Raw genomic sequence first — 72,089 nt, 5'->3', positions numbered from 1 at the left:
CATCTTAACCACTATGTTTGTGACTTCGAGGTGAGGCCTTCCCATAGATTCCCAACAGTTTTTAGTCACAATGCTCACTCCAGCACCACCATCAAGGATTCCCTTTAGAGTTAATCCCTTGGTAGTAATGGGGAGGGTGGCATTAGATTCGTCACCTTCAAAGTACTGTCCCAACTTGTTCACAGGTATTTCCACGACCGAATCTTCATCAAAGTTGGGTTGTAGACCCCAATGTTCTCCTTCATCTTGAAGCGTGTTGGGTCTATCCATATTTGCAAATTGTGGTAGTCCCGCCTTTAGTTCTCCATTGAGAAATGCCCGAAGAGCTAAGAATAGCTCAGGATCTCTGTATAATTTGGATATGATCGTGGTTCTGATCTCAGAGGACATAAAATCCATTAGCTTGGACACATTCAACGGTACTTTTCGAGACATCGCCCCTTGACTAGGGACTGGTGAAGATGGAATCACTTCCTCTTCGATGGGGTCAGGCATTCCCTCACTAAACATTCTTTCCAGCAAGAAGGGTGTTTGCCCACTTCCGGATGTCCTATCCTCACTTTCTTCCCGAATGATACTCGGTATAGCTAACGGTTTATGGTTCCGGTGAGGCTGAACTTGCGTAGGAAACACTGTGTCTGAAATTTTGACTTTTCTCGGGTTTGGCTCTAGTTCTCTTTGTGTTTCTTCCACCAAACCCCTTAAGTGTTGTACTTGTTCAATCTCCTCAACTGGGTTTGGGTAAGTTCCAATCTTTTTCTTGAGGGTTTTTGGCCCACGTGGCTTGTCTTGGGGAGTCTCAGTCAGTTTGGGTGGTCGAGAGGGCATTAACTGACTTGGTTGTGGGGCCGAGGAAGTTTCCTTCTGTTTTCCCTTATTTATGTACTCGCTTGATTCCCCTTCATTGAGCTCCCGTGTGGGTTCCTCCCTTAAGGTAGTGGCTTTGGTCCCCATGGTTTCTATTGAATCAGAATCGTCTTCAGGATCATTCATATACACGGGGTCGTCTCCTGTCCCTATGTTAGTCTTTGAACTGGGCTTGGAGCTTGTGGCATTAAGCGATCTCTTTCGCCGTGTTTTCTTTTTCTTTGCCTGAGCGATTGATGCAGTATCCCTCTCTTCAAGAATGTAGTTTTGATTTTGAAGCATTGACCGTGTAACTACATTCGCGGGTACAACGGGTGTGGTTCTTCGTGCTTGGTTGGTGACCTCAACCAAATTCAATGGCGTAATCTTGGGTGCATTAGGATTATGTGGACATTGTGCGATCAAATGATCTATGCCACAACGATTGCATGTAAGTACCGGCATTCCCGATGTGCTCGCTTGATTTGGTTGCATCTGAGTAGAGATCTTCTGTAGCCTATTAGGGCACTCTGCTACACGATGCGGTCCACCACACTCGTAACATTGAAGAGGTGGTCTCCTTGCCAAGGTATTAAGGTTTTGCCCTCTTGTGGCAAGAGCAGCCGCTTGATATACAGGCTTGACTTGCCCGAAATGATCCTCCATGTAGTACTGGGGAATCATTTCAAACGTATCAATCCCATATGGAGCAGTAGGGTCTATCTCCTCTTCATAATCCCCACATGCACTATGTGACTCACAACCCATCTGGTTAATTGGGGTAATCCTTGGATGTGGAGGTTGTGGTCCTAGCACTGGCGGTGGTAACGGCACAGACTGGACTACATTCGGATTCCTTGGAACTATGTGCTGTGACGGTTGCTCGATAGGTTGTGCAGGCATTAGCGCGGGTACTTGAGGTGTGTTTGACCAAGCTAGTGGTGCCTGGTTTGCCAACATTCGCTTAAGTGTTAGGCAATCTTTAGATTGATGGCCATACTTACCACATGCATTGCAATTTCCATTGAATTTGACTCTAAATGTGGGACATTCACTCGTGCTATGTGGTCCTAAGCACACCGAACACCATTGTTGCTCTCTCCTTGGGTACATATGGCTATTCTGAGGAGCTCGATTACCCCTAAAGTATTCTTGGAGAGCCTTAGTAAGGTCGGTCACAGACATTTCAGATATCTTGGGCTCCTTGGCAATAGGTTTTACCGTCATTGGCTCATGCCCAGATACTTGCGAACTAACGGATTTTGTTTCTGAAGACACCTTTTTACCTGCAATCATCAAGTTGTCTTCTAACTGGATTGCATTGGCAGTGACTGCTTCCCACGTTGTAAGACCTCTAATGACTAAGCCATTGTAAATGTCCTCGTGGCGCAATCCTCGGATGAATCTATCGAGGAGTTGGTTGTTATTGAAGCGTTCATCGGGAGTGCAGCGAGAATTTAGATGCTTCAATCGACTTATAAAGTCTCTCACTGACTCCCCTTCCTCGCGTTCAGCTTTTTGGAGTTGAGATGCTACCCCCCAAAGCACACCCTCACGTATGTATTCTTTCAAGAACAATCTCTTGAGAGTGGGGTAGTGAGTGCGCTCTTCAACCCTTAAGGTTCGATACCAATCTCCGGCCTTCCCACTCAAGGTTAAGCCTAAGGCTTTACACTTATGCAGCTCATTGTGTTCTTCCAAGGAATCACACACGTGCTCAAAGACTTCAATGTGCTTCCTAACATCCTCGTTACCACTGAAGTTTTGAGTGAGCTTAGCCACTTGTACTGCCTTGCTTCTAGGTTCTCTCTCAGGCATGCCCCGCATGTTTTCCGCAATGGATCGTCCGATCGTCTGAGCAAATGCTGCGAGATCACCTAAGTGAGCAGGCATAGTTGGTGGAGGCACTTCTGGGATAGCCTGGCTGATAGGAGTTGGCGTTGGTCTGAGTAGGTTGGCAAATGACGTAGGATATGATATGTGGCTAGGCCTAGCTCCTCTTGGATAAGGGTGGTGATAAGGCGGTCGTGGAGCATACGCCATTGGCATACTAGGAGGCGTAGGAGCTACATGGGCATGAGTAGCAATAGGTACATAAGGCCGATAGGCACTACCATGCACTGTTGTAGGTATTGTTCCACTAGGTAGTGGTGTCGTACTAACTACAGTGGTAACAGGTGCACTTTCTGTCATGCTCATCATTGGGGTAGGCATTGCGGATTCCCTAATGGAAAGTTGAGCCAAGGTTGGAAAGCTAAAGTTACTACTCGTGGGCTCAACCTGCATTGAGACTCCAGGCGAAACAACATATGAAGGGTCTATGGGACTCACGGAGGGAGTCTCCAATTGTGATAGGGTTGGTTGTTTGGCCTTGCCCGTATCCAAAAATCTCATAGGGCCAGTGGAAACTAGGTTCACTCCCCTATTTTTCCTCTCAATTTGGATAATTCTATGAATCACCTCACATATCATGTGTTGTTGCTCCTCTAGATTAGTGGCGCTAGATGTAGATCGTAGGACTTCTAACCAACCTACATGGTATGTGTAACCCGTGTATAGGTCCGTTAGAGTCTCTGTGTGTAGATCATATTCCCAATTTTCATTGAGAAATGTCCCATCTAGACTTGGTGTGCCAAACGGTTCTCTTGAAGTGGACGCAATGTCACTTCTTATGGATTGGCTTCTAGGGACCTCTACTTTAGGAAGAGCATCGGAATGTGGTAGCTCAGTAGGGCCCTCATTAAACGAAGTGGGTAGAATATCCACATGGACACTCTTTGGGAGGGTAGGGTCTACATAAGATGTGAATGGCGAATCTACTACCCCTCCTTCCTCATTTACTTCGCTTGTCGCATATTCAGAGCGTGTAGCTCTACTAAAGGTCTCTATTAGACGACTAAACATGCTAGATCCGGGTTGTGGGGCCCACACTGGCATGTTTTGGCTTGTCTCCTCAGGGTTCTTGGTAGGGTGTCCTTCCATGGCTTCTGAGTCAGAGGACGAGTCACTATCCACTATTCGTGGATCTTGGGTTGCACTCCCTTGGGTTCCAGCCGAAGGCCAAGATGCCAACGTGGAGGGATGGTGTGAGCCTGCGTAGACTGAAACGCTTTCTAGTGGTTCAGGCTCTAGCACCCGACCAGAGCGTAGATGCATGTGACGTGGGTACCCTACGTGCGTTGGTAACTACCCTTGAAACTCACACAAGTGGTTTCTTAGGTGTTTCGCACCCCGTTTTTACTTGTTTTTGTGTTGTTTTTAACCCGTTTTTGACCCCCTTACTTACGGTCGAACTTGGACTAGGGCGTGTGATAGCTCGAAACGAGCGTATCGTTTAAAGGGTACTAGTGTGCTTTACAGCACCGTGTTCGCCTATATAGAGCTCCTGTAGTCCTCAAAATAGTCCGTTTCCTTTGGGGGGAAGGGGCAAAAGCCTATTTGCTTGTGGAGGAAAGGGTGAGGGCTTTATCCCACATGCTCACTTTACTCCTTGGGGAGTGGGCTACATATAGGGCACGACTTCCCATAAGCTCTCACTTGAGAGAAAGCTATGGAGGCTCACTCTCCTATATATATATATCAAAAAACCGAGACCGAGACCGAGGCCGGGGCCGGGGTCGTGGGTCGTGGGTCGTGGGTCAATTGGGGTTCTTTCTTTTCTAAATTTTTTTCTCCAATTAGAAAATCTTTCCTCTCCACATGTTTGGTTCTTTCTTTGAAAATAAAATTTAATTTTTTTCTTTTTTATTTTATATAATTTTTTTGTTTTTTATTTTCTGTTTTTTTTTGTGAGATAAGTTTCCTAGGGTTTCCTTAGGGTTCAGCCTTGGCCGCGGTGCAGTTCGCACACACAGCACAGATCTGGGGATTCAGAAATCCCTCTCACACGCAGAAACCGGATAACAGAACGTACGCCCACACGCGGAGCGAAAATATACCAAAAGAAACAGGAATACAGAAGACAAATTGCAGAAACAGAGATTGAAAACCACAGAAACACCTCAACAGCAACACAGACGCCTTTCCTATAGTGTAGATTAAACTTCACGCAGCAGCCGAGCTGCAAACTGGAGCTTGGTGTAGGGCAATCCCCGGCAGCGGCGCCAAAAATGTGCGCTTTTGCCGCACAGGTCGTAGCTGGGGACTTGCCAGACACCGTATGCGAGCCACGAATGGCTACAAGCATACAACCAGGGAAGGAAGCTCAAACAGAATGCCAAAGGGTGTGTCACTCACCGCTTACTGCTGCCTTGAAGGATTCCCGCGTCGCAGCCGTGAAGAAGGAGCCGCCGTCGCCGCTCTACCGCCTCTCCGCCGTCTCGCCGTGCCGCTACACAGTGCGCTCGATCGCTCTCTCACTCTCTCTCTCTCTCTCTCTCTCACACACACGCAGGAGAAGGAAAACAAGGAGATAAGGCAAGAGCACTCTTCTATTCACAACACATGAGAATGAGGATTTTAGGGTTACATTTGACTCATATAGGTGACTTGGCCGTTCACACTTGGGCGCCCATACATGGCCGGCCGACCCTAACCCTTATCCTACTGATATCCAAGGTGCGCCTCTCATCGGCGATCACCCAATCCCTTCATCCTTAACATATGGTGCCGACAAGCCCGGCCCATGACTCAGAATATTTAAATTAATGACGTAAAATATAGTACGTCGCCATGTCGGCCATGGGTTAACATTAAGGTAGGAGAAAAAGGATGCATTAGCCATCCTCTTAAAAAGCATGTCAAAAGAGTACAATGCATTGGTGTGACAACACTAAAGAATTTGCATGAACTAAACTTTGAAGGATGTCTCCTCTCTTCTTGAAGAAGAAAAGGAGCTAAAGCAAGGGAGAACAATTGTGGAACACGCACTCTTCAATAAACTAACCAAGAAATGCTTCCATTGTGGAAGGATGGGACTAGACAGAATCAATCATAAGAAGACTCAATCATGAGCCAAAGTGTGACCATTGTAAGAAGCTGGGACACAAAGAAGAGGAGGGAAAATTTAAGAACCAAGAAGTTAACTACATGGAGTCTTCATCGAGCAAAGAGGATATTCCCAATGAGAGACTCTTCTAAGACCTACATCAACAAACCTCATTACCTAAGCCTATCTTTCAACCTACATGTAAAAAGGGGTCACCATATGAGTAGACACCCATCGCATTTCACTTATGTTGTTTCTACCACACCTTACCACCTTAAGTAGTCATGTTGGCACTACGGGGAGGTGATAACAAATTACACCCAAACTTTACTTATGTTGTTTCTACCACACCTTAAGTAGTCATGTTGGCACTACGGGGAGGTGATAACAAATTACACCCAAACTTTACTACCTAGGAGTAGCAAATCAAGCACTTAGAGGAGGTATTGGAGTTGTAAACCTCACATCCAACCACCTTATAGTAGATTAAGAATATGGCACCAAGGGGGAGTGTTGAGAAATATGGTGCCATGAAGCACAAGGCAGGCAGGGACTGAGTGTCGATCTAGCAAACAACCACATGAGCAAGTATGAAATATCCCATATGAGCTAACAAAGCCATGTTGTACCCACCTCATATAAAAGGGATCATTTTCAAGTAATAAAATCAAGCAAGCTCTTAAGTCTTTCTATGAGTACAAGTCTCAATCTTCTAATCTAACTAAACTTGAGTCTAAGCTTTAATAGTGTTCTTTCATCATTATGAGTTTACTTAGGCTTCATCTACCTTAGTGTTTTGCATTATCACATTTGTTCACAACTCCATAGCCATCTTGCTTGATAGCTCTAGATCCATGTATTTTAACATGGATCCCCAACTATTTGTACATTGCATGATTCATGCAAGGATGCCACTTTATCACACCTACATGGGGTGCAAAAAGGCTCAAACTTTGAGGCTCACAGTGTATGTCAAGGGAACTTGAAATCCAAGCTTTGAAGGCTCACACTAGGGCAAGATGAAGGCTATGGTGGGTAGAAGGTGATGTGAGCCATGGATTAGGGTGGAGGAATGTTTCTAATGACCAAGACAATGAAGGATTAGTACAAAGTAAGATGACCACGACTTGGATAGGATAGAATTCCCACTCTTCTCATTGCTCGAGGCTCTTAATACAACCAAATGGTTACATATCATGTGGACTCTATTGATGCCACCTCATCCAAGCAATATCTCAACTATCTCCTCTCTACTAGAGGCTGTTCACACACCTTTACACCCCCCCTTGATACATACTCCTTGTGTATCTAGGCACCACATTTTCAACACCCCCCCTTGGTGCCATCTAGGACACATCTAGGTGTGAGGTACACATCATAGGCATCTTGACCTAACATACAACTAGGCATCGTGGCCTTCCACATAACTAGGCATCTTGGCCTTACACAATTTACCATGGCTACATCATCGGTGCCAGTGGTACAAACAATACAAATAGTACAAGGGGTAGGTGGAATTCCATAGCTTCAAAAAAGTCTTTCAGTGTCCTCCCCTGGATAGGAGGCTTCTACCACATTCGCTTGTTGGGGTTGATTCTTTGACTAGCAGTTGCTTTCCGTGTGTCCAAGTTTCCCACACACCGTACATTCAAGCTTTGGTTTGTTTTTGAACTTGCATGTGTTCATGTGTGACCCAACTTGCTACAATGACTGCGCCTAGGCTTAAATTCTCTTTTATCGGCATAGAGTGCTAGGTCCCTTGAAGAGGATGCTCCATTTTCATACTTGCTTTTCATCTTTTGCTCATGTTCAAGCAATGAAGCTTGTACATCATTTAAGGTTAAGTTACAGTTGTTAGACAAGATTTCAACTATGTTGGCATACTCTTCTTTCTTTTCACAACTAGCAAGAAAAATAGCTTTAGCTTCATCATCATCAAGTACTTTACCAATGGTAGCAAGTTGTTGTTTGATAGTTTTATACTTGTTGATGTGGCTTGTTAGATCAAGACTATTACCTAGGTTGAGTTGATACAATTGCATGAGCAAGTAAACTTTGGAGTGCTTTGCTTGTGTACCAAACAATGTGTTTAGCTCTTTCCATGCCTCCTTGGCCTTCTCAATCCCAGTGATATGATGAATTGTCTCATCATCTAATGCAAGTGCTATGAGTCCCAATGCTCTCTCATTCCATGTGCTTCCTATGCTTGCTTGAGTATCCCTCCCTTGAATTATACCCCATAGATTTTTCTTCATGAGTGCATACATAATCTTTGACTCCCATGTGTGAAATCCCACCCCATTAAACTTGATGACTTCATCTTGGGCCATGGTGAATAGGGGGTCTTACTAGTGTCCACATCTATGCGGTGGTACTCTTGGCAGTGCCTACCCTTTACAATGACTGGCTCAAAAGAAACTTATGACCACTTTGTCTTAATGTGGAGGATGCTTACATACATGCCATATTCATTACTGATTTGCAGAATGCCTCAAGTTGGTAGCATACACATCAATGATGGGATGCACAACACACATGACAGGATTCACAAGTGAGAGCTAGGCATTACAAGGCAATTTAAAGATGATTTCTCATGAGTACATGGATACAAAGGGATATTTGAGAAAGCCTTCCACCAAACACTTTAGAATGACTCAAAAAAAGCTTGTACTTATGTCTAGATTAGTCCTTAAGTATTGTGATTAAGATTTTTAATCAAGCTTCTTCACAATACCTCAAGATTTTGGCTATTATAGCTAGGGTATCCTCATCTTTTTGAGTTGGTGTGAGCAGCTCCTCGCGTCATTTGAGAAACCCTCTAGTGAGTCTCTAGAGAACTTCAGGGCGACCCTCTCTGTAGGAGGAATTAGAGCATCTCCCCGTCTACAGCCCGTAGGAGGTGAAAAGGCATAGTATAGTTGGTGACGTCTTATTCGCGAAATGGGGGGCAAGTTTTGTTGCTTTATCCTCAAATTGTGTTAGGGCTTTTGAAGCTTCAGTGGTTGAGAAGCCTTCTTCCAAATTTCATGCAAAATGGTTCACTGCGAGAGCGGCTACACGAACCAAAACTTCAGTCTTAGTGGGGTGGAGCTTCCATGGAAGCTTGAGAGGATAAGCTTGTGGTTAATGAAAGATTAGTGGATGATTAGTACAAAGAACCTCAAAGACTGGTTGGGGGAATGATGAAGGATGTTTCTAGGATCAGAAATGCTCTAATACTAACTTGAAATCCAAGCTTTGGAGGCTCACACTAGGGCAAGATGAAGGCTATGGTGGGTAGAAGGTGATGTGAGCCATGGATGAGGGTGGAGGAATGTTGCTAATGACCAAGACAATGAAGGAAACTAAGATGACCACGACTTGGATAGGATAGAATGCCCACTCTTCTCTTACTTGAGGCTCTTAATATAGCCAAATGGTTACATATCATGTGGACTCCATTTATGCCATCTCATCCAAGCAATATCTCAAATATCTCCTCTCTACTAGAGGCTGTTCACACACCTTCACACACCCCCCCTTGATACATACTCCTTGTGCATCTAGGCACCATATTTTCAACAAAGGGTAGAGTGGCACACATCCTTGGGCATACACATAGTTTTGTTAACATTAAATCCACATCTAAAATTACAGCCCACATCTTTGGGCTCTTTACATATAGTGCAAGTGGCCAATAGGTCCAAGATGCAATGTATAATATCATGTCAAAATGTGAGACTAATGTTTAATAATGATTATGCATACAAAGTTTAATTGTTAGTCATTATATGGGTTTGATTGACATTATTTTGGGTTAAGATTAGCTAGCCACTCTTGGCTCATTCACCATGAATATACAACAAGGGTTTATGTCATATGCATAGCAGAAGATGGTTACCTTAAGAGGTTCGTGTGAATTGAATATGGAATTAATAAAGAGGAAAATTGGAAAGATGGACCAAATATTTGTTTACACCTTTTGTAATGATGAACGTAATGAGGAATTAGCTCAGATGATAAAAAATTACAGCATGGTACATGTGAAGAGTTGCCTCATTTTTGTATGAGCAATGGCCTCATATACTTCAAAGATAAACTTTATCTTATTCCCACCTTGTCATTCAAGAAAAAGGTGATGGTGGATGAAATGCATTCTTCACCCATGGGGGGTCATTTATTAGGGCTCTACAAGACATATGATGCCATGAGAAACTATAGGATGGTGCATGTGAAGAATTGCCTCATTTTTGTATGCGAAATTATCTCATTTACTTTAAAGTTTATCTTGTTCTCACCTCAACATTCAAGCAAATGGTGATGGATAAAATACATTCTTCACCCATGGCGGGTCATTTAGGACTCTACGGGATATATAATGCCGTGAAAAAGAGTTTCCATTACAATAAAGGATGGGATAGTATTGTTAAGATATTGAGCTCATCTAGTACTACAGACATTGATGATCTACCTGGGTGATAGCTTTCGCACTTATGCTAGTAGCTGGGTTGGTGAGATTATAGGAGATATACTACCAATGGTTTACTTGCTATGTGACAACCACTTTGCTGTACTATATTTATAGCATAATTATAGTGCCAACTCATGTAGCCAAGTTCACACTATGGACCGACATTTGTATGCTATATAGTAAAAGAGTACTTTCCCTTATAGTATGTACTCTTATCTATTTATGTTATGGTTGTAGAGAAGAGAAGAGAATAGAAGAAAATTCAACCATCCATCACACTTATGCATGTACTTGCAAGGAGCTCAAGCTCTTTCTCTCCCCTACATTCTTCTCATGGTATCATAGTGTTGGTTCGTGTAAAGAACTCAAGAGACAAGCAAAGGAAACGATATATGGGTAAAGATAATTCCATCTCTTTTCCTCTTTGATTTTGGAGTAACACCTTTGGGTAACTATAAGAGGTATAGATCGACAAGGAAGCCACTATCTCATATTGAGGCATCCTCTTGGGTGAAGGAAGAAGACCTTGTTATATGTAATTAACTATGATTTTACACTTTGCAATACGATTCGAATGTATTTCCAACCCCATTTTTGGCTCTACAAATTTTTCACATACACTTTATAAAAGTGTCAATTTTGACTATATATGCATAATTTCTAGTTCAAAGCAAAGTTGCGTCAAAAATTTAGTTATAGAATAGTCTATGTAAAGAATCTAAGATTAGGTTGTTGGTGGATATATGTTTGTGTGAGTATTCTATATATAGTTGCAATATAACATGTGTACGATACCACTCTATTAGAGATTGCAAGTTTGTTGTAAGTGTAAAAAGTATTTAAAAGCACTATTAGTAAGTCTGCATGTAATCATATATAATAGAGCCTATCCTAGATTGTGAATGAGAAGCTGGACAAGAATAACTTCCAAGCATGGCAATTCAAAATGACTAATCATACTAGAGTACATCACAAGTGATGAAAAGGAGCTTGAGATTGCTTAAGAAAATCCCATCCCACAACAGATGTAGACATATAAAGCATGGCGGTATGAAAGAGCCAGAAAGGTAATATACTGGTTATATGTCATTGTGACAAACTCTATAATTGTGTATATACATGATGCACAAAACACCTAAGGAGGCTTGGGACACCTTGGTGTTAAGATGTACAGTATAAACACCCATGCTCGGAAGATGCAACTAAAGCAACAGCTGGATAAGGTGACCAGAGAGAAGCTAAGTATAAATGATTACTTGGTGGTGAAGGCTAAAGGGCTTGTAGATGCCTTTGCTTTTATTGGATCACCAACAGATGATGATGATATGGTATCGCTGACCTTGAGCGGTCTTGGTAAGAAATATAAGCAGTTTCAAACCTGCATTGGCATTCAAGAGAACTTTCTTGGGTTTCAAGAGAACTCATTGCACGGGAGCTTCGATGAAAGATTAAATCCTAATGAAAGCTCAATTGTAATAAACTATAAGACAGATAACGAGTATAAATAGCTCGTGTGAACCATATTGGGTCCAGGCAATCATCCATAGTTATCATGTGATACGAGCACTTTTGGGTTGATATGACTGTTCTGCAGCCAATATTGCTAGTCACATATCACATGCTATCCCTTGGGTGCCTGTTTTTGCACCATAACCTGAGGCGAGAATGTCCATGAGTAAAACCTATCAACCCATGTGTGGACCACTACGGGGAATACACATATGCATGTAGCCTGTTTGTCGATGTGTCAAATTTATATAAGCTGTCTCTACACTATCTGACACCCTACGCCATCATCATCTCGTGCAGACATGGGAATGTTGGGCATCCAAGATGCTTAACCATGGCTACTATTTCATAATGGGGGTTGTACAACATAGGAACTAGTCCGTGCCTAGACATTATTGTCAATACTGAATTTAAGAGTTGGGATGGGATAGCTGGCCCGATTTTTGCAGAAATATTCGGCTGGAGGCTGAAGAAGACAAGCAACAGAGACGGGAGAGACCGAATGCGTCACTGTGGAAGACAAGAGAATGTCCACGCCATCTTCTCCTGCCCTCATTTGATGTCCGATGTGTCCAGTTTTGGAATAACTTGCCCTTGACCTGGCAGAAGCAATGGGCCCTTCACACAACCGCATCTGACAGTCGTTGTGAAAATAGTCATTAGCGTGGGCAACTCCTTTGCGTCAATTTGAAAGGGCTTGTTCACATGCTTTTCTTGGTTGCCAACCAGTTGAGAGTTGGTTGGTAACCTTTTCTGATTTTAAAGTGGGGCAACCGAAGGACCTGCTGCCCAAAGTCAAGAAATCGCCAACCAATTGCCAACTGGTTAGCAACTGCAGGTAGAGTGTGACCAAGCCCAAAGTTGCCACACAGGCAATTCATCTTGTCCCTTCAAGACGTCTCTGAAGCCAGTCTTAAATAGCTGGCAGCTATGCTTCTTCAGTCTAAAGCTTCATATTTTGTATTATACCTCCAAGATATGCAGTTTGTTGATCCCATGTTTGATCTATCTTGTTCAGTTATCCACCATATTACACATGCCAACATCCGCATACATGTTGGACATCATAACAAATGCTGCCGCATGATTTCCATTCAATCGCACTGCACAATCAAAGGCCTGCCTTCCAAGCTCCACATTGCCCCATTTTTGACAAGCACCCAACACAATACTCCAAGTCACAACATCAGGCTGGAAAGGCATCTTTTCTACCATTGCAATAGCTTCATTCAAATGGCCTGCGCGACCAAGGAGATCGAGCATGCAATTGTAGTGCTCATAAGTGAGACTTATGCCATAAACCTTGCTCATTTCCTTACAATACTTCAGGCCCTTATCCACAAAACCTGCATGACAGCATGCATTAAGAACACTGAGAAAGGTGAGCCCATCCGGATGCAATCCTTCCCTTACTCTTTCGAACAAATGGAAAACGTTTTCACTTTCTCCAATGTGGGCATAACCTGTAAGTAACGCATTCCAAGCCGCAAGGTCCTTGGTGCCCATCTCCTCAAAAACCTTCTGAGCATGAAGACTGCTCCCACATTTACAATACATTTCAATAAGAGATATTGACAAGCCTTTCTCTGTAGCCTCAGGGGCAGATTTGTAGATTAAGGCATGCATTTTCTTCCCAATTACAAGGGCTGATGAGTTTCCGCATGCTTTTAAAATGCTCGCAAAGATCATGCTGACTGGTGCCAAACCTTGTTCTTGCATTTGAGCATACGGTTTCAAAGCCTTTCCAATTTCTCCTTGTTCAGCATACCCCAAGATTACAGCATTCCATGAGACTACATCTGGAGACACACCATTCAGTTGCATCTGTTGGAAAAAATTCCAAGCTTCCTCATGAAACCCCTTTTCAGAAAACCCTGCAATTAGTGCAGTCCACACAACCACATCTCTAACCAGTAGGTTTTCAAAGACTTCCAGTGCTTCTAGAAGGAAGCCACATTTGGCATACATATCCACCAGACTACTGGCGACAAACAGTTCACTTTCAAGCCCCTCTTTTGCTATCTCAGCATGTATTTCTTGACCCTTGTCTACGGTCCCTATGCTGCTACAAGCATTCAAGATAGAAAAGAAAGTTACAGCATCTGGAAACGCCCCCTCCAGTTGCATTTGCTCAAAACAGTTTAGGGATTTTTTACCATGCCCACTTTCAGCATAGCCAGCAATCAGTGTGGTCCATGAAACCACATTTGGTATAGGTATCTTATCAAATACCTCATGTGCTTCAGCAAGTGAGCCACATTTGATATAAAAATCTATCAAAGAGTTGCCTACCAAAAGGTCTCTTTCAAGACCCTTCTTGGCAATCTCTGCATGCATTTCTCTACCCATCTCTATGGCTCCAATGCTCCCACACCCTTTCAAGGTGCACATAAAAGTAATAGCATTCGGTGATATGCCCTCCATTTGCATTTGTTGAAAGCAAATCAAGGCTTCCTCTCCAAACCCATGTTCAGCATATCCTGTTATCAATGCAGTCCACGCAACTACATGTCGAACCGGAAGCATGTCAAATACTTCCTGCGCTTTTGCAAGTGAGCCACATTTGGCATACATGTCCACCAAAGTGCTGCCAACAAAAGGATCTCTCATGTAACCCTCTGCTTCGATCTTGGGATGTATTTCTTGAACCATGTCAATATCTCCTGTGCTGCTGCAAGCTTTTAAGCTGAACGTATATGTAACAGCATCTGGAGGGACACCATCAAGTTGCATTTGCTGAACACAGCTTAATGCTTCCTTACCAAGCCCATGTTCAGCATATCCTGCAATTAAAGCATTCCATGAAATTGTGTTTCGAGCCGGAAGCTCATCAAGCACTTTGTGTGCTTCAGCCAGCCAGCCACACTTTGCATACATATCTACCAAAGCACTGCCCACAAAAAGATCTCTTTCCCATCCCTTCATGCAGATCTCTATATGGATTTCACAGCCATCATTTATGGCTGCCAAACTGCGGCAAGCTTTCAAGATGCAAAGACATGTAGCAGTGTCTGGACAAAAACCCTCTGCTTGCATCTGTTGAAAACAGGCCAATGCTTTTTGACTGAACTGGTGGTCAACATATCCTGTGATCAGTGCATTCCACGAGACTGAAGTCCGAATCAATAGCCTGTTGAAGACCTCCTGTGCTTCTACAAGTGAGCCACATTTTGAGTACATATCCACCAAAGAATTTCCAATGAAAGAATCACCCTCAAATCCCTTCTTAACAATATGAGCATGCATCCCCTGCCCCTTGTGTATCGATGCAATGCAGGCACAAGCTTTCAGGCCACAAACTAAGGTGACAGGATCTGGAGACATATCCTCAAGCTGCATCTCTGCCAAACAACTCAGTACTTTCTCATCATGCCCATGCTCAGCATACCCAGCAATAAGTGCAGTCCATGCAACAACATCTCGAATAGCCAGTTTGTCAAACACTTCAAACGCATTCACTAGTGAGCCACATTTGGCATACATGTTCACCAAAGCACTGCCAACTAGAAGATCTTCTTGATAGCCCAGATCATCAATCTCAATGTGCAAAGTTCTGCCTAATTCCAGACACTTAAGTCGTGCACAAGCGTTTAGTAGGACGATAAGCGAAAGCCTGCTGGGAGATGCACTAAATTCTTGCATTTTATGGTAGAGAATACTCGCATACTGGAACTCCCCAGATTCCATGTACCCTTGTATGAGGGAAGTCCAAGAGTAGTTGTTCCCATAAGCCAGCCTGTTGAAAATCTGCTGAGCGTCAGGTAAGCTTCCACAGTCCACAAACATTGGGACAAGGTAGTTCCCGAGCAATCCATGGGTTTCCATTCCATAAAAACACGCATGCTCATGAGCACGCTTGGCACAAGCTAAGTTCTGCTTTCTCTTGCATTTCTGCAGGACGTTGATGAAGTTATCTAACAAAGGCAGACCGGCAGTCCCATCCAAAGATACCAGTTCTTCCTCTATGCTCAGCATCTCCAAGGCCTTGCTAGTACTAAATTTCAAGGCATCAGCAAGCACTTTACGGTGCCCGTTAAGATGCCACGGCCATAGGTTAGAACCTTGCACATGTTATGCTTCCGATGCATCACCTGTTCTCTGCACCTAAACCTGGCCCTGCTCATGCAGTCATGCAGGAAGGGTTTCCAAAAGCCTGGCCATTCAGTGAACAATCCGTTCCTTTTGCTAAAACAGACCATTACACCCTTACCTCTACAGAGCCACTGCTTTCTACGTCAATGGTTGAAACCATGGGGTTTGTTCTAGACGACAGTATGATCCAAATAACATCAAGTCATTTTGACCAATTAAAAAATACCATTCATAAGGGATCATACCTCATTTGACCAATGCTGCAAATCTAGATGACAATACGAACATCCAGTCAAAACTTCATGCCACATGCCACAAGGTATAATACACAAAAGGACATATTAAGCGTGCCTAATTGTTCATGTCAAGAACCTTCTTGTTCTCTAGTAGTGCTAGTGGTTAGACCACTTGTCTTGGATCATGGAAGTCCCTATTGGAGAGGCTAAAGAGGCCAAGAGGTGTGTCAACCCCTCTTGTTCGATCCTTTCCTCTACTCTCTAATCAACTAAGTAATCCTTTCAAAAGGAATCTCCTCTTGCACTCTTTCTTCCGCCTCAAAGAATAAACTAGTAGGGGAACCTCACCTCTTTCTTGTGGTTTGATGCCCTCTTGCGGCCATGGTGGTTCCTCAAAACCATTGGTGTTGAGGTTTGGGAATTCCATCCCCTGTGGGCTGGTCTTCTCTCTATGTGGCAGTTCCTTAGAAAGCCTTGGTATGTCCTCTCTCTCTGTGTGACAGTTCCTTGGAAAGCTGTGACGTCCATTGGTTGTGTGCCCAGTTGTGCCCGAGGGTTGCTCTTTGTCACCTTCTTTCGGACCCTTGTTGTCATCCTCGACCTCTCTATTAGCTCCTTCACTAGGTCCTCCAGGGATTGACCCTCTTGACTTCTCATGCTTATCAAGATAATCTTGGCCTTCTAGCTTGTTGATAAAGTCAAGTGCCTTGTCACCCTCCATCTTGTGTCGAAGAGGTAGGGTAGGTCACTTGCAGTGTAGTGAGAAAAAAGGAGCGCATTAGCTACCTTTTGCTCTTTAATCTATGCCATAATGTGGCAGTAGAGGACTACCACACCGATTGGGTCATATCTAGGAGCCAATGGGCTAGCTTGCAATGCCTTGTATGTGGCCCTCATGCCGGCCAATCTCTCATGTTGGCCAGTCCCTCTTTATGAATCCAAGTCTCTGCATGGTCCATTATTGCATCCACCATGGCAGCATGCTTTACAAATTGATTTGCATTCAAAACGATTTGGTCTACCTCAATCTCTACACATAGATTCCTTAAGATTGCACACCATGCATGATAATTGGAGATAATGGGATGAATTCTTTTTTATTGTAAATATCTTGTTGGCTGTTCTAGACAGATGTACCCTTTGAAGGTCATCATATTTACTAGGTGTATGTAATCACCTAGCACCTTTCTACAAGGCTTGGTGAACATGAGCAAGTTCAACAGCCGGTCCAAGGCATATCCTTGATATATAAACATATAAGTGATACTTCTTAGAGGAACCAAGTGGAGGTATTGGTAGGGATATGGTGCTTCAACATTAGATTTGGCAAATGGAGTGCCACCTCCAAGATCAACTAATCTTGGAGGTGATCGATCCTGTGGAAAAGGATTAGCTGATTCTTTTCCACATCTGCCTTGGCCGACTCGGCTGAGTCCAAGCTTGTGGTTGCTATAGACTTCAATGATGTCATCTTTTTTGTTCATCTTAGTTACATGCAAGGCATTTGTAGATCTTCTATTAGCCTCGAGGTGGCTCTAACCTTGTCCTGTATCTCTTGGAAAGCTTGCAAGGCACTCTCTTTTTCCTTCTGTAGTGTCCCAATGGCTTTGTCCTTTTTGTTCAAAATTTCTTAGTTTGCCATGAGCAGGGTCATGACCCTATTAAGCTCTAGTGCAAACTTCAATTGTGCCTATGAATGTATTCTCTACATTTTTGTTCAAAATTGCTTAGTTTGCCATGAGCTGGGTCATGACCCTATCAAGCTCTACTGCAAAGTTCAATTGTGCCTTTGAATGTGTTCTCTTCATTTCTCTAATGGTTACAAGCAATGCATCTTTGGATTTAAGGGTTTTGTGAATCTAGGCCTCCCACAATCTTATTTTCTCTTACAATCTATTGTGTAGGTTTTGCAGCCCTTTGTGTCTATACATTGTGAAGCTAGGGTAGCTGAGTTGCAAAATGCTGGATCAACTCTCAATACATCCAACTTGGATGTCCAGTTGTCCAGTTTGTAGTTAGGGCATGGTTCTCAGTTGTTACCCTGTTGGCACTTACATCTTTGGCCATCCATTTATCAAGTAGTTTCGCATTTGGAGGGTTAATTTATGTGGTCCAAGTGTCATCAACATGTGCTCCATACGGTCCATGTGATATGCATATGGTTGGAATGGGCTCTGTGTGATTTCTATATGATTGGTCTTCTTATAGTGTGCTCTTCATGGTTTACGTTGTCTATGTACATAGTCAAAATGGGATGGCCAAGGTCTTTACATTCTTGGTATCATCTTGGTGTTGTTTGTACGATCCATGTGTCCCATACATGGGTGGAGTGGGCTCTATGTGTGATCTCTGTATGCTCTCTTCTCACCTGCATGGTGTGGTCTATACAGGGTTGGAATGGATTGCCCAAGATGTTACATGCTTGATATCATCTCGATGTGGTCTATACAGTGCATGTGATCCACATATATTTGGAACAAGCTTCTCGAGATCTTTACATGCTCATTGTTACCTTGGTGTGGAATGTATGGTGGGTATGGCATGTACATGATGAGAATGAACTGCTTGAGATCTTTGCATGCTTAGTATTGTCCATATGGATATGATGGTCCATATGGTCCATACATGTGTAGAATCAATTGTATCGTCCATAGGTCATGACCTTGGATGTTCCATATGGTCTATGGGGTGTATAGGATCTTTACATACTTGGTCTTCTCTCAGTGTACTTTGTATAGTCCATGTGATCTACATATGGTTGGAACAAGTGTCCATATACTTGGTTTCTCATGTTGTTCTCTATTGCATAGTCCATGTGATCCACATATGGTTGGAACAAGTGTCCATATTCTTGGCTTCTCATGTTATTCTCTCTTGCATAGTCCATGTGGTCTATATGTTCTTATAGTATAGCTTCTGTGTGGTTTGTATGGCCTATATGGTTCAGATAAGGTGGGAACAATTGGATATCATCTTTATGTAGTTGTTATTGTCCCCGCGGTTTGCATAGTGATTCAAATGAAGTGATCTTCATGTGCTTATTGCAGTCATTAATGTTGCTCATTATAACCCATATGGTCTATATGATCCCTATTATGTGGTGATGGGTTGTGTGCATGGCCTATATGGTCAATAAAGCATGTGTATAATTGGGATGGCCTCCTCCAAATGAAATTTATGTTCTTAATATATCCCATGGTTGGTTTTATACGGTTTCTATGTTTCTGGCAATGGGCTACACATGATCTTAATGTGGTTAGAATTGTCCTCGTGTGGTCTATATGATCAATACACCATGAATATAGTCCGATTGTATGTAATCTTGATATGTTTGGCCCCCCTTGAAGTATGCTCTATATATTCCATGTTATAGATCTATATTGGGCAGAATGGGTTCTACGTGATCTCTATGTACTTGGACTTCTCATGGTGTGCTCATCATGGTCCATGTGGCTCGGACATGCTTAGTACGATTAATATGATCCTCACATAGTTAGAACAAGATTCACGATATGTTTATATGGTCGGTGTCATCCTGGTGTAGCATATTGTTTATATGGTTCGTGTGGCATATACAGTCGATATGGTCCGTGTGGGGTGTACATCAAGATGGGCTGCTTGAGATCTTTATATGCTAAGTATCATCCTAGTCTAACCTGTGTGGTTGGAATGGTGTCATCGTCGCGGTCTAGCCTATGTGGTTGGAATGGTATTCATGTGGTCTTAGTATATTCCTTGTGTGATCTATTATGTGGTCTATATAGTCTAACTGGAGATCATGTATATGTGGTGGGCCATTTATTCCGTGTGGTCTATAGTGTAGATGGTCCGTATGTTCCTCCCTGTGGTCTTTATGGACTAGATGGTTCGCTTGTGTGGCCATAAATGTGCCTTGTAATTTGTCAATGTACATGCTATGAATGAGGTTTAAGCATTGTTTGTATGGTCCATATGGTCTGTACATTGTTGGAATAGGTTACATGTGTATAGTTCATATGATCTATGCATTATTGAAATGGGCGGCTCCATGTCTTTATGTTCTTAGTATAGTCTTCGTGTGGTCCATATGGTCTATATGGTTCGTATAAGTTGGGAATTGGTTACATACAATATTTTATGCGGTTGGTATTGTCCCCATGTGGTCTTTAAGGTGTATAGTGTATGTGCATCATCTGAATGGCTACATGTGATCTTGATATGCTTAGTATGTTGCACCTAAGATCTTTATGTGGTGGTATTGTTTTTCTCTAGCATGTACACACCATGTGATATGTGCATTGTCGGTGTAGATATATCCACTAAGGTTTTATCAATAAACCTCGTTGGCATTCAACCGGTTCATTGATGATGTGACCTATGCATGGTCGGTGTATCGGTATATATATCCACCAAGGTTTTGTCAATATACCTCCCCAACATTCAACTTGTTTATTGACGATGCCACCCCACAAAAATTGATTATCACATTTAAGGCCCTTTTGAAAAAACATACATTTAGCACTCAAATACAAGGCACTTTTGGAAAAAAATGCCTTTAGCACTCAAATATATCAAAACAAAGATAGAAATAATGTGTTTGGTGTGCTAAACACCTTACAAAGTCAAATATTTACATCTTTTAGAGTCAAAAAAAGATAGAAAGGTTGTAGTTGGTGCTATTTACATCTTTCACAATCAAACAGAGATAGAAAGGTTGTGTTCAAATTCAAATATTTATATCTTTTAGAGTCAAATATTTACATCTTGGAGAGTCAAGATTATTAGATTAATAATGGAAGGGTTTACAAAACTAGGAGTATCATTTGGCATAACCATAAGAAAACAAGAACTGCACATCAGTCTCGAGGGGAGTAAAAAGGCACGTGGAGATGATTTTGGGATTCACATATATGTTCTCTCCCCGTGTACAGAGAGAAAACATCACGCTGATTTTTTAGGAGGATAGGTTGATGCATGAAAATGTTCTCATTTTGATTCAGTTCCATAACACACAAGTATATGTAGTACATGTGCTTACATGCAAGGAACGGTTAGGGTAATCACAAGATGGCTTCTCTGAAATGCACATTTCAAACGGTTTCTCTCAAGGTTTTGGAAAGTCCTAGTTTCACCATAATTTCCTCCCACTACATGTGCATCAAGAGAGAGAGAGCCTTGTTGATGCGATCTTTAGCCTTACGAGAGATTCTTGGAGAGAGAGAGAGAGAGAGAGAGAGAGAGAGAGAGAGAGAGAGTCCATATGACAAGATTATACACACTGTGGCCATCACATTAGATGGATCAACCTACTGAGCTTGCGATGAGCAACCTTGGCAGAAGCATCACTCAATGCAAGTTGGTAGGTTCAGTAGGCCAACATGTAATGTTGGAGTTCAACTCCAACACACCAGCATGTAACTAGCATTTGTAACTAGTGTGTAATGTTGGAGTTGGTGGGGCCAATATGTAACATTGGAGTTTAGCCTCTACACCAATCATCATTGGTAGGTTGGTAGGTTCAACGCATCCTCAACGATTATTTTTAAGCACCTCTCGCTCCTGTTGGGTTGACAACAAACATGCCCAGCACTAATTATAAGAGTCTGCTTGTTGTTGTTGGCAAATGTTTCCATACCACAGTAGTAGCCATCTAGGTGTACAGGTGGCCTACTTTGATGTGCATGGTTGCAATCATGCTTATTGTACTTAAATGTTTAGAAGTATGATAAGAACAAAAATTTATGATATACCATAGCCTACCAATAAGTATGAAAATGTATGATATACCATAGCCTACCAATCATACTCACGTTATTATCATGTGTCATACATTGTAGTGGTTGTAGACCACCTTTTCCCTATGCTCACGCTACATGTGCCTCCTTGTACTTTCCATGTGCTACCTTTTTGACCTTGACTTCATCTTTTACAAATGATCATACACATCAACCTTTGCCAATGTACCCTTCGTCTATCCTTTTTTAATGCGCATGCTTCTCCTTTTTCTCACGTGACTCACTCCCTACCTTTCTTGTGCTCCATTGGCACCACATTTCTCAACACCCCCCCTTGCTGCCATATTTTTAGGCTACTACAAGGTGGTCGGATGTGAGGTTTAAAACATATCATCACTTTTCTCCCTCATTTCTCAACACTCCCCTTGGTGCCATATTTTTAGGCTACTACAAGGTGGTCGGATGTGAGGTTTAAAACATATCATCACTTTCCCCCCTCATTTCTAACTTGGCTGGGTAATTCACATGTTCTTTTGGCTTCGTTACTCTCTAGCTCAGAGGTTATTTTAGAGATGGTCGGGTTAATTTTCACTCCCCAGGGTGCTACTTTGGCTACTTTCTGGTGGTCGAGTGTTACAACTTTTTGGCTTGGAGGTAATGAGAGATTTTTTGTGTGCTCATTTTAGCCGCAAACATTCCATTTGTTTGACTCATGGTCAATCACATATGCTTGCTCATTTGGCGGACAAAAAATTACAAGGATTATTAAATGAATAATTTGTCGTGGTGGTGTTGTGACCCATGTCAGTGTTCATTTTCCAACAGCTTGTTCTTCCTTCTGCCGCCCTCGCTATCGCTTGCACTATCGTGCAGACTATGCTGCATGCTGCTCTCTCCGGTCACTGCTTCTCAGGTTTTGTTGTTTCCTCCATTATTGAAAGCGTGTTTGGCCTCGACAGAGCAACAAAACCTGCCCTCAACAAATGCAACAACACCATGGAATCTTTTCCAACCATTGAAACTGAAAGCAAGCTCGTTAAACTTGTGGAGAGCAAGGATACACTCTATGATATAGAGAGAGAATGCTTGGATTTGGCATGGACTCTTCTGTCTCCACTCTAAGCGACGACTGCCTTCCATATCTCCATGTGCTCTGGCTCTCTCTAATACCTTACTTTGGCGCCTTCTTATGCCTTGTTTTGCTGGTGCCTCCTTTGCTGCCTAGTGGCCAATGTTGGCTGTAGCACTCAGTCTCTCATGCACCAGCTGTATTGTTGTTTTTTTGGAGACCGCCTCTTCTCATTGAAGAGATGCGCACGTGACAAGACTTGTTTGCTGCAACTTTTGGTGTGTTGCTCTACAAGGTATCCAGGCCCTTGCTTTAGCTCTTTGTGCTAGTTGACGACACTCCTTCTATCTTCTTTATTTGGTGCAGTTAGACCTAATTTTGAGGTGTTCCCATCGGCTCACTATTGCCTTCTCTCTTTCTTTTTTATATGTCCTTGTGTATCGAGTTGAGGTGTGTGGTTGTAATAGCGGCCTTGGTGCTCAACCCTAGCTAAGAAGGAAGTGTAATAGTTGGAAGCCTTTGCTTTCTCTAATCTCAACGGCAATAAGAAGGGAAAGCTATGAGGAATCCTAATGAAAAATAGCTACCTAATCAAACCAACCAAATGAAAATGATAAGTCCTATAAACTGTTATGTTCACTTGCTAATGAGCTAGCCCGGCCAAGCTCTAACACCATGTTAAAAAGCATGGATTTAGGGCGGCTCAAAGCAAGTAATTTAAGACATTATTAAGGACACTAATGAGAGATTAAGAAAGTAAACAAAATGTCAACAACAAAATGGTATGCTCACAAAATGTCACATAATCTCTTGCATTAGAGTTGATCCAAGTACATCCTTTTATAGCTCTCATGGAGCTCCCAACTCACAAGATGTGTGCACCCTAGTGCCAACCATGTGTCCATAAATACTCACACAACATGTGCCTCTCCATGTGCTACCTTTTTTACCTTTGAGTTCACCTTTTACAAATGATCATACAAATCAACCTTTGCCAATATACCCTTAGTCTATCCTTTTCTAACTCACATGCTTCTCCTTTTGCTCGTGTGACTCACTCCCTACTTTTCCCTACTTTTCTTGTGCTCCATGGCAGCACATTTCTCAACATCCTAGGGTCTTGACATTTAACTACTAAGGAGCTTGCCTATCGATTTGGGTAGCCATTGTTGCAGCGCCCACACAAGAAGAAAAACATCTATCGCTGTTTTCATAGATTTCAGAGGCTTCTATTGTCATTTTTTAGCTTGGGGTACTTTTTCCCATCAAAAGCAACACACCCCTTGCAAAAGCCCATCAATAATTGTTTTGGTGACCTCAATTCCATCCTCCAAAATTTTCCTTCATTACTCATTGTTTTTCCTCCTTAATCACTTTGATTAGTAAGTAATTAGCAATAACCAATTTATGTTGATTTCAAAATTAGAAAGAGAGGGTAGCATTTTTCTCTAAGACATATCCATTTTGCAAGCAAAATCTTTCCAAAATCAACTCTCTTAGTATTGCATAATCATCATATCAAACTTGCAAAAAAAGCTTGCATCAAGTCATTGTAAGAAAATCAAAAGTTCTTGATTGCCAATCTTGTACGAGTTTAGACACTGCTAACAAAGTAAAACAAAAGCTTGTTATTAAGACCTTTGCATCATGGAGCATGTAGAAGTCCTTTTAAGATTTAATGGTGATGGGTTTTATACATGGCAAAGCAAGACCATGTACTTGCTTATGTGCAAGGGGCTTTGGCACCTAATTGAGGATAAACATGTGGAGGTTGAGCCACTTTAAAACAACAAAGCATTGGGCCTTATCATTTAAAATCTTGGTGGTAATTAGCAATGTAATTAGTCACATTGCTAGCATCAAGGATGTTGGGGATGGTCACTGAGGGAGCTTTTCTTGGTTGTCTTCTCTCTCTATTTGAACAATCTCTCTCTAACTATTCCCACCACCATCACCGCCCACCACCTCCCAGCCCACAACCCAGCCCTCTCCACCACACCAACCTTGCTTCTTCCTTTCTCTCTCTATCTATTACCATCTTCCCTTCCTCTCTCCAACCATCTCACATAATTTTTGTCCCTCTTCTCTCTCTATATACGTCTCTTTGCTCACTCTCTATGTACCATCCCTCTCTCTATCCTCCCTCCCCCTCTCTCTATATCCTTCTCTTACCTCTTATCCTCATCCTTCTCTCTCTCTCTCTCTCTCTCTCTATATATATATATATATATATATATATTTCCTTCTCTCTCTCTAGCCATCTCTTCTCTCTGTCTCTCTCTCTCTCTCTCTCTTATTCTTTGCTCACTCTCCTTCCCCTCTCTCTCTATCCATCTTTTCGCTCACGCTCTGTAGCCTCCTTTCTCTTTCTGTCCTTCTCTTTGCTCTTTGCTAAGGGGGGGGGGAGTGGCCTTAAGTGAGGGGAGGGTCCCCTCACTAAGGACATCCTCACTAAGGGTGACGTCTGCCTCAAAGGGGCGGGGGGCGCTGGCGGGGAGAGTGGGGGGGCACTGTTGTAGCTGTGAGAATCACTGCAGTACACGTGAAAATGCTGAACTGAGGGATTTAACATCTCTAGAATGGATGAATTTGCGTAGTAGCATGCTAGATTGGTTTGAACTCATGCACTCACATGCTGAAGAAGCGATTTATTTGGCATGCCGGAATGGTTTGGATTGATGAATTTGAGTCTGAAGGATTTGGCTTGCGAGCGTTGGATTGTTAATCTGCAGATTGGCATGCCAGCTGGACGACGTCGCAGGGTAATATTAACCCCTCTAATAAGGGCTATATGTTGGCCTTAGTGAGGGCCTTTCTCGTTGAAGATAAGCGCAGCAGCGGATGGGTTTGGGGTGCCATTGAAGGACGCGCTGGTGGAGTGTATATACAGAGCAAGAGCATAGAAGTGGGAGATCTTGACTTCAGCGTAGGGGAAAACATGGGGAAGAGGGCCGCGTCGTCATCACCCACACAGAAATCCCCCTGCATAGCTACTTCAGCGCAGGGGAAAACGTGGGGAAGAGAGTCTCTTCTACAGCCGCTTCATCATCATCATCATCAAATCCCACACAGAAAACCCTCGGCCTGTGTGTGTGGGTTATCTTTGCCAACAAATTTGTGGGTGTCTACGCCGTAGCTTGTGACTCCATCAATGAAGCCATCCGTTTGGTTTCCCTTTCCCTCTATTTGGTTCAATATGTCTAATGTTCGCTCCATAGTTCACTAGACAGCTTACTCTTTCACTTAGGCTCTCTTGGTGCAAAACTCCAACATGCTCACATGTTTGGTCTTGTGTTCACGCATCAAAGGTGAGCATAGTTGCTTACATTGCAAAACAACAAGTTGAATGACAGCTTATGACCTCTCCTTGCCAACTTTTCAGTACCTTGGTCAGCCCCATGCACTACCTAGGGTGCAGCACTTCAAGAGACTCATCAAAAAGAACACTTGGCATTTCTATGCCTCCTCTCTTGAACGATTTGTAGAGACTAGCTTTTCATTGTAATGGCAAGTTGGTTCATAGCCACCCCATTTCTTTGAAAGAACACTTGGCATATCTATGCCTCCTCTCTTAAACTAGCTTTTGTAGAGACCAGCTTTTCATTGCATTCATCACACGTCCCCCTCTTCCCTAACATCTGGAATGATTTATTTCCGTTCATTCTAAGACAAGTTTTTCTAAATTTTCCAGGATTGTTTTGTAACGATGCCATCCGCTCCCTCCCCCCCCTGCCCCCCCAATCTAGGATCACATTTGCATGATATCTGTTATGTGGTGGATAGGAAGGCTAATATTTGTATCATCATTTTTGTAGTAATGTCCCAACTGATTTTGACTGGAATTTGAATGAATCTAAGATCATTACTATCCTCTCTAAGTGGTTGTGAGACATCAACCTCTAGTTAGATTACCTTATTTCTTGGTTTAGAATGTGATTCTGAAGTTTCTTCCACCCATCCTTTCACATCCCTCCAAAGTGTAGGATTTCTACACTTTGGAGGATTTCACATCCCTCCAAAGTGTAGGATTTCTACAAAGCAACGACCCTATTGTCATTTTCACCTCTGATGATAAAAATGACATTAAGTTGGCTACATCACGTGGTCTGCATGTTATCCCACTTTCGTCCAACCAGGTGTCCTATACAATTTTGCGATCTAAATGTATAAACCTGAACTCCCGTTTCAAAGAGCATAGAAGGCTATCTAGCCACCGTGTAACCCTAAAACGTAGATCATCAAGAAGGCCATTGCTGGGGAAAAAATGCACAGCATGTAGGTGGCCTATAGTAGCAAACATAGCATACAAGCTAACTAGAGAGACGTAGCAACAACAAGGTACATACATAGAGAAAATACAACCCTATAGGTGCCCCAAATCACCCCAAAACAGAGGTTTTATTAAGCTCAAATCAGCCCCCAAAGTTCATCATTTACTGGTCTAGAAGCCAACAAGTCAATCTTGTACTTCATTTACATCTTACAATACATAAGTAAATTTGTTTATAACGTCATTTTTGAATTGTAATACATAAGCAGATCTATTCATAAGGTCTTTTTTTGACTCACAATTGGAACTAAGTTCTTTCTCCTTTTCTTGTTCTCAAATTGGCTCTGGAATATCCAATTTTATATTTTGTATCCCTCCTCATCATGTGGGTACATTGTTTCAATAGCCTTACTGCACTTGAGTCTTTGCTAAAATTTCCCTTGGCCTTCTCTGATTAAGGCCTTTACAGGTTTCCAATTTTTTGATCCCCTTGTCTACGTTGGAACATTCTCCATGATTACTGGCCTTTCTAGGGCCATATGATTAGGGGGTTTCTATATCAAAATGTTATCCTAGGTGGAGCTTCTAACTAGATCTTGTTGACTGTATCTCTATAGTTCCTTCATCCGAACCATCTTGGATAAGGACCAGTGATTCACCCTAACTGACAGGACTAGGCACGGGTTAATACATTTAATGGGGCCACTATTCATCCTGGTTATTCAAGCAAAGACTTGTTCGAGATTTGTAAAAGTTATTGCTTCTCCACTTAGCTTATACAAGCAATTCTTGATGAGGTGATCTAGTACTACAAGTGAATGTTGAAGTCATTATCGCTTATGCGATGGAGCTTTCTCTTAAGTAGGAGCAACCATTTTTGAGTAGTCACTCTACTGCATGATGAGATCCTTGACATTGACAACATTGTAGTAGGGCCCTCTAAGCTATTCTTACATTCATTTCCCACCCCTTCCATGGGATAGAGGGGTCTGAAATATTGGCATTAGCATAGCTCCGTCTTTGAGGTTTTCATCAAACCATTGTTTGTGCCTTAGCTTTTAGATTATCATTTTGTAGATTACGTGAAATATAGCTCCTCCTAAATAGTTAAGCTCAAACAGTCAATCGGTCAAGACATTTCCTATCAACCTTTCCTTAATGTAAAATATTAATCTTGGTAGTAATAATTCCATGGACATGACAGCATTTACTCCGTATGGTCAAGTTGAAAGGTATAGTGTGGATGGCCACTTTGTAGGCTTTTTGTTCTATTACCCCAAAGAGCAGCTAGTAACTTCTGTTCCCAGTCATTGCGTGAGGCTTTGACTATCTCGGCCACGATAGCATAGATAATTTTGTTAGTGCTTTCAGTGCCTAGCCATTGGCTTAGGGGTAGTAGGGTGAGGATTTATGGTGTACTACCATGAATTCACTCACATTAGGAACTTGATAACATCATTGATAAAATTAGTCCCTCTATCACTTACTAGTTTGAATGGTGTACTACCATGAATTCACTCACATTAGGAACTTGATTACATCATTGATAAAATTAGTCCCTCTATCACTTACTAGTTTGAATGGTGTACTACCATGAATTCACTCACATTAGGAACTTGATTACATCATTGATAAAATTAGTCCCTCTATCACTTACTAGTTTGAGTGGACACCCAAATCTAGTAACTATATTATTGTAAAGGAATTTGGCTATTTGCTCTGGCATCAGTCTTTGTGGTAGCCATTTGGTACAATAGTCCATAGATAATAATGATAAATCATGCTTGAGTTCCTCTAGTCATTAGACTAATCGATCCAACAAAGTCTAATGCCCCATTTCTCAAATGGCTATAAAGGCACTACAAGGTATAGGGGCATTTTATCACAATTGTGAACCCCACTAAATCATTGACATTCATCACAACCTTTATAATTCAACTACATCTCTAAACAAAGGAACCCACCACAAGCCTCATAATAGAACTTTCTGTTGAAAATGGTCCACTAGCCACACTAAAGTGGAATTATTCAAGGACATCAACACATTCAAATTCCTAAGGATGGTGCCTCATGATCCCGTCTTGGCCTAACTTGTACAATTGCCCTGCCTTTTTAATAAGATGATGTGCTCTATCTTAAGAAAGACCATTAGCTAAATACTATGGATGATCTCTCCAATCCATTTTGGAACAATGCGGAGTTTGAATAGTGGGGCATCTGGTAATTCATCCTCCACTCTAATCGGCAGTTCTCCATTAGGGATACGTGATGATAAGTGGTTGGCATGGACATACTATGAGCCCTTTTGAACGGTCACCAATATCAAACTCTAGTAAGGTCAACAGCCGTCGGGTTATCCTTCCTGTAGTGCAAGGCTCATTGACTAAGTAAAGAAGTGCCTAATGATCTATGAAAAACATGAATTTTTTCGCCAAGAGATAATAGCGGTATTCCTTTACAGCATAGACCATCGAGAGTTCTTTCCTTTCTATTGTGGTGTAAATCTGTTCGCATCATTCAATTGGCAAGGCTGTCAAAGCTAATAGGGAAATCCATGTTATGCTCTCTTGGTTGTGCCAATACGCAACCAATTACAAAAGCCAAGGCATCAATGTGCACATGGAAGATAATATCCCAATTGGGAGATCTTAAGATTAGTGTACTTGTTGGCGAAGGCTTTCTTGAGAGTGTCATAGGCTTTTTAACACTCATATGTCCAGTCAAAGATGATGAGTAGTCTATACAAGTGTCTAGCTATGTTGGCGTACAATCTTCTATAATATCCAATGTGTCCCGTGAATCATTGAACCCCCTTGAAGTTAGTGGGTGGTGGGAGCTCAAGAAACACGAGATATTCGTACAGTCTACATTTTTAAGTACCTTCCTCATGCACCCAAGATGTTCTTTTCCATTTGGAATTGATGTAAAGGTTATCCATGAAAACCTCAAGGAACTCCTTAAGGTACTCCTTGTATGGTGCACGTAAAGGTTATCCACCATGAAAACCTTAAGGAACTCCCTAAGGTATTCCTTGTATGGTGCACATAAACCTTTGGAAAGTGCTTAGGGCATTGAATAGGCCAAACGGCATATCAAAAGAGGATGAACATACATTAGAAATTGTATCCTCACTTGACCCCTCTTGAACTATCACCCAGTCTTCCCCTTGTCCCATCTTCTTAGACCTTTGTCTTTTGGTCGTAGGGGTGACTCTATCATGTTTTGAAACTTTGTCAACTTGGCAAGACTTGGGCTTGTGCTTGTGCCCTTTGAGTATGGGAAGATGAAGCTTGTTTGGCTTTGTAATGTGCGATGGCTCTCCTATTTTGCATTCTAGTCACCACATTGAGAGGAATCATCTGTAACACCCATCCTTGATGCTTAGCAAGTTAAGGTTTGTACCTAGTTTATGCTCTTGACCTGGAATGGATGCTCTTAATGTGAAATCCTTCTACATGTGTTCAATACCACAACCCATACCGAGTAGTACTAGTGGTTATGGGTTGGTCAGTGTGGCTACTACCACAGCCTTCTTGATGGAACACTCTCTCACCCGATGTGGTCCCTTATAGTTAGTGATGAGCACTATAGTGACATATAGGATCCTAAGGCATTGATGTCCCTCCCCCTATTCGATTTTACTATGGCTATATAAACAAGGTAGAAACTATCGCCATCTTGAACATAGTGACTTAGGAAGGATTGACTTGGGGGACTTTGATCCTCTAGGGGTTCTAGGTATTTAGCATCCCCCTACTCCCTCTTCCTCTCCCTCAGGTATTTCTTTCATGGTCAATTGGTTCATGGGGTCACTCGGGGAATGAGTGATTGTTTCTGGTAACACTAGAGGAAGTAGGGGTAACTCTAGACTCTTATTAGCACTCTTCTTTGACACACGTACTATCTCGAGTGAGGTGCATTTGTAAGCATGGGCCTTGTCAGTGGTGCAGGCAAAGCCAGGTGGTGCGTGGGTAGAGCTAGTACACTGGTGTGGCTATTGTTGCCTCTGAGGTTGACTCTTATAGAAATGGGAAACATCATGGTTCCCTACTCTTACATAGCATACACACTAGATTCTTCCTTATCTTAGTCTTCGGTGTGGGCATTCCATGCTTGTGTGGGTAGCATAGCATATTGAACACCAGACCAACTCATGTCTAGGGTATAGATGTGGTTAACCTATGTTGTCTTTCCTTACCCCAACCTTTCACTTCTCGGTCATTTGTTGCATGAGTGCGGCATGCTAGGTCTTCTCCATAGCCATTGAGGCCTATGAAATTTTCCCTTTATCATAGATATTTGAATGTAGTGTTCCAGAAGATGCTTTAGATGGGGTTTCTTCAATGACATTCCTTGAAGAAGTTCCCATAAAGTTATCGTCAAGGTCTATGGCACTTCTACTGCATGGCTCAAAGTTTTTATGTTTTTCTAAGTCAAGGTGTTATGTAAGGTTAGAATCAAGGATCCCTTCTAGGAATCTCCCAATTAGCTATTCTCGTCAAAGAATTTGTCATTGTTAGAACATCATGAGTGGAGGTATCTCACTCTGTTAATGTAGTCTCTGCTGATGGATTATTTCTCTTGCTACTTGATATGGTAAAGTTGATTGATTAGGTTCCATCGAGTTCCCTAACAGGAGTACCTAATCATGAAAGTAGTCTTTAGGGTGTCAACGTTAGCCTTATCTTCTTATTTCAACAATCGGAACCACCGTCATGCCTTTCCTTCCATGGTGAGGCCGAAGGCACTCACCCTTACCAAGTCATTAGACCGACTACATGTATTACACATTTGATCGAACACTTCCAAGTGTGCAATGGTATCTCTAGTCCCATTGAACTTTTGCATCAATTTTACAATTTGTATAGGTTGATCATATTTTGATATTGTATATGTATGTATGTACACACACACACACACATATATATGTATGTATGTATATATACATGTACACACACACACACACACACACACACACACACACACACACACACACATATGTATGTATATATGTTTTCATATATACATACATATGTGTGTGTGTGTGTGTGTGTGTGTGTGTGTGTGTGTGTGTGTGTGTGTGTGTGTGTACATAACCATGTAAATGGAAAAGCATTCTTTCACATAATTTTTAGCTACTACAAGAAGTGGAATCATTGATAAGATGTAATTACATGCTCTATCCTTTCTCTTGATAAGTGGCCCTAATCTCTGTACATATCCATGAAAATTGTTCATAAAGTATAGTTATGTGACAACTATAAGAAGTCTTCCATGGTGAAGATTATAGCACTAGGAGAGCATACAATGAAGGTCGTGGGTTTTACTCAAGGCGATCATGCTTTTCGATGGATGTACTTGGCCAAATTGTTTATTGTCCATGCCTCAAAGAAACGATTGTCCTTGAAGAGTAAGATAGAGGAAGATGAAGCTATTAAAAAAGTAGGAGCACGAGGAGGTAGAGACAAGGGAATCATCACACTGAATGCATACATTAATAGATGCGAGTGAAGTTTTGAGCAAGCATTTGTATGTCAGTACAAGGCCATGTGACCTTCAATTTTTGCAAGTGTCCAAGGGCCTCGTGCTGCATAACTGGGTTAGTGCATTACATATTCTTGGCTCTTTTTCTTATGCATCATATTTGTTTTTATGCAATTTTATCTTTATTGCTATGCTTACTTGTTGGTAGTGGCTCCTCTTGAAAGATGTGGTTGGCTATAATGGCCTCCATTGGTACCAACTTAGAATGTGTGGAAGAAGGAGCTAGCAATAGCTGCATGTCACACATACCACTTTGACGAGGTAATGGAGTGTACAAAAGGGTGAGATTTTAATATTTGTTGCACCTTGTTATTAAACACAATAGAATCGTCATGGCAATGAAGGATACGAGGAGGTCAATAGATCTAATCACTGCATATGGCTACAAGAAGTATAATGGGCCAAGGAATCATTAAGTGGCAAGGATTTTTGTAGACACTATATCCGTCTCAAAATGGACTATGTGTGTTTTCAGAAGGAGCTGTATGCTCTTCGCTGAGTGCTTAAAGTTATGGGATCACATGCCTTTCAAGGTAGCAAGTTCTCCAAGGTCAATGATGCAAGTGTAATTGTATTGGAGATAATATAATTTTATGCTATACAATGAGATGCAAAAGCCCACATTATTGTAGGCCCTAAGGGCATGCCTAATCTTCAGGGTGGTCTATCATCAACAATGAGACACCTATTATTTTTTACACCTCTAGTGGCTGCATTTTTAAGATTCCCATATGGTATAGCTCCTCCCGTGTTTGGCACCCTGTTGCCACCCCCTTGGATGGCTTTTAGGCTGACTTTCGAGGCTGATGGGACTACAATAGTCTGAATGCATAGGCAATGATTTTGTCTACCCCCCTTGCACATGAATTGTAATTCCCTTATATATAAAAGTGAACAACATGAAAAACTTTGTGACCTTGATTTTCAATACCATTGATATGTTGAATGCAATCTCTTGTTCATGAGTAGTGGTTTTGGTACTATTGTAGTATGCTCATTGTTATGAAATACATTTATGTTTATATCGAGAGAGAGAGAGAGAGAGAAGGATAGAGAGATAGAGCAAAGGAGAGGGGTGTGAATGTTTTAACACACACAAACACACATATATATATACAGATATATGTATATATATATATATATATATATATATATATATGTATATGTATGTATGTATGTATGTATGTATGTATGTATGTATGTATGTATGTATGTATGTATGTACCCACTTTGTAAATAGAACCTCAATCTCCTTCATTTGGGCCTATTGGGATGGCCTCTTCCTCCTCCTCCATTTGGGCCTGCTGGGATGGCCTCCTCCTCTAAACAATCGATTACCTTTTGGCAATTCTTTGGTCTTTGCTACGAGTGTCTTCTTGAACTTATTCTATAAAATTGTTAACCACATTGACTTACATTACTTCGAATGCACGGCAACACCTTCAAGCCATATTTTTTGTACCGTGCAATGTGCTTCATGTAAAATTATTATGGAAAATCTCTGAGCTTACGACTTGTGTTATGCCAAAAGATAGTCAAAATTGAGCTTACAAATTATGTAATATTGGTAATGTATACGTACACTAGGGAATTAGCGTAGACTATCTTATTGCGGCCCCTCAGATATTACTTGGGTAGCCGAGCATTATACATATGAGTCGTGTATATAACAAAATTTTACTAATAAGAAAACACATAATCCCAATCTCACAACAACTGAGTTTGAGTCTCTCACTCTTGTGCTTGAAGTTGCTTGTATGCTTTCGTTTCTTCTTGGTTGCATGCATACTTAAGGATTGTGTGGGTGAGTGATGCTATTGATGCATGTTTTCTTCTCTCTCTTGCTCTCACTCACAGTCTACAAATATCCTAGATGGAGGAGCAAGAGTCAGTATTGATACCAAATAATGATGGGAGAGGTGGGGTAAACCAACCCTAGAAAAAATGAACTTGATCATAAAAATAGCATATGGGACAATAGCTAGACCCATGGGAGTTTTGTGGAATCTGAAAGTTGAGATCTTCTCATTCGGATTTTGCCGTAACTTTGTGATACCGAACCTTTCTAGCCAACTCGGCTCATATAACATCATACTTGACTCAATGCTTCTCCCCCAATTCTCAGAGAACTCTATGAACCTCAGTAGCCTTGCCATATCTTATAGCCATTGAGCATCAATAGGTTGCCTTTGCAGCACCTCCTCCCATTGTCTAGCCCAGTGACCTTTTTGCCATTTCCAAACCTTATGTACAAAGACCTGGTTCCTAATGCCTTCATTTAATTCACTGTTTTATTTATCATCAATTGACCTGCTAACTTGATTATGAAGTATTAATAATAGTGGGCTCATTATTAATAATAGTGACCTGCTAACTTGATTATTAAGTATTAATAACAGTGGGCTCATTATTCTCAAATTGGTGATCTCACTTACTCCTTGGGGCTCTTCATTCCTACCCTCCCTATCACATCTATCGTTTTGCGAATAGATGTATCTAACTCTCATAAAAATCATTTGATGGATATAACTTTTCTTCTTCCTTCCCTTGCTCTATTTTTTTAGTGCCACATAAAGATACACCATTGTGGGGTAGGAGGTGCATATAACTTGTCTTCTTCCTTTCCTTGCTTTGTGTTTTTTTAGTGCCTCACGAAGCTACACCATTGTGGCTTCTTTGGTGGTATATAAGAATCCTTTCCAAATAATGCGCCATCCATAGGATGAGAGAAAATCAACCTTAAGGATTCTTAAACTTTTCACGTGATATGACTTTAGTGAAAAGATTTGTACACATTGTTATGTGTACTCTCTGAAAAGATGCAGGGGAGAAGAGAGCTTGAGCTCTTGCAAGCACACACACTCTCCCAAAACCCTAAAAGAGAACACACAAGGTGAGAGGCTGAAAATCTTCTTCTTCTTCACACAACACTCAATACTCATATACACAAAGATAAGAGTACACACCATATGAAAAGGTACTCAACCAAATACATACTAGGGTTCTCTATAGTGTGAACCCAACTAAATGAGCTGGCGCTATAACTATGCCAATGGCTGTCACACAAACAACCTGTCATCCCACTGGCCGCATATCACACATGATCTCACCAACCATGCCAGTGGTGTAAGTGTGGGGCCTATCCTCCAAGCGGGTAATCAGTGTCCCACCGCCTCACTAGATAAGCTCGATATCTCAACACTCCCCCTCGAGCTCAACTCCATCTCATGTACACTAAGCGAAGCCCTGAATTTGTGGAGCTTCTCTGTACCCAATGCTTTGGTGAAGATGTCAGTGACCTGATCCTGTGTGCTGACATAAACAAGGTCAACGTCTCTTGCCAAAACCTTCTCTCTAACAAAATGGTAGTGGACCTCTATAAGCTTCGTGTGCGAGCATGAAAAACTGGGTTCCTGGCCAAATGTATACTGCTAATGTTATCACAGAAAATGACAACGTGTCTATCCACTGATAGACCCAAATATGCAAGTAGCTTTCTCAACCAAGCTACCTCACATGCTGCCATAGCAGCACCTCTGTACTCGGCCTCTGTAGTACTGGATAGAGCAACTGTAGGCTGCTTCTTGCTGCTCCAAGTCACAATAGCACTCCCCAAAGAAAACATGAAGCCACTAGTAGATCTTCTATCTGAGATACTACCAGCCCATCAGCATCTGTGTACCCATGTACACATATCTCTGTCTCAGTTTCATAAAATAGTCCACAACGCAAAGTAGACCTCACATACCTCAGTATGCGTCTCAATGCATCCAAATGTGGCTTCCGAGGAACCTGCATAAACTGACTCACCAACCCAACAGCATAGCTCAAATCTGGTCTGGTGATTGTGATGTAGATCAAGATTCCTACTATGCACCTACACATAGTAGGATCCTCCAAAATCTCTCCTAAAAGATCCAATGGCATTGAGATAGGCTTACAGCCTGTCATACCATACTTGGACAACATGTCCAAGCCATACTGTCTCTGCAGTAATCCAATACCATGTGGTGACCTAATCACCAAGAAATATCTGAGCTCCCCGAGATCCTTCATCTCAAACTTCTGTCTAAGCAAGATCTTTACATCAAAGATCTTTGCATCATGGTCCCCTGTAATGATCAAGTCATCTACATAGATGACAACAAGCACAACCCCTCTATCGTGTCTCCCATACAGCGAGAAATCTGCATTGGCTACATGAAAGCCAATAGTGACAAGATATTCAGAAATATTGTCAGACCATGCTCTTGGTGCTTGTTTTAAGCCATACAAGGCTTTCTTCAACCTGCAAACATGCTCGGGGTGACTCACATCCTCATAACCAGGTGGCTGCAACATATACACCTCTTCTTGCAAATCCCTATGCAAGAATGCATTCTTTACATCCATCTGATGTAAAGACCATTGCTTTGATGCAGCCACTGCTATCACAACTCTCACTGTTGCCATCTTAGCAACTGGGCTGAAAGTTTCCTCATAATTAATGCCATATGTCTGCGCATATCCTTTGGCTACCAATCTAGCCTTGTACCTGCTTATGCTTCCATCACTATTATGTTTTACTTTGTACACCCACTTGCATCCAATGGCTTTCTTGCCTTCAGGGCAACTAAATCCCAAGTCTCATTTCCATATAGTGCATCCATCTCCTCATCCATAGCTTTCTCCCAACCCACATTTCCAACAGCCTCATCAATGAATGTGGGCTCTACAACCTGCACAACTTTTGCCATGTATGCATAGTGATGTGCCACATAACCATCATAGGTAAACCTCTGCACAGGATTCTTCACTCTCCCAGATCTTCGCAGCTTTGCATTCATGGCTTCCATAGCCTTCTTTACACCAGGTGTTTTAATAGCTGGTATCCCAAGATCTTCGCAGCTTTGCATTCATGGCTTCCATAGCCTTCTTTACACCAGGTGTTTTAATAGCTGGTATCCCAAGATCCTCATCAAGGCTCATCTCTGAGCCACTAGACTCTCCATCAACATGAGAATGCCCTGCAGAAATGTCATGCATACTAAGGGACTCAACCACTTTCTCTTTGCCTTTATGTGATGTACTAATCACATTTGCAGGATTGGTATTATGACGCAGAGTCTGCCACTCCATGGTTTATCAACTGAACCACTAGATGAGGACTCTCCTGGTCCACTCAAAGACTGTGATTGCTGACTTGCATTATGTGCAACCACATTTTCACTCACATTAGCCCCAACAGCTTCTTTTTCAGTAGCATACCAGCTGCTCATCTCATCAAAAACATCCCTACTTACCCTCAACTCACGTGTAGTAGAGTTATAACACCTGTATCCCTTTTGCTCAAGGGAATACCCAATAAACACATATTGTTTAGCTTTTGGATCCAGCTTAGTTCTCAGCTCATCTGGCACATGCACATATGCAATGCATCCAAAGACTTTCAGATGAGACAAATCAGGTTTTCTCTGCCAGTAAACCTCTCCTCTGGAGTTACATCTGGAGTTACATCATGTATGGCTGCAGTTGGAGTCCTATTCATGATGTAAACTACTGTAGAAATAGCCTTAGTCCAATAGCTATGCGGCATATTCTTCTCTCCCATCAATGCTCGCGCAATCTCAGCAATGTGCCTGTTTTTCCGCTCAGCAACTCCATTTTGCTGCGGAGTGTATCTGCATGTAAACTGTCTTTGAATACCATTCTTCTTCAAAAATTCAGAGAACTCATTGGAGAAGTACTCTCCCCCTCCATCTGACCTTAGGCACTTTACATATTTTCCTGTTTGCTTTTCAACCATAACTCTGAAATTCTGAAAATGAGTGACACCTCACTCTTCTCCTTCATGAAGTATACCCACACTTTCCTTGTGTGGTCTCATCAATAAATGTCACATAATACATGCAGCCTCCCATAGACATGGTCTTCGTAGGACCCCATACATCTGAATGCACAGCATCTAGTGCATTTCTGCTCACATTTCTGTCACGTGGAAATACATGCTTTGTTTGCTTTTCAAATTGGCATGCTTCACATATTTTCTGCATACCTTCAACTTTAAACTTTGGTAGCCCTGTCACAATTCCTTTAGTCTGCATAGACTTCATTCTCTGCGCATTCACATGTCCAATTCTTTTATGCCAAATGTCTATCTACAACAATTCCTGAACCATTTGCAAACATCGCAGCACTCACTTCAGGCATGTTTACATTCAATGTAAACATTCTGCCCACTCTGTTGCCTTTTGCAACCAACCTGCACTTGTCTTTAAAGTCTTCAACATAACAAACATCAGGGTTAAACCGAACGTGTAAACCCTACTCAATCATCTGGCCAACTGAAACCAAATTCTTTGTTATGTTCGGAACAGAAGTGCATCTGCAAGGTACTTCACTTTGCCATCCTGCATAGACAATGGCACATCTCCAACAACATGGGCAATTGGATGAGCAGTGTCATCCCCTGTTTCCACAAAACCTGGTCTTTCAAGGTTTTTCATCTCCATGACTTGTCATGTGGTTCGAAGTACCTGAATCAACGTACCATACATCATCTTTATGTACTACTTCAACATTTTCAGACATGGTATTAACGACATGCTGCATAACAAACAACCTTTCATTATCCTCATTGTTTCTGCTCGAGGACGCATAGTTGTTTTGCTGTAATTTTCCATTTTGCATGTCAGCCTGCTTCTTATAACAATCTGCCTGCACATGTCCAGGCTTACCACAATAAAAGCATCCACGTGTATCATTATACTGCCTTTGCCAATTTCCATGACCTCTTTGACTCCCCCTGCCTCTGAATTGGCCTCTTCCACCTGCGTGTTGTTGTTGTTGTGAATTCTGGGACTGTTGTTATTGCTGCTGTGCTCCTGGCCATAATTTTGATTACCTAATCGGCCACCTTCTTGGCCGCGTCCACGGCCTCCTCTACCTCGTCCTCTTCCTGAACTTGTGTAGAAGGCCTATTGCTCTGAACTGTTTTTGTTTTGTGAAGACTGTTGATCTTCACCCAATATCTTCTCTTCTATAATCAACATAGACACCAAATATGTGAAATTGGGGATGTGATCGCGAGTCTGAATAGACGTTTTGAACGCCTTGTATTGTGGCCCGAGACCACGTAGACAGACTTCCACCTTATCATCACTCATCATCTACTAAAACGCCAATAGATGCAAGGGATTCCACAATACCCTTGATCTTCAATGCATAGTCATTCACAGACATACTCTTTTTCTCCACAGTATGAAGTTCATTCTTCAACTGTATCTTTCGTGCCTTGGTATTCATTTCATAGAGTTTTACCAAGGTGTCCCACGCCTCCTTGGGGGACTTGGCGTCTTGTATGTGCCCAATCATGGTGTCCTGTATACTGATAGAGAGCCAATACATAACTTTTTTGGCTCCTTGGTTCCAATCCTTGAAGTCTTTCACATCTGCAGTAGTCGGATTGATCTCCGGTATATCCGGTGCCTCTTCATGCTCACCTTCTATGTAGTTCCAGTAACCCTTTCCCATCAGGAAATTTGTCAACCTAAACCTCCAAGCATGGAAGTTGTTCTTATCAAGCTTCTCAGCAACAATCTGGTTTATGCCATCATTTGACATCTTGCCAGACACACAAATTTACCAGAAATAGCACTCTGGTTTGTCCTACACAAACTGTTGTATTTTCTGCAGCGGTACTGTATTACACTCAAATGTCACAACCAGTGACCTCAATGTGCATACATACACCCAATGGCAATTGTTGACCTCCTTGTTTGCAACACACACAATGTCTGCACAATCAATCTGTCTTCCTGCAGTTCTTAAAACAGAGTTTTGCAGAGAATCGATGACTTACCCGCAGTGCTCGAAATCGCATGCGCATTTTCAGCTTGAAAAACCAAGTCCGATAGGACAATATAGTTGCCCTATAGCTTTACTCCCGCGAAGAAAGCTCCTCAATCAGAGATCGTTTGCTGGTGCCTCCCGTAGAGCTCCCGACAAGGGTGTAGTTGCCAACACAACTAGGGAAGAGTAGATGAAGCTCTTACCCTTGTACCGCTTCCTGTGCTTCTCTTGCTTGCAGCAGCTCAGCCCTTAGCATGAAACCAAGCTCTGATACCATGAAAAGATGCAGGGGAGAAGAGAGCTTAAGCTCTTGCAAGCACACACACACTCCCAAAACCCTAAAAGAGAACACACAAGGTGAGAGGCTGAAAATCTTCTTCTTCTTCTTCACACAACACTCAACACTCATATACAAAGATAAGACTACACACCATATGAAAAGGTACTCAACCAAATATATACTAGGGTTCTCTATAGTGTGAACCCAACTAAATGAGTTGGCGCTATAACTATGCCAGTCTCTAGAATGGGTGTCACACAGCCTATCATTCCACTGGCCGCATATCACACATGATCTCACCAACCATGCTAGTGGTGTAAGTGTGGGGCCTATCCCCCAGGCGGGTCATCAGTGTCCACCGCCTCACTAGATGAGCTCGATATCTCAACACTCTCGATAGATCAGATTGGTCTCACCTCCATGGAGTCTCTCTCTAAGATAGTGATAGTGCACTTCAATGTGCTTGGTCTTGGTATGAAAGATAGGATTCTTTGCAACTGCTCCATTGCACTTTAGTTGTTAGTGAGAACAGGAGTAGGACCATCTGAAGGGACTTAAAGATCCTCCATAAATGATCTCAACCATACTTTGAAAGGTCCTAGCATGAAAGATAGGATTCTTCGCACTACCATTGCATTGTCATTGAGAATAGGAGTAGGAGGGTCTGAAGGGACACAAAGATCCTTCAATCTTCTCAACTATACTCATTCAACTATCACTATCAATGCTCTGTATTTAGCTTCATAAGATCCTCCATCAATCTTCTAAACCATACACATTCAAGTATCACTTTGAATGCTTTATATTCAACTTCACAAGATCCTCCATTAATCTTCTCAACCATACACAATCAACTATCACTGTGAGTGCTATGTATTTAGCTTTACAAGATGATGTTGCCATAGTTAGTTGCTTCTTGCTTAGCCAAGATATGCATGAGTTGCCATAGTTAGTTGCTTCTTGCTTAGCCAAGATATGCATGAGTTGCCAAGAAAGAAGCTCTAAGAAAGAAGTAGCTTTTTTTGGAAGAGAGACTTCTATTAAATATGAATTGTTTTTACAAAAAAGGGAGATTTCAAACCAAGCAAGGGAGAAATCTCAACTAATCGGGTGCCTTGTGCTACTAGCAAGGCTCCATATGAGATTAAGTTCAAAAATTCCATGATCCCATTCTCTCATAAATTGTCCATGTTTCCTCTCTGCGGCCCTCAAAGATCCTTGAATCCTAGCCCAAGTGGCCAGGAGCATGTGGATAATATCACACTAGATCTTGCAAATGCACTGGGTATCATAAACCAGATCTTGCAAATGCATTGGGTATCATAAACCAAAGTGCCCTCCATGGCCACAATGCATCTAGCCTTCCAGATGTGCCATGCCGTGATGCTAGAACTAATCTCCCATGCAGTATCCAACCTCTGTGCTGGAGGTATGTAGCTTGACTTTGGCATGTCTTGAAGAAGACACCGCCAACCCACTTCCTGGGTAACCCGTATGATCATATCTCTTTCATTCCCTTCAAACCTGATTTGCGAGCCCAACTATGTCAACAAAATAATAGCACTAAAACAAATGTAGGCGTCTCTCCTCATCCTTCCAAAAAGGTGTGCTATTGCAGTCCAGATCCTCTGTGCCTCCCTGCACTCCCATAAGCAATGGTAAATTGTCTCTAAAGCTCCTGCACATCTAGGATAGGCTTGGCTAGTGCCAATGACCAATTGCCACTGGTTGGTGGCAAGTCCACCATGTAAGAAAACCCAAATAAAAGAGGAAATCTTTGTTTCCCTGTACGAGTGCCACAACCTCCACCAACTCCCTGAATGTCAAGGGTGATCTCATAATCCTCCCAATGCGGTCTTCTAGAAGTAGGGACTCTCTGGATTTGTCCCAAAACCAAGTGTCTAGTGTTTTGCACAATGTAATTGAAGAAGGGCATGCTTTTCATGGGGTTAAAAGCATCTCTCCACTTCCACTCACAGGGGTCCCATTGCAAGTATCTGATAGGACACCCATCATATAACCAGAGGCTCCAAGAGGTCGTAATCATCCCTTGAGATGGATCAATATAAATGTGATTTTCTACTTGCCCACCACTCTCACCAACCAGACCAGTAGACCCTCAATGATATCCTACTTAACACGTCGCTCGAATAGCCATCTATCTTGAATAGAGTAGAAGACCGTTACATCATCCTCACCCAAATTGGGGAGGCACATGACCTGAATAGGTACTCCTATTTCTGAGAATACCCCAAACCATACATGATGAGGCTCTTTCACGAAGTTCCCTGCAATCCAATGGTTAGGTATGGTTGCATTCACCTCCATAATCCTCTAACTAACGCCTCTCAAGTGTTGGGTGCAAAGCATTTTGAAAGAAGTAGATTTTAGATGTGGATTATTATGTATTATAGTCACATGCCCAATCGAAATCAGAGAAGGCTTAGAGTTCTAAATCACCCCCTTGGCATAGAACAATCCAAGGTCTTGAGTGCCTTGTATCTAAAGGTACATTTAATTGCTTCTGCCATGCTTAGTGCCTGGGCAATGCATAAACTTTGAAAGTTGTGATACACCATATTAGATGTTTGGCAATGAGTTGCATAAATATATAAGGCATCTAACAGCTTGATCATAAGTGGTTATGTCGAATGGTTCTTTGGGATCCTATAGAGGCTGAGCTTTACACTCTAGGTTCCATTAGTGTAGGGAGATTGGTTTACAACTTTTCATATTGAACATTTTAAGCAGTACCTAAATGTACTTGGACTGCTTAATGACTATACCATCATCTTGCTCGTATAAACTGCATACCCAAGTAGTAGTGCAAAGGCCAAGATCTAACATCTCAAAATTTGAGGTGAGGTCATCCTTGAAAGCTATAATCAAATCCTCCATTGGTTCCTATTAACAGCATGTCATTAACATAGAGAATGATAGTAAGCAAATCTTGCTTGTCTTTTTAACATATAAAGTGCTTTATGTAGGACTACTTGGAAATCCTTGTCCAGTCAAATAAGCATGAACCTTTGGTACCAGAAGGTTGTTTCAAACCATATAAAGTTTTCTTGAGCTTGTATACCTTCTGTTCTATTCCAAGTTGGACATACCTTCTGGTACCAAGCCCTGGGGGCTTGTTTGAAACCATACAAAGCTTTTTTAAGTTTTCATACCTTCTATTCTTAACCAGCTAGTTGACTCACATAAACTTCGTCTTGCAAGCCACCATTCAAGAATGCTATTTTGATGTCCAATTGGTGCACTTTCCATCCATGGTGGGCTACCAAAGCAGTAACAAATCCGATAGTGGTTATACAAGAAGTGGGAAAAAAGTTCCCTTTCTACTGGTGGGCATAACCTTTTGCAACAAGTCTGGCCTTGAACTTATCCACATATCCATCAACCTTTATCATCACTTTGTAAACCCACTTAGTACCAACTGCTTTCTCACCGAGGTAGATCTACTAAATCTTAAGTACGATTTGTTTGAATGGCTTGAATTTCATCCTACATGGCTGTAATCCAATTTGGATCTTCTTGAGCCTCTTCAAAAGACTAGGATCCATCCACGTCATGTAAAGAACTAAGAAATAAAAACTCATTAATATTTGTTGAAGAGATGGCTTTAGCACCAGAACTAGTTCTAATCTACAAAGGATTACACAATTTGCTATCCCTGCAAGGTGCTTCTAACCCATTTAGGCATAAGCCTAGACTCATTATTCTCTTTGTATTTCAACATTTGTGGACCCCATGATGCAATATCAAAACAATGAGCAAAAGGGGGATTTTTTATTATATGCCTAAGGATGAGAAACCTTAAAAATATTATTGAATTTAGGAGTGTTGAGAAGCCCTAGCATCTAAATTAGTAGTGAGATTGCATAGGCACATTATGAGTGAGTAGAGAATAGAGAGTAGAGATGGAGCTTTTATCCCCCAAGTAAAGGGATTCCCTGATCAAATCAAAGGGATACACTTTAGAAGTAGCCAAGAATTACATACGATGGTGACGTCTAGGCTTATGCAGTCTCCGTAGGTTGAATGTTCTACTATTGGCGTTTATAAATTATACGAGGATGGTAAGAAAGACTTAACAATAGGAGATTTCCTTCTCTCTTTTGACCAAGAGGTAAGAAATCTTTTATAATAGGAGATTTCTTATTCTCTTTTGAGCAAGAGGTCTTATAATTCATGCGAGCATGGTAAGAAATCTTTTATAATAGGAGACCTCTTACTCTCTTTTGAGCAAGAGGTCTTATAATTCATGCGAGCATGGTAAGAAAGCTTCTATAATAGGATACCTCTTGCTCTCTTTTGAGCACAATTCATACTTGATAATAGGGAGTATTTTGGCCTAGATAATATAGCTTGCATAGCTTGTATAGCTTATTGCACTCTCATGTGGTATATCCTTATGCTTGACACTATCGTGTGGTATATTTCCTTATGCTTCACCCTATTATGCTGAACATGATGAATTATGCCATTCTAGCATCGCGTTAATTCTTCATTATGAAGTACTATCTTAGGAACCTTAGGTATCCTATTCTTATTCAAGAAATTGCTACTTTTTGTGTTCAAAAAATCTTCTAATTTGTGGATGGCTTTAGTCTTTCTAGTACGTTCCATATACAGACACACCATCTTTCATAACATGGTGGTTATGCCATTTGGTTCATGCAATGCAACACACTTTCCAAAAATGGTGACAACAACCTTTAAAGAAATTTAATTCATGTTCTTTTTTAAAAGATGATTTTAGTGTATATCGAGCCATAGACACAATTCAAAGCTATTGGAGTTGTAATTGAATTGATGTAAAGATTGGGTGTTTGTATTGGTCCTAATGGAGCTCCCTAATTACTTTCTAACCCTACCTTTGGTAAGCCTTAGCAATTTGTGAAGCAATTTATCAACAGTGTAAGGTTTAATTTTCACCTTTTCTTTTTGGTGAGTTTTTCATAAGCTAAGGTGCAAAATTTGCCAATGGTATTACCCAATGTCACTTGAGCCTAGATGCAACCACTTGGCTAAGTGGTTAGAAATTTTTAGGGAACCTATAAAAAAGTTAAACTTGTAAGTTTTCAAAGAAAACATGTAAAAATTCAAAAAGATTATGATTTCCTCTTCAACCCATGGTGAGAAGGATTCATCCAAGGTTTTGAGAAGGATCATCTTATAGACGACCTTTATGTAGGTACACCCACTTAGAGGAGGTCTTCGGGTTGTTCAGCCGTGCATTGATGTATTTTCATCTTCAAGGGTGGTGGCTATGGGTTCATTGGATGGACTAAACATTTGATGATCCATTGCATAAGCCTCACACATTTGTATTTATTGGAGTCTTTGGGTTCTTCTGCAGTGCACAAGCCAAACACAAATGCATTCTGTGTGTGTTCACCTTTAAGGATAGTGTCTATAAATTGATTAGGTGGTCTAAACATTGAATGATGCAAGAAGCATCCCTGAATGCCACTTAGTAAATATTGTGTATATTGAAGTTTTTGGGTTCTTCTGCAGAGCACAAGCCACACACAAAATGCATTCTTCTGTGTGTGTTCACCGTAAAGGGCGGTGTCTATAAATTCATTAGGTGGTCTAAACATAAAATGATGCAAGAAGCATCACTGAACACCACTTAATACGCTAACACCTCAAAATGAAGCATTTGTAAGGATGTTTTCCAAATGTACACGGTGCAGATTCATGTGGAGCATCAGAATTTAGGCTGCAATCTTGGAAAGTTAGATTTGTTAGCTAAAATGAGCTTTGCGGAGATGGCATCCATACCCTAGACCTTCTGTATGGAGGATACTCAATTGAGTACATAAGGGTTTCTAGCTTGAGTAAGGGCCTCTACACATCAACCAATTCTTTAATATGCCAAAGGGGGCGACCCCCCATGCTGAGGAAGCCCCAGGAAAAACAATCAATGTTTTACATAAGCCCAATGACGGCCTTTATTTGCATTCATGAACCACTTCAGCTCTAACAAATATGCGTTCATAAATGAGGACGTAGCATTTTCTAGCCCTAATGAAGAAATGTAAGCGTCAATTAAAGTGAATTCTACAATGATATGGTATACATCCTGTAGTGGCATGGGTCTGCACTCACATTAAGATGTGGGACATGCATTCATTGGCAGAAAAAGCCAGAATATTGGTTCAACATGGGTTTTCATTCACAGAAAAAAGAGGTAGAGACATGTCTCCATTGGTGAATTTCACTCACATTAAGATGTAGAAACACTCGTGCATTGGAGCTCTGTCCATTGCATAAAACAGCAATTTACAAGCTCTTCTTAATGCATAGTGATGCCATTGGTCTCGGTTGGACTTTCAAAAGATTAGTCATCACCATGCAGAGGGATGGCCTTGTACTCAATCAAAGTGCTTGTGATGGCTTCTTCCACTGGTAACCGCTCCATGCTTGAGGCTCCATAGAATCCATGTACTCCCGTCGTCCTGTGCAGAACAAACGCAGCTTCTTTTGGACCTGAAATCGGGCCTGCAACAAACACATACAGTAATCCATATAAGCCATTTTTACACTGTGCTCTCACGTTGCTTAGAGACAAGGGTGTGTTTTTGTACCTCCATGACAAAGAACTATAATATCTGAGTTTATTCGATGGGCAGCGTCCGCGATTTTCTGGACAAGTTTGACACTATCCTCTAAGGACACACAAGTTTTTGCCCCTATTGATCCTGAAGTGGTGAGGCCCATATGTGCAACAATTATGTCTGCACCGGCTTGCGCCATGGCTACGGATTCGGCTTCATTGAAAGCATAAGGAGTGGTCAAAAAGCCCATTTCATGAGCCTTCCGTATCATATCCACCTCAAACCTGCACAGTTGACAAAAGCCAATATGATGATAATACAGCTGGAATCACCTTAAAAAACTGCAAATACAGAACGAAACTTTGCCACATACAATACCATAGAGACTCAGGGCCTTTACATCCTACAATGGGCCAACGTGACTACAACCGAGGCATGAGAATTACCCATAGCCCATTCCTGTCTCCTCCAAATTTTGCCGAAAGTTTCCATCTATAAGACCCACAGTTGGGAAGTTCTGGACACCTGCAAACCCTATATCCTCGAGTTTCTTCAGAAACTTGTCCATGCTTCTAAATGGATCTGATGCACATACTCCAGCGAGTACTGGAACTTTCTTCACCACCTGTAGAAAGTTGTTGAAAGACATATAATCGTTCATCTTTGACAAATCATGTGCCATGAACGTTATGAATGAAAGAGACTTCTACCGGTAACACTTCATCCGCCATTTCCATCACTACTGCATTCGCATCTTTGAAAGGCATAAGCCCTGACAAGGAACCTCGTCCAGCCATTCGGAACCGACCGGAATTGTAAATGACAATTAAGTCTGCACCACCTTCCTCCTCAAACTTGGCAGAAATGCCAGTTCCAGCACCCGCTCCAATCACAGGAACCCCTCTCGCAATCTGCTGTCGCAACCTCTCAAGGACTGATTGCCGCAACTCCAGTGTCTCTAAAGGACAAAAGCAGCTACTTTATCAAAAATCAATGAGAGTGTCTTTGATGTATGGGGTTAACTTGGGTGAGTTAATACAAGGAAATCGAGGGTAGAGAACCTGGTCTTGCTGCCGGGGAGATCGACGGAATTTTGATCTGCCCATTGTCCGATGACCCCTTTGGAATGGGGATATCAGAATTCTTGCCAGGCAATACATCTGAAGGGAAGATTTCTAAGAAGGCCTCTGTCAGTGATTCAACAAACTCAATGTCGTTTATGTGGTACGGCAACCTCCTAACCTGCAAATTCGAGAATTACTTCCAGAACTAACCACTGCTCAAACATCATTCATCACTTGATAAACATGAAACTCTCCTAAAATCTTCCTCTAATTACAGCTTTGAGATTTGTACCTGTCTTTCAGAGCTTTGCTCTATACCACTCTCAAGCTCTTCCATTAGAGCACCAGTAGCATCTTCATCGTAAAAGGGCTTTCCAGCACCATCCAGAGCTGAAATACCCTTCTCTGGTAGTAGTACTCGAACAGGAGCAGTGGATGAATTGATTTTTTTGGCAATAAACCGTGCAGCTTCTTTATTTTCTTCGACTGTGGTTCGCATTAATGTGACCTGCCAAGGCAATAAGAAAAAAGTCACATGCAATAAAGGACTCACATACCAGATTTTCCTTTGCAATATAACACAGGGAAAGCCAGGCTATAAAGGAACGCAAGAAAGCCCAATCTTATGTCAATCTATTGATACCATACCCCATGGGACACATTTCATTCCATAGCAGCTGGGCACTTGTGCAACCTATACATCTTGCTTTACAAACCAAGAACCTCAAACTCCATTGGTTGCAAACATATAACCCCTCCTTGAGCTTCCCTAAAGAAAAGCACACTTATGTCCATCTGTTACTTGACAAGGGACAAGTCTCCCTGCTGACTACACTCCTCAATGTCTAGCTCAATGTCCAGCTGTCAAGGTGATTTATCCTAAATCAAGCCCTTCTAATTGTGTGAAGCCATTCACGACAAGCTGGTCATTAACCATTTTGAAGCTCCCATTTATCTGTACCTGGCTTTGGATGACCTTGAGGTTTGATTTTTGGTCTAGGCACTAACTACAGTGCTGAGGCATCTGATCTTAGCACTTTAGTATTGTGATTAAACCCTAATACCCAACATCTAGTATTAGAGCCATCTCTGCACATACCAGTCCGTCTCTGCCAGTTTTTGCCACCGACTGCCACATATCCAGAGCCAGTCTCCCGCCGCTGCCTGCTGCCTGTCAGAGCCCGTTGTCGCCGCCACCCAGAGCCGACTGCCACCTCTTTGCACAGCGGCTCCACCCAGCACTGGCTGACCTCGTGACATCTCCGCCCAGATCCGGCTGCTCTGCCCAGTACCGGCTGACCTCTTGACAGCTCCGCACAGATCTGCTCAGCTCACTTCCGCTGCTGCACGTCCAGAATTGGCAGCCCAACTTTTGCCCTGCTAGTCGCCTGTACTGCTTATTCTTCTATTCCTGCCTCTGCACTCCATTCTCCGCACTAGCTGTCCGGGATCTTGTTCATCACTGGCAAAACTTTTTTTTTTTTTTTTGGGGGGGGGGGGGGGGCTTTCTTTCAGAGCTATCGTTTTGAATTAGGCATCCATAGACACTCCAATTCTTGTGCACATATCTTGAAGCTTCGTTCTGCTCACTCAAGTACATATCCTGTTTTTTGGTGTACTTTGGCAATCACATCTTTTATCTCATCATATCCTGGTACTGTGTGTGCACAATCATGTTTTCTCTTGTGTTTCCTGTAAACTTTGAGTACAAAATTGGGAAATCCCGTATTGTGAGGATGTTGCAAAGAGCACCAATTTCCGACCTTTCTGGGTCATGACAAGCGAAGACCATCTTGATGGTCCCACAACTACTCACTATGGAGCTTCATGATGAAGAGTCTTTTGATAGCCAAGGGGCTGTGGGAGATTGTTATGGGACAAGAGCCTCGTCTGGCAACAGTAGCAACCACTACCTCTTTGGCAACATCAACCACAATAGGAAGAGGGACCCAAACTACAGCTCAAGTGATGGTAGGTACTCCAGCACAACCGTCTCCACTCGTTGAAGATCAAAGACAATGGGAAGTTCGTGATGCCCAAGCAATGGCCATCGATGCCCTTTCAGTCAAGTAATCCATTATTTCTCACATCTGATCTTGCATCTCTACAAGGGCTGCTTGGGTGGTCCTCAAGACCATGTTCCAATCCTGCAATGAAGCACGAGTCATGTACCTGATGAGGCAGCTGGATAACTTGACCATGAATGAGAGCGAATCCATCGCAGATCACCTTACCAAGGTAATAGACCTAAAGGAACAACTACTGAATATAGATGACGTAGTTGATAATTGGAAATTGGTCACCACCATTCTAAATTCCTTATCCGAGTAGCGTCAAAATTTTCACACTTCTCTGAATCTCTCTATGAGAGCATGAGGCAATCCTATATCCTTTGAGGAGCTGGTTGGATTACCTCTCCATGAGGAGCAAACAAGGAAGCACACATCCAGGGGCTATACAAGTAGAGGAGACCAAGCCTTTTTCTCTAGGAAAGAAGGTAAAGTGGACTCCTCATAGGGTGACACCAAGAAGAAGAAAGGGAAGTGTCATTACTGCCATAAGCCAAAGCACTACATTGAGGAGTGTCAGAAGAGACTTGCAAAGCTGAAATCTGATGAAGACTTTGCAAACTCTGCTACTTCTACCTCTAACGACAAGAAGCATCAGCCAGATGAAAAAACAAACATATACCATGATGAGTGGGATTTCTAGCCACATTATCACTATGGAGGGGAATGTTAAATATTAATAGTGATTAATGTGGGAATAAACAAGTGCTAGGTGGTTGTGTAAACTAGCACTCTAGTGTAAGTTTAAGCTTTAAATAAAGCGGGGTTCCAATGTGGGCGAACAACCGCTAGTGTGTGTAAGTTCTTTGTGTGGAAATGACCTCTAAAAAAGATCTTATGTAAGCAGTTTGGCATGTGGCATGTGGCATATGTGGTGGCAACATATGTATGCACCTTGTAAAGGAGGGTCTCTCCTATAAAAGGAACATTATCATAATGATTTAAGTATACCTAATCTTTCAGTTTATCGCATGCCCCCTCTTGCTAGTCACTCTTGTTTAACCATATGATTAAACCCTAAGAATGAGGTAATGGATTGATCATTATCCCCCTCTATGCAGATGACACTAAATTTAATGTTGTCCTTCTAAAAGAGCCTTTAGACGTGTGTCTTCTTTCTATTGGTTAAAAAAACAAATAGCCATAGGCTAAATGTACATGCTCACAACTCTCCAAAAAGGCAAAGTAGGAACTGGGGAGGGTGGTTCCCGGAGAGAACCTACCTCATACAAGGAGGAGGGAGGGGGGGGGAGCCATACAAGTGGCTTATAATTCCAAGGGATATCGTTGTCCCAACCGGAGAGAAAGGGGGAGTAGTGCACCCACTATCAACCACCCAATCCGTAAGACGTGAGGTGGCAAGAACACGTGAGTCCGCAGGAAGTTCCTCAATGCCGATGAAGACAGTTTCCTTGGTGGAAGAGGAACTCTGAGATTGGTTGGTAGACGGAGAGGTTTGATTGGTGGGCTTCTTTGCAGAACCACCTTCTCTCTTCTCCTTGCAACAATCAAGCTGAATGTGACCTTTGTGACCACAATAATGGCAAGTAAGATCCTTATGAGTAGGATTGTTAGTAGGTTTAAGAGTCAACTTTGTTGCTCGTGGAACCCTTCGACTGCCATTTGCCTTTGCTCTTGATGTGAAGAAGGCACCTTGGCTTGTTTTCTTCCCCATAGCTCTATCCTAGAGCATGCCAACAACAATATGCAAATCGGGAGTAGAGGGAAGAAGTGAAATAGTATCACAAAAAGAAGAGAATGTTCATCGGCTCCTCGCCGAATTGCCCGAAACTAAGTCATCATCAGTAGCCTTGCTCCCCAAAGAGACCAATGGCTTCTAGATGGTAACAAACTCCATGATGGAATCCATGATGTTGGCAGTATTGGAGATCTTCAGGTTGGCAAGCATTCTCCAAGGCAATTTTCTAAGTAGAGTTCTCTCTATGGCACCACCTTTGAACAATTCTTCTACGGTCCCATCATCATTGTCATCAAATTAACAAGCAAAAGATGGTTTAATGTTAAAGATAATGAACGGATGTGCCCAAGCATCGTTATCAAGCCAGGCATCAATTTGAGCCTCAGGAGAAGTCGCAATTGGCTCGGCGTCAGCCCTAGTAACAATACCCCATAGGCGATGATACTAGCGTAAAGTCTTCATCTGCAAAGACCAATCGAGGTAATGGGATGATTCCTTGGAAAGTTGGGAAATAGATAAAGAAATGACAGTTAGTGTAGAAGCCATGGAATCCTCCTCTTAAATTTATAGCGAAAAGGCTGCAAGTAGGTACTCTGGGGCTACCCGCTGCTCCCTAGATGCTAGGTAAGGTGAAAGAAAGATGTAGAACTATACTCCTAGAGATCAAGACACACAGGTGAAGATGGGAGCTGACTCAATGAACGATGGAGGGAGGGAGGGAGAGGCTAATGGAGCAAGTGCACGGTGCTACCACTAGTCCGGGGTTGGGAAGAAATACACAAAATTAAAAAATTGTGTTTTGCCTCCTCTGCAAGGAGGGAAACCAATGAGAGATCTATGCCTACACGCATATCACATGTATTGAGGGTACATGAGCATAAACACAGCCAACCAGGAGGAAAACCAGAGAAGGATTAGGGTTTCCCATGAAATTTCCTTCTACACATCCTCTACACACATGAATCTCGCATATTCTCCCTCTTAAAATCCATGTAACCTAACATGTCAGAAGAACCCTAAAAAGCATAAACTTTTCTCCTGAGATGAAAACTTAGGCATTGGCATAGAGGGGTACCTTCAACAAGTATGCATCAAATCAACCTTAGCACAAAAGCTACCTAGATCTTGCAAATCCATGGAAAGTAAAACAGAAACGCTTACTCAGACCTTCTCTGCCACATGCGGAAGCTTTGGGAGTCCTCTTTCAGCCCTAGACACCTTTCTAGGAACATGTAGATGCAAAATGCAAATAGAAGATGGAGAGAAGAGAGAGAGAGAGAGCTGAGTTTTCAGTATATTCATAATGTACAAAAAGGGTACAATCTTGGCAAGCCCTAGGCTGCCCTTGAAAAGGTAGCAACACCTAGTCTATGACCTAACACCCAAAAAGGTGAGAGATCCCTAACAATGAGCTATGCGCCGCCTTATATAGGCCTTGGAAGGGCATGTGGACTAGCTGACCTGCTATCGGCTAGGTCCCTGGACATAAAATAAACCTTTGCTGTAGCCCCGACACCAGAATGCCTTCTTTATCTGCTGGCCGACAACCACCTATGCCTTCCCTGCCAACACTATCTGCTCAAGCTCCTAAATCTGATCTTTATTTGTTGCCCTTCAGGGATAAGCTATGGGATTAGCATGTACATGTGCAACCACATGACATCCCCTTCTGCTAAACTTGATGACGGGATTCCAACTCTAAACCTAGATGACTATCATCATCCCCTTGCCTCCTCATGGACTCCCCAACTTGTCATCCTTCCCCCTCCTAGCAACCTTTTCACTGAAAACCCTGCCCTGTCTCTGACTCCACTCCAAATCTAATAAAGATCTGTGCATCTGTTCCACTTTGTCCCCTTTCCTTCTTGCCTTGTCCTTGAACACTTTCTTTGGTCTTCTTTTCCTGAGTATTGAGTCCGGCACTCTCACTCCACCCCTTGGATGATCATCATCCCTTGGAACCGTTTTCTTGAAGCCCTAAGTGGCATCCAACACACTGGGCTGCCATTCCCCTTGGGTCTTGTGGAACACCACCAACCAACCTCCTGGGAACTTCTTCCATGTTTTGTGTTACTCTCCTTGGACTGTGCACCTTCATTTGGGACTGAATCAGTGTTTAGCCTTGCTGACCTTGAAGCTCTGATACCAATGTCACATGCGGAAGCTCTGGGAGTCTTCTTTCAGCCCTATACACCTTTCCTGTGGATGCAAAATGCAAACAGAAGATGGAGAGAAAAGAGAGAGATAGCTGAGTTTTCAGTATATTCATAATGTACAAAAAGAGTACAATCTTGGTAAGCCCTAGGCTGCCCTTGAAAAGGTAGTAACACCTAGTCTAATCCTAGTCTATGACCTAACACCCAACATGTGGATTGGCCGACCTGCTGTCAACCAGTCCTACTACATAAAATAAACCTTTGCTACAGCCGACACCAGAATACCTTCTTTATCTACTGGCCAACAGCCACCTGCTCCATCCCAATGCCTTCCCTGCCAATACTAGCTGCCGAAGATCCTGAATCTGGTCTTTATCGGTTGGCCTTCAAGGATTCACTATGGGATTAGCATGTACATGTGCATGCACATGACATTCTCTCATGCATCGCGATACCTTCTGCATTTACGTCGCTCCGATACCAAGTGTTACAACCCCACAGATCTCCTGATGAACGCAAACACAACTGATTAGAACAAACCCCCTAAGAGGGGTGCACGCGAGCTCACCTCCCAACCGTAGGTTCTATGCTTCGAACCACCCCTAAGCCACGAGCTAAGCTTTGACCGTAGGTTTTAGCTCACCTCCCAACCGTAGGTTCTATGCACTCCAGGCCGAGGGCTAAGCTCTGACTCCCACAGATCCAAGCCAATCCTTCGGCACGCCCATCTATGCCCTGCCACTTGCGTAGCCAGCATCTTGGTCGAGCTCTGACCAATAGTGAAGTCATGACAATGATAATGCATGTTTCACTTATAGAGTGCCCACTGCTGCTATAAATAACCATCCTGTTATAAATAGCCAGTACACATGGATTTATTAATAATAACCTTAGCCACCCCTATTAGCTTGCTTCCTCCTAATCCTAGGCCTCTCCTAACCCTGTCAAATTAGGCCACTAATCCCGAGGATTAGTACTAGGTACATAACACCACCTTCCTTGTGCTCTTGCACTCCCAGTTGATTCTAAATCCAAGGCATGCATCCAACATGGCAAACTATCACCATACATGCCCTCTTCTTGAGGGCTCTCATGATGTTCTCGACTCATGGGATGCATCGCCCTCACAAGCAAGACATAAATGTCTCTGCATCCAATTAACTTTCCCCAACATGGGGGCTGATCTGCACTAGACAACAATCATACGTTCACCAAGTGAAGTTTGCTGTCCATACACATGTAGTGTGCAGACATATTGCAGTACTTGCAAACCTGAATCAACACACACGAACTGGTGTGCTTTTTTCCCAAAATAGGCCCTGCATATCTATCACCAGCATGTGTCTTCATGATGTGCATCTCTGCATCAACACATACTCTGTAATACAAGCCTCGTGTCTCTGCAAACCTCATATCCCCGAAGTAGTCTGCATAGTTTATCCACAGGGAGAAAAGCAATCCATGTTCTCTACGTAAGAATCTCTTTGCACCATATGAGAGCATGGTCACATCATTCCTGCAAAACCATTCCTTAAAGCCGGTAACCATAACTTATACATATGTATAAAGCATCTAGACGGCCCATGTCACAGACTTCGCACTTTCAGAGTACAATCAGTAACCCACTTTTCAAAGTACCATCTGTGACCCACAAAAACTCTGCTCATAACCTTTGCAAAGATCACACATAGAGCCTAGTTAAATCCGTCTCAAAAGAAGGCGGATTCTGGTTGTGACCAGCCTTCTAAACCCATTGTGCCTCCTCTAAGATAGGCTGGTTGCATTTTGCAATAAACCTACCAAGTGTATACAAGGCATCGTATTACTTTCATGCACAAAACATGTCTCTATGCATGCATAAAATACCCGCAATGTATTGCCTTTTCATGCTGTCCACAGAGAACCAATGCCTACACGGGACATCATAAACCATCTACCAAGCATTTGTCAGAATACTCAGCGGAGATGCTGACCAAATCTGGGAACACAAGAGCAAACGCAATGCAGAAAAACAGCACGAGAGAGAGAGAGAGAGAGAGAGAGAGGCGTGTAACTCTGCTCTATATATACACAAGAAGATCCCGAATATGATACACAATGGCATGGGGGCTATGGGGCCATTTTATATGGCCCCAAGCATGTAGTCGGCCCGTAGAAAGGCAGCCAACAGGGCCTGAAACTCCACGACCAGATATCTACAGCAGTCGGCCAGCTTTACACAGTCGGCCAGCACACATCAGAGGTCGGGGACCTGAAGGCAGCATGTGGGTCCTCCTGCCATCACAGGGCAACCACCCAAGCCAAGGAAAAATAGGGAAAAATGGGGGAAAAATGAGAAAACACCTACAAGGACGGGCACACCCACAACAAAGGCCCTGGTGTCTACAGAAAGACAGGAGATCACTTCTAACAGCATTTTGGATACCCCATTGCGGTTGTGCATACCTCTACATGAACCTAGTCATTTAGGATTTGATTTCAGGGCATTAACAAGCCCATGGCAGCAGCCATACATCATTGGGGTATGACCAAACCCATGGCAGCATCCAAATCAACAACAATGTGGATACTTGTACACCTATAGCAGTGACTGTCAAGCTATTGCTTGAGCAACGAGGCTGTCCCATATGCATTCATTGCTATGCATGGTTGTCCCATGTGTCTCTTAAACAAGAAAATGCTATCCAAGCTGTCCCCAATCATGACATCCGTGCATCTTGTGTCTATGGGAAAATGCCACTGCTTGCCACTTTGAGTTTTTTTTTTCGACACTCTTGGCATAAGTATGGCATACAAGGCCAGAAACTGCATAGGCAAGCTCTCTTGACATTCAAGATCTTCTTCAACCAAGCCTGTGTAGTTGCATGCTTACACAATTCCCACATGCATGTATAGATGGACTATTACAGATTTAAATCTGAACATGCATGCAGCTTTATGGAAAGAGCCATAGACTCAGCTTATTTACCTTTTAAGAACCTTGAACCTTCGCATCTTGCAGTCCAACTAGTGGTGAAGCTGCTGCATCATAAGGTTGTAGAACTGCTCTAAGCCCTCAAATTGTTTGCTCGTACCTATTTGAGATTGCCTGCAAGACTTGCATGTGGTGTCCTTCATGTGCAAGGAATGGTGAGTCATGCTGTGAAGGCAAATTAATGAAAACTCTTCCTTCACAAAGTGTACAAAGACTATGCTCTGATGCCAATGTAACTCACCCAAACAAATAGGGACTCATCTCCTACTGCGTTCACCTTAACAAATCTTTTAAATAGTATACACATTAACATACCATTCACTTGGCATATAAAATGAGGGCTTTTTTTTTGTTGTAACACAGTATATTACAAGTGGGAAACCTCCAAGTGGAGGGGAAAACCCACAATCAAACTACAGGAAACATAAGGGAAGTTACAAACCCAACTGTCCAAGTACGAGACAACTAAAGTTCAAAAGCAATCAAAGAAAACTTGTAGCTGAAGCAAGGGAAGATCTCCAAGGTCAAAAGAATCCCGAAGAGATAAAAGAAGGGATCTCCTGAAGAAAGCAAAACAAGGAATATCTTGTGTGGCAAAGATCAACTGATTTCTTGCATGATAGATGAACCATAGGGCCCAAAATCTAGTCCATGCAATTGAAGTATCAAATTCTGGCAAACCGAGGGAAATGCTGCCAAATAGCCAAAACAATTTTCCAAAAAATCTACCCACAAATCTTAGATGAAAGTGTACTGACAATCTATCCAGAAGTGCACGGGAATGGGGGCAAGACCATACAAGATGATAGAATGCCTCACGTGCATGTAAACATCTTCTACAAGATGTAGGAGCAATACGTCTTTCAGTCCAAAAACTGCCAACCGATAAGGCACCAACAAGGTATCTCCAGAAGAAGACTTCTGTTTGAGGGATAATTTACTCTTCCGGACCTTCAAGAGAGCCACCCTCCACCGCCCATTAGGCTTGTTAATGTGCCATAATGAGTTTTCGTGAGCCTGTATCCAAGGAGGAGGAAGAAGTAATTTGTATGCACTAGCTGCAGTCAGATTGCGAAGAGGCACCGCACGACAGCTTGCATTTTGACCCACCAGATTGTAATGGGCCATAGTTTGTGGAAAAGAAAGAACATAGCCACTGTCATTCAGTACATCCTCAACATATCTGACTGCTTTCGTAGAAAGGTAACAGGCCTTTCTCAGTTGTAATAGAGCAAGAGACTATTGAAATGCACGACTCCAATGAATGCTCTCTTTGCGAAGAGAATTGCCTCCATCATGCGGTCTACCCACCATTTTATTTGAGCCATCAGAGTCTACCAGCCCTGAATCAGTTTTGTGGAGAACGGGCATCCAGGAATGCGTCCCTGTAAGCATCCAAATATAACCTCAGCATGAGTGATCATCCAATGTCCAAAAGTTGAAGTTTTCATTGCTGCACCAAGTCTTGCTAACATTAAAGTCCAAGGCTGTTTTTGCTCCAAGAAACTCAAAAGAAGAGAAGCTTTCCTTGCAATAGCATGAAAGTGTAAATTCAGTATATTGAGGCCTAATGGATTTTTAAGTGCAGACCAAATGCTTTTTAAGTAGCCTAATGGGTTCTCCGTCCACCTTAGTACACCACAAACATGCTAAGGTTGCAAACATGAAACTACCCAAATCGGCAGAAGACCAGGGAACAAGAGGCAAGTGAAAATGAATATAAGCCATTATAATGAATTGCACAATTCTCAATCTAGCATGCAACAGCCAGGTAGATAATTTCCAATATTGAAGTTTGAAATTGAGCTTGTCCAACACCCATTGTCGTTCTCTCTTTAGAGAGACATTCCCACCCAGAGGATACCCAAGATGTTTGACTATCTAATCTGGTGAAATTATCTGGCCTGGCCAAAGAACAGAGTGCCAATCACAATGCTTAAGCCGAAGAAGCTTGGACTTAGCAAAATTGATAGCTTGTCACAAGACCAAACGAGTCCAAAGAATCTATAATTATTTTACCATCATCTTGAGTGTTTCTTGGAAAGAAAAATGAGTCATCCGCATAAGCTTGCCTAACAAAGTGATTTGTATGCCATGTAGCTTGTTCTCTGTAAGCAGTTTGTTCAATAATAAGAGCATGGGATGAGTGGCTATTGCATAGAGCAATGCACTAAGAGGGCAGCCTTGTTGCACTGATTTGCCTAGAGACCAGAAATCTAAAAAACCCTTGTGTAATATACATCGAGCAATTCCTCCTTCATAAAGCCAATAAACAATATTTCTCATCTTAGGCCCAAAGCCCACATTTTCCATGACACAGCCAATAAATGTTGGTAGTCATCTCCTGTCTGTAACATATTACTCAGTAGAGGGAGTGGGGGCCTCTGTTGTGGGTGTGCTCGCCCGAGTTAGGAGTAGTCTCCATTTTTCTTCATTTTCCCATTGCTTTCCCAATTTTTGCTAGTCGTGGGGGACTTCCTGTGTTGGCCGAGTACTGTGTTGCTAGCCGACTTGATCATGATCTAGCCGACTTTTTTTTTTGTGCTGTGGCCGACTGATGTTTTCCCAGTCGTGGACCTCTTTGCTACTGTCGGCTGTTTTTGGGCTGGCCGACCAACTACATAGGGTGGTATAAATACCACCCTTGCCCCCCTACTTGTCATTGTACCAGAACTTGTGTATATAGCAGAGTTCATACAGCTTCTCTCTCTCTCTACACTTCTGTGTTTTCTTTCTGAGTTCTCACAGCAGTTGTCTCATTTTCCGTTGTGCATTCCGACATGGTGAAGCTTGGAAACGGTGAGAGCTTGAGGGTTTGCTATTTTTTGGTGCTGATTGGAGAATTCTTTGTGGGCTGTTCCGGACTTGGAGAACGGGTAGAAGGCGGCCATCACTATTAGACACCCACCTTGCATACTGTTCGCAGCCTCTTCTTCATTTTTTTCCCACGTAGGTGGATCGATAGTTGGACGGGACCAACTATGGCATCTGGAAGATAATGATGGAGTCTGTCTTGGAGTCTTATGACTTGGCTGATTTCATTGTAGTTGGTGTTCCAAGGCTAGAGTTGGAGGACGGGGAGCTTTTACCTTCTACTAGGAAAGAATGGGAGGCTCAAGCACAGTTATGGGATCGTGTCCATGCCCGTGTGCATTCTTTCATCTTCCTTAATTGCACACCCCAGGTGATCAATCATATCAAATACATGACGCTGGCTCGAGAGATCTGGTAGCACTTGGCTTCTCTGTGTAACAAGGTATCACCCATGAAGCGGATTTTCTTGGAAGAGCAGATGCGAGTGATGAATCCTGCAAAGTCTTCGACGTGCGGGAGCACATCAACAAACTCCAAGCTCTTCAGCAAGAGGTTCTTCAGGCTAGGAAGGAGATATCTTCAAAGGATATGGCCATCACTTTGTTGTCTCATCTAACCTCTCAGTATTCAGCTTTCTATTCCTCTTTGATCACCAGTGGGAGGAGCTTGTGCTGCCTATTGTCTTGGACCAGGATGAGCGTCCACTCGGCATCCACAAACAAGTCCAGCCATTGTTCGCATCGAAAGACTCTCTCACATTGAGTCTGCTTACAGAAGCTTTCTCCTATGATCAAGGCTGCCACAACCATCCATAGCCTCTCACACTATGAACAGCATCACACCCTGACACATCCAGTGCTTCTGCATCACAACACAGACTCCCAAACTGTCTCTCAAAAGAGTATCACAGCACAGTCCATCAGTTGAACGCCATCGACATGATGTCTATGTTCATGAAAAACCAGCCCCTCCTTTCTGCAAAAACACGGCGTCTTCCAAAAAGCACACGCCTGCAACCACCTATCCGAACAGGTCGACACCAGCAACCACCCGTACCAAATAGTGTGTAGCTGTCTCCTGTATCAGTTGTCGTACAGCAGCCGCCTGTACCAGCTGTACCTGTCTGTACACATATGCCTGCAGTCCAGCACCTGATTCAACGTGAGAGAGAGAGAAAACTTGTGGGTAAACTTGCTGTCTAGCCCTGCGATCCCTCCTACAGTCCACGCCTTTGTGTCCAGCTCTGCCTGTATGGACAGCAGCGCAGCCAACCAGCTTCTTGCTAAAAGCAAAGGGGAAAGAGAGATTCAATAGGCGCCTGTGTGTACTATTGCGCAGCAGCCAGACAGTCTTCTCTCCCCAGAAAGTATGCGTGTGTGTGATATTCAGGCAGTGTATATTCCAGCGCAGCCCATGTATCTTCAGGCGACCAGCCCTCCTCAGCGAAAAAGCACACACTCAACAAGAGATAGGCGCCCCCTTTTCTGCCCGCCAGCCCCTCTTCTTCAGAAAAGCACACACGTGGCCCCAAAATAGCATAAGGGCCACGTTTTCTTTCATAAAAGGCATTAAGAATGATTTTAAAGGTTTTTAAAACCTTTTAAGTTAAAATCTCTTTGCCCCCCTTCACACTTGGGGTTTTCCACACATGGGCTTCCATTTTCACTCCCACCTGATGCCATTCACACTGTCCACCATGTCCCCGTGCACACCTGCATACTGTCCAGAGAAAAACACAGGGTCGTAACATACCCCCCTCTTGAAAAATGGCAAGCGTCCTCGATTGCACTCAATGGCACAGTAAAGCATCTTATGAGCAAAGACACCCCATATGGCAAAAACAATGGCCCTCTAATGCATCTGGGTGATAATACAATCATCCTGCACAATAAGCCACACTGTCACGCCAAAGTGACAAACACCTCTTGCTTGTTCCTTCAGAACCTACAGCAAAAGTCTAAAACCAAATGGAAACACGTTAACTGTGTTAGCCAAAAACAAAACCATGCATCATTCTACATATGACAAACATATGCATGACACATATATGCATTTGCAAACTATATGCTCCTCAAGATGCTCTACCTACTCCAAAGTAACAGTCTAAGGGCTGCTCGCAAGCCTTACGCCCATGGGCATCCCGCAGGACCCACGACTGATGGTACAACATGAGCATATGAAAGCACTCAATGCATCCAAACACTACATCCAGTAAGTACTTTCCCACATATGTTTCATGGTCATCCCGCAGGAGTTACACCCATGAACATAATAAAGCACTTGATGTATCATAACAACATACATGCAGCACTCAACACAATGCAGAGTATTTCCCAATGTATTCTCAATGGTACCAGGATCCAATGGCACCAGAATACAAAAATACCTCCACCTCAAAAAGTGTATGCATACATGCACAAATAGAATTCGATCCATATTTCCATGAACCAAACCAGCTCTAGGACTGCTCGCAAGACTTATGCCCTCCATAGAGTTATCCATAGTTGCAGTTATAGTTCAAGGTGCGGCCGACTGTGAACCATACTCAACCATCATCCCATGTGACTAGTACACAAGATCATAGAAGTCCCATAAGCAGATGTACTGCCAGCCTCAGTACCTTCGGGTGAATACAAAGATGTCACCAAGCGACTCCTAGATAACAAATGAGCCTGTCTGTAACAAGGGAGCGGAGGTGCTACCCCCCTCTTGAGCATCAGGCAATGCTCGAGACCTATGCTCTGCTGAACCTGAATGAGCCGTAAAAAGAGTGGACTCCAACTCAAAGGCATCAAGATAAAGCTGCAAATCCTGAGGTGAATCTGCTAAATCACCCTCCTCCATCCACTTCGCATCCATCAGTGAACCTCCTCCATCCACTTCGCATCCATCAGTGAACAGCTCTTGAACTTCACAGGATAGCGACAGGAAACTTTACCCTGTACCTTTCTTTCCTTATGTGCCAGTATATGCTCAGGAATAAGAACCTCGTCAAGTTCCTCCACTTCCATCTGAGCCTCATCTGATACATCCTTAGGCACCCAAAACCTGCTTGCACTCCACCCAAGTGGTAAGCACAAGTCCTCGATGAAGCATAGTAGATCACCACTGCTAAACATAGAAAGAAACTGTCTTCCGAACCCATGAAGCCTCCGTGAAGATACCACCGGTGAAAAACTGTCGAAAGCCATAGCCTTCAACGCATCTCCTGCACCATAACACTTCAACTGCTTCTTGTTCCTGGCCGACTACTTCTTGTCCTTGGTGTCTTTTCTCCTGAGCTTCATCTTCAGCTCTTGCTCTTCACCTCATATAGGCAAAGATACAAAATCCTGTACTGTGTCCTGCACTTCCTTTTCACTTTCCTCATGTTGAAGCTTTTGATGTGACAACCACGGGCTCGCCTCCTTGAGAAAGTCGACGATGTCCCGGCAACGGAACCTTGCAACCGGCCTTGACGGGCGGTGAAACAAACACTCGCACATAAAACACTTCAACGGAATTTAGGACCTAGAAAAGGAAAACAAACAGGGGGAGCTAGAGTGCTCCTGCAAACAGTACACGGACACCGATTGGCCCCAAATCGCAGTGGCGCCCCTTGCGGTATTTCTTTAATTGATTAAAAGAGCTTTGATTACAATATAAGGCTGGAAACTCAGCCGTCACAGTAGAACCCTTGAAGCCTGCAAAGAACCTGCATCTGGCTTCTTGTCCACTCGGCATCCACAAACAAGTGCAGCCATTGTTCGCATCGAAAGACTCTCTCACATTGAGTCTGCTTACAGAAGCTTTCTCCTATGATCAAGGCTGCCACAACCATCCATAGCCTCTCACACTATGAACAGCATCACACCCTGACACATCCAGTGCTTCTGCATCACAACACAGACTCCCAAACTGTCTCTCAGAAGAGTATCACAGCACAGTCCATCAGTTGAATGCCATCGACATGATGTCTATGTTCATGAAAAACCAGCCCCTCCTTTCTGCAAAAACACGGCGTCTTCCAAAAAGCACACGCCTGCAACCACCTATCCGAACAGGTCGACACCAGCAACCACCCGTACCAAATAGTGTGTAGCTGTCTCCTGTATCAATTGTCGTACAGCAGCCGCCTGTACCAGCTGTACCTGTCTGTACACATATGCCTGCAGTCCAGCACCTGATTCAACGTGAGAGAGAGAGAAAACTTGTGGGTAAACTTGCTGTCTAGCCCTGCGATCCCTCCTACAGTCCACGCCTTTGTGTCCAGCTCTGCCTGTATGGACAGCAGCGCAGCCAACCAGCTTCTTGCTAAAAGCAAAGGGGAAAGAGAGATTCAATAGGCGCCTGTGTGTACTGTTGCGCAGCAGCCAGACAGTCTTCTCTCCCCAGAAAGTATGCGTGTGTGTGATATTCAGGCAGTGTATATTCCAGCGCAGCCCATGTATCTTCAGGCGACCAGCCCTCCTCAGCGAAAAAGCACACACTCAACAAGAGATAGGCGCCCCCTTTTCTGCCCGCCAGCCCCTCTTCTTCAGAAAAGCACACACGTGGCCCCAAAATAGCATAAGGGCCACGTTTTCTTTCATAAAAGGCATTAAGAATGATTTTAAAGGTTTTTAAAACCTTTTAAGTTAAAATCTCTTTGCTCCCCTTCACACTTGGGGTTTTCCACACATGGGCTTCCATTTTCACTCCCACCTGATGCCATTCACACTGTCCACCATGTCCCCGTGCACACCTGCATACTGTCCAGAGAAAAACACAGGGTCGTAACATACCCCCCTCTTGAAAAATGGCAAGCGTCCTCGATTGCACTCAATGGCACAGTAAAGCATCTTATGAGCAAAGACACCCCATATGGCAAAAACAATGGCCCTCTAATGCATCTGGGTGATAATACAATCATCCTGCACAATAAGCCACACTGTCACGCCAAAGTGACAAACACCTCTTGCTTGTTCCTTCAGAACCTACAGCAAAAGTCTAAAACCAAATGGAAACACGTTAACTGTGTTAGCCAAAAACAAAACCATGCATCATTCTACATATGACAAACATATGCATGACACATATATGCATTCGCAAACTATATGCTCCTCAAGATGCTCTACCTACTCCAAAGTAACAGTCTAAGGGCTGCTCGCAAGCCTTACGCCCATGGGCATCCCGCAGGACCCACGACTGATGATACAACATGAGCATATGAAAGCACTCAATGCATCCAAACACTACATCCAGTAAGTACTTTCCCACATATGTTTCATGGTCATCCCGCAGGAGTTACACCCATGAACATAATAAAGCACTTGATGTATCATAACAACATACATGCAGCACTCAACACAATGCAGAGTATTTCCCAATGTATTCTCAATGGTACCACGATCCAATGGCACCAGAATACAAAAATACCTCCACCTCAAAAAGTGTATGCATACATGCACAAATAGAATTCGATCCATATTTCCATGAACCAAACCAACTCTAGGACTGCTCGCAAGACTTATGCCCTCCATAGAGTTATCCATAGTTGCAGTTATAGTTCAAGGTGCGGCCGACTGTGAACCATACTCAACCATCATCCCATGTGACTAGTACACAAGATCATAGAAGTCCCATAAGCAGATGTACTGCCAGCCTCAGTACCTTCGGGTGAATACAAAGATGTCACCAAGCGACTCCTAGATAACAAATGAGCCTGTCTGTATAACAAGGGAGCGGAGGTGCTACCCACATCTTGAGCATCAGGCAATGCTCGAGACCTATGCTCTGCTGAACCTGAATGAGCCGTAAAAAGAGTGGACTCCAACTCAAAGGCATCAAGATAAAGCTGCAAATCCTAAGGTGAATCTGCTAAGTCACCCTCCTCCATCCACTTCGCATCCATCAGTGAACAGCTCTTGAACTTCACAGGATAGCGACAGGAAACTTTACCCTGTACCTTTCTTTCCTTATGTGCCAGTATATGCTCAGGAATAAGAACCTCGTCAAGTTCCTCCACTTCCATCTGAGCCTCATCTGATACATCCTCAGGCACCCAAAACCTGCTTGCACTCCACCCAAGTGGTAAGCACAAGTCCTCGATGAAGCATAGTAGATCACCACTGCTAAACATAGAAAGAAACTGTCTTCCGAACCCATGAAGCCTCCGTGAAGATACCACCGGTGACAAACTGTCGAAAGCCATAGCCTTCAACGCATCTCCTGCACATCCTATGATCAAGGCTGCCACAACCATCCATAGCCTCTCACACTATGAACAGCATCACACCCTGACACATCCAGTGCTTCTGCATCACAACACAGACTCCCAAACTGTCTCTCAAAAGAGTATCACAGCACAGCATACCATACAGTCGACACACCTGTACCAACCCTCTCTACCTTCCAAGGGTACTATCCATCTCTGTCATGGATTCCCTGTCCCCTGCCCAATCAGTAGCAAGGCTGTACCAAACATGTGTCCATTCCTGCACCCTCTGCCTGCATGTGACCTATCTCCTGGAGAAACCCAAAAAACATGTCTTTTCGAGAAAACCTACGACCTGTTTCCACATGAAACCCTTAGGCCTGTTTCCCTTTGAAACTTCTCTCCTGTTTCCATACATCTAGTTACCTGTTCCCTCATGAAACATCTGGCAACATAGAGATGCCCATAACTGTAGGTCCCACTGTTCCTTTCTAGCAGGAAGAAAACAATCTGCTCCATGAGCACGCAGCCATGCGAGCTTGCATCACTCCCATGCCAAGAAACATAACCAAAAGATCTGTACTTGTAGCCAGAAACCCAAGCACATAGCTGAATTTGCTACCAAACAAAAACAGCCCATAAACTGTCCCAAAACAGTCCCGAACCCAAAGCAAAGAGAAGCTGAAAGTTCCATCAGTTGAACGCCATCGACATGATGTCTATGTTCATGAAAAACCAGCCCCTCCTTTCTGCAAAAACACGGCGTCTTCCAAAAAGCACACGCCTGCAACCACCTATCCGAACAGGTCGACACCAGCAACCACCCGTACCAAATAGTGTGTAGCTGTCTCCTGTATCAGCTGTCGTACAGCAACCGCCTGTACCAGCTGTACCTGTCCGTACACATATGCCTGCAGTCCAGCACCTGATTCAACGTGAGAGAGAGAGAAAACTTGTGGGTAAACTTGCTGTCTAGCCCTGCGATCCCTCCTACAGTCCACGCCTTTGTGTCCAGCTCTGCCTCTATGGACAGCAGCGCAGCCAACCAGCTTCTTGCTAAAAGCAAAGGGGAAAGAGAGATTCAATAGGCGCCTGTGTGTACTGTTGCGCAGCAGCCAGACAGTCTTCTCTCCCCAGAAAGCATGCGTGTGTGTGATATTCAGGCAGTGTATATTCCAGCGCAGCCCATGTATCTTCAGGCGACCAGCCCTCCTCAGCGAAAAAGCACACACTCAACAAGAGATAGGCGCCCCCTTTTCTGCCCGCCAGCCCCTCTTCTTCAGAAAAGCACACACGTGGCCCCAAAATAGCATAAGGGCCACGTTTTCTTTCATAAAAGGCATTAAGAATGATTTTAAAGGTTTTTAAAACCTTTTAAGTTAAAATCTCTTTGCCCCCCTTCACACTTGGGGTTTTCCACACATGGGCTTCCATTTTCACTCCCACCTGATGCCATTCACACTGTCCACCATGTCCCCGTGCACACCTGCATACTGTCCAGAGAAAAACACAGGGTCGTAACAGCTAGGCTACAGGATCTAGATGCCCAAGGTCGAGGGCACCTCAACAATAGCAGTACACTGGCAGTCACATGGCCTCTCACAGCGGTTTCTCTCATATTTTTTGAAGAGGTTATGGGACAGTTTTCCGCCTGGAAAGATCACCCTCTTTCTTTGGCTACTGGCACACAAGAGTTTGGCAGTTGGCACGTGGTTGGCCATAGGCGGTAGGCTAGCAGCTTGTCCGAGGTGCGGCCACCCTCCAAAGTCTCAACGACATTGTTACCCAAAGGCTCAGTAGGTTTGGCAACGGATTCTCCACATTTTCATGATGGACAAGACATCAACCCACATCATTTCATGGGGCACTATCACTTGGGCCACTAGGGCTGAGTTTGTCATGGCTTATGAGGAGGAAGGTGGGGCCCTAGCTCTTTTAGGTCTCTCACCTTCGCATTTCGGAAGTACTAGCCCCAACCCCATCTATTGATCATTGGACTCCGGGTTCGTGCGCCAAAGATATGGGAGATTTGTAGCAACATTGCAGCTTGGCACATCTGGAGAGCTAGATGCAGCAAAGCCATTGAAGGCACCCACACTTTGCCTACAGAGTCCATTAGGAGCATTTGGCTTGACATCATTAACTCCGCAACCAGTGGGGGAAGTTGCAGCATGCCTCTGACCAGATGCGGAAGCAGCGAAAAGCCTTCTTGAGGCTTTGGTGGCCTAGCCCTTTTCTCACAAATAGAGGTGGTGAGCCCACTTGGCACTACATACCACCTGTGTGGTTATTCCCTCCCCCTGTATGAGATAGCCTTCTCCTCATAAAGCGGCCAGCCAGAGGAGAAGTGCATCTTTCTCCACCCCTTGATTCTTTGATCCTCACCCCGTACATGGAGGCAAGTTTGTATTTAGCCCTTCATGGCTGTTTTTTGTTAACCGATAGGAGGATCTTTTTCCCGGAAAAAAAAAAACATCTTCTTCCATTTACACATTGATTTTTTTTAACATGATATTCCCATATCTTACCTGATCATTATGAACAAACAGCTTCCTTTGAGAAAATTTAGCAGGCACTGTGTCCTTGCTTCCAAAGTTAACCATATCCAATGCTCCAACACTCAACACGAGGGGAACCTTCTGTTGTATAATCGCCTCAAAACGGTTATCACTGCAGGCCATCACACCACCAACCACATGATCTGCAACTTCTGTGGTGGTTATGTCCAGGACTCCCTGTCAGTTAATATAGGTAAACCATAAATAGAAGACCAGGTGCTAAAAACCACGTTAAATGCTAGAGACACTGTCAAGCCACCTAATTAACCCGTGATGCTCTAGAGATGCAGCTATATGTGCAGTTTCTCCAAAAGGTAACATTATGGGCTTACCTGCAGGAACCCTTGACTAACAAGGCTCTCCATAGCTTTTCCTCCGACACCAGTCGCATGAAACACTAGTGTCTCGAACCCTTTTGCTTCTAGCTTCTCTCTGACTGCATTTACACATGGGGTTGTCACTCCAAACATAGTCAAGCCAACAGTAGGTTGATCTTCCTTTTTGCCAGTTGAAGGGGATCCACTCAAAGCTCTGAATGCAACCATACCAGCTAGTGCAGATGCTGCATTGGACAAGATGGCTTTGCTCACAGAGTTGAGGCCAGCTATGTCTACAACTGATGGCATAAGGGTCAAATCTGATGACTCTATGTATGGTGATGTGTTTCCACTCGCAACAGTGGACACTAAAAGCTTTGGAAAACCAATAGGGAGAGCCCGTAAAGCTGGGGCAATGAGGGAGGTACCTCCACTGCCCCCAATTCCAATTACACCCACCAACTCTCCTCTCATGTGGAATGCTTGCAAGTACTGTTCAAGAGCAGTGCTGACTATGGAAACTGCAGAACCTCTTTCATTTGGAAGAGATGACAGTGCCTTTCTTGAAGGAACAGGGTGGTGTTGAAGGACTTCTTCCACGCTTACACTGGCTACGGTGGGTGATGCCTTATCAGAGAGTTTTGTGGAGACATCAATGATGGTAACCTTCACCTGTTAGATTCACAAAACCCCACAATGCTCAAAGGCTTCAGATCATCAATGAAGGCAATCAGAACATGCTAAGTACACAAACAGTAACCATGCCCTCGTTTTTGTATTGGTGGGGAATGTGTTGTTTGTGGGGGGTTGGGGGGGTGGGAGAGAGAGAGAGAGAGAGAGAGAGAGAGAGAGAAGCACACACCCATCACCTGTGCATGTCAAGGTTATGATGATAACCGTAACTTGCTAAATACACAAACATCAACCATGCTCAGCCAAAACTTAATAATGATGGTACCCTTAACACACTAACGCAGCCAAACAATGATGGTAAGATCGTCCCATGACGTTAACCTTAACCCAAAGGCCAGAAATATAATCAATCATGATAAGATTAACCCAAGGATAGTGATCATAACCCACAATTATGATTGATGGAATGCATAACTTGCTGAATAAACAAACACCCACTATGCTCAGAGGCCAAAACTTAATGATGAAGCTATCCTTTTTTTAAACCCTCTAACTGCTAAAACATTTAGACACAATGTCCACATGGTGGAAGCTCAATTCATAGTGGTAACCTTAACAGGCCATAAATAATGATAGCGGCCAGAAACACTATCAATGATGGCAGCCTTAACACAAAGGCTAGATAGTATAAAGTGTTGATGATGGTTAACCTTACCTACTAAAACCTTTAGAACCGACATCAACATAAGTAACCCATGATGGGAACCTAACCCCAAGGCCAGATTATCAATGCTGATAACGTTAAGTCGAAGGCCAGTAACAGTATCACCAAAGGCTAGAAACTATCAATGATGCTTAACCCACCATTCCCACATTATGGTAAGCTCAACCCATGAAATCAAAGGCCAGAAACCAACATAGAGGTTAAAACCTATAGAACTCAATGGCATGCTTGCTTGAGTCAGAGTTGGGTTAGGTGTAATTTTACCTTGTAGTCTGGTAAGAAGCGAGGCAATGCAGATGCCACGCATTCGGAGAGGAATTTGAGCTCCTTGCCTTTTGTATCCACTGTGCCGATAACGCAAACATGACGAGCAGATTCGCCCATGGTTGCGTCTTGCTGTCTGCGTGTTATGTTTGATCAAGACAATCCACGATCTTCTCTGCTCCCTTACACAGATCCAACAGGTTCTCGCTTTCCGAGATTAACGTCCACGTGTCCAGAACCTTCTGAATATCTCACATCCCAGTGCTTTACATGACACGTTAGTGAATCGTGTATTTGAATAACAATTGTTCCATATCCAACCATGGTTAAACTTTTGTTCAAACTTGTGCAAATGGTGGTTTAAAGACTGAAGGGATAATATGATGGAACCTACATGCAGTGCCAAGGTTGACACTTAGGAGGTTGACACTTAGGTCCCTACTCCCACATGTAGTGATAATATGATGGAACCTACATGTAGTGCCACGATTGGACAATGAGGTCCCATTGCTCACAAAAAGGCTTGCAACGTCAACATATGTCTGTGTAGCCCCTCTCTTGTGAGTCGAACATATAACATCTATATCATTTCTGAGGGGCAGCCTGCCAAGTCTGTCAATGCAGTTAGTGATCTCATCTATATAGAATCAAACAATGTTGGAGAAAGAGGGCATCCCTGTTTCACCCCAATCATGCTAATATACTCAGTAGGCATGCGCCACACCTGGCGCTTTGACTCGCTAAGTGCCATGCCTACTAAGTTTATTCGCATGATTGGTGTGAACCAACTTATACAAAGAGAGCCATGACTCCCCATATCATCTCCAATGGTAAGGCCAACTCATGAAGTTGTATGAAGAGGCATACTATAAATAAGCCACATACACAACCTATCCTCCTCAATAATGGCTCGATATATGATCTTATATGTAGAGTAAATCCTTTGGAAGCCTTCATATCCTCTAGATTTGTACCCATACCTCTCTACCAAGGAGCTTGTCTTGGATTGTAGCACAAATCCATGCACTTTGGTCAACATGTGTGGCAAATCACAATTGTAGTTATTGGGGTCTAATGGATCCCTATGTAGATTGGGGCAATAGTGCTACTAGAACAAAAAAAGGGAAAACCTTGGCAAAGAGTCATGTTAAATATATTGACCACTAGGGAGGACATGCATGAGATGCTTAGCAAGAGATGTCACATAGCGCCTCGCTATGTCTCTTGAGGTGGGTAGTCTATTCCCCTTTGGAAGCCTAACTTTCATGATAACATGTCTAAGCACTCTCACATGATGCATTCTGAA

The 72,089-nt window shown here is 42.9% G+C and overlaps 2 protein-coding genes across 3 annotated transcripts; both read right to left on the bottom strand.

Moving 5' to 3' along the window:
• Positions 1–12,746: 12,746 nt before the first annotated feature.
• On the bottom strand, positions 12,747–15,707 carry LOC147629784 (pentatricopeptide repeat-containing protein At4g39530-like). The gene has a single exon (XM_086810991.1). It carries the CDS (start codon positions 15,705–15,707, stop codon positions 12,747–12,749), a length of 2,961 nt encoding a protein of 986 aa, XP_086667117.1.
• Positions 15,708–46,816: 31,109 nt separating this feature from the next.
• LOC147629783 (TIM-barrel signal transduction protein) lies at positions 46,817–71,274 on the bottom strand. 2 transcript variants are annotated; one of them, XM_086811307.1, is made up of 9 exons: positions 70,784–71,274; positions 69,178–69,834; positions 68,816–69,022; positions 48,693–48,908; positions 48,398–48,578; positions 48,047–48,294; positions 47,783–47,961; positions 47,367–47,620; positions 46,817–47,280 (listed from the first exon to the last, which is right to left on the bottom strand). In XM_086811307.1, the coding sequence occupies exons 1-9, from the start codon at positions 70,901–70,903 to the stop codon at positions 47,120–47,122; spliced, it is 2,223 nt and encodes a 740-aa protein (XP_086667433.1). In that variant the 5' UTR covers positions 70,904–71,274; the 3' UTR covers positions 46,817–47,119. The 2 variants fall into 2 exon arrangements, with proteins under 2 accessions (XP_086667433.1, XP_086667435.1); XM_086811309.1 differs by lacking the exons at positions 46,817–47,280; positions 47,367–47,620 and having other exon boundaries at positions 47,779–47,961.
• Between the last annotated feature and the right edge of the window lie 815 nt (positions 71,275–72,089).

Source organism: Cibotium barometz, chromosome 17, assembly GCF_041138505.1.
Source record: "Cibotium barometz isolate CiBa-2024 chromosome 17, ASM4113850v1, whole genome shotgun sequence".
Classification (NCBI taxonomy): Eukaryota; Viridiplantae; Streptophyta; class Polypodiopsida; order Cyatheales; family Cibotiaceae; genus Cibotium; species Cibotium barometz.
The sequence above is the reverse complement of the archived record's forward strand: the minus strand, read 5'-3'. Positions and strand labels throughout refer to the sequence as shown.

Bases quoted from the DNA above. Each gene is read 5' to 3' on its own strand.
- LOC147629784 (XM_086810991.1), bottom strand. From the start codon at position 15,707: ATGCTGAGCATAGAGGAAGAACTGGTATCTTTGGATGGGACTGCCGGT.
- LOC147629783 (XM_086811307.1), bottom strand. From the start codon at position 70,903: ATGGGCGAATCTGCTCGTCATGTTTGCGTTATCGGCACAGTGGATACA. The intron at 48,295-48,397 runs GTTCTCTACCCT...TTTGTCCTTTAG, and splicing joins CTCCCCGGCAGCAAGACCAG to AGACACTGGAGTTGCGGCAA. The intron at 47,962-48,046 runs GTAGAAGTCTCT...AACTTTCTACAG, and splicing joins TGGCGGATGAAGTGTTACCG to GTGGTGAAGAAAGTTCCAGT.